The 72,089-nt window shown below is 37.7% G+C and overlaps 1 protein-coding gene and 1 long non-coding RNA gene across 3 annotated transcripts; both read left to right on the top strand.

Moving 5' to 3' along the window:
• Positions 1–51,153: 51,153 nt before the first annotated feature.
• On the top strand, positions 51,154–54,764 carry LOC124165186. The gene is made up of 2 exons (XM_046542476.1): positions 51,154–52,491; positions 52,696–54,764. Exons 1-2 carry the CDS (start codon positions 52,327–52,329, stop codon positions 54,484–54,486), a joined length of 1,956 nt encoding a protein of 651 aa, XP_046398432.1. The 5' UTR covers positions 51,154–52,326; the 3' UTR covers positions 54,487–54,764.
• Positions 54,765–58,897: 4,133 nt separating this feature from the next.
• On the top strand, positions 58,898–71,789 carry LOC124165190. Of its 2 annotated transcripts, XR_006866157.1 has the most exons (7): positions 58,898–59,758; positions 60,839–60,891; positions 66,440–66,521; positions 66,760–66,839; positions 68,635–68,706; positions 70,151–70,230; positions 71,711–71,789. It is a non-coding gene; the product is annotated as an uncharacterized LOC124165190 (long non-coding RNA). The 2 variants fall into 2 exon arrangements; XR_006866158.1 differs by lacking the exon at positions 66,760–66,839.
• The last annotated feature ends 300 nt before the right edge of the window (positions 71,790–72,089 follow it).

The raw sequence follows: 72,089 nt of genomic DNA, 5'->3' as shown, positions 1-72,089 counted from the left end.
CACATATCATAGAAAAAACAGGATTACTAATTCATGACCAAGGGTATGTGAAACTCAAATGTTACGTCACAGTTGCTGCATCTAATAGAAATTTTAAGCGGCTATTGAAATAAGACAATCTTCATAATAATGAATTTACCAAGATAACAAATAGTTTAAAAAGCTGCAACACTTTCAGGAGAAAAAAATCATTCTCTTAGGCCGTAGCAGAACTATTTTTTAATTTTTTAAATCCTAATTTGATGGGGTATATTCGGACTTTTCTTGGTGAAAGGATTCACTTGATATCTCAGAAGTTAATAAAGGCAGGGTCGCTGCTAAGAATTAAGGCTGGGGGGGGTTAGGCACAACTAACACTTAGGGGTGTGGGGGTATTGCATACCCGCCAGGGTAAGCAGGATTTGCCGGGGCCCTCCTCCAGAAACATTATTAGAATTATGGTTCAAAATGGTGAGGTCTACAGTTTTCTGAGGGATGTTTGATTAATCCTAACACTATTCTATAAGTAATCCTAATCTAATTACGTAAAATGGATTTAACTTAAATATATGTCTGAGCTCTAGGGGGGGTTTTATCCCACAAAACCCCCCCTCGCTGCGCCACTGCATAAGGGGGCAGCTTGGACCTTGTTACCCTTCCTCAGCACTGGCTACAACCAATGGTTTCCACTTTCACGGCTGTAACTTTCAAGGAGAGCCTTTGAAACAATCTCCCCACCACGAAATAGATGATTCTATCGTACCCCATTCCAAGACTTACACATGCACTTCTTGAAGCTATTAGTTTTTGCCGGGAAGGGCGGATGAATGGGAGAGGGGATCACAGTCAGCGGCAGATCCAGAGAGGGGACAGGGTGTAGGTAGGATATAGACCCCAACTGTGGTATATCAATTTTACACTAGATAAATTATAATTTTGTTCGGACCCCCCACTACAGCTACAGCTACAGCTACAGGAGGTTATCCTAAGGCCCACTCTTCTATTCCCTCCTTGTAGGGGCGGTCAGGGGTGGTTGGGGGCCCTCGCCAAGGGCTCCCCTTACCGGGTGGACTCGAGCCCTTCCTCCCCCGGAAAAATTTAGGAAAATGCATGCTGGGAAATGGATTTTGTTTCTATTCTGGATCTTAAAAACCAGATAACAGTTAATGAAAATAGCAATTTTGTAAGAAATAAATATGGAAGATGAAATTTTCACTGCTTATAAAATTGAAAAATATATGATGCTCCTATATTATCTATTTAGTGAATTTGTTCCTTGAAACTGCACTGACATCTGAAAACCGCCTAAAGTAACAATTTCGAATAACCCTTCAAAAAAGACATACAGGTTGCTTTTAATCTTCTAACACCTTTGCTTGCCCTGTTGCGAGATGCAGGGGAGCATCCAGGAATTAAGACAGGAGGGGGAGGGTTTAGGTGCAAATAATACTGAGGTGTGTGGGGGTGTTGAATACCCTCCAGGATAAGCGGTAGGTGTGAGATTAGTAATTTGCGGATTTTTAAAATAAATGGTTCAAAATGGTAAGTTTTACGGCATTGTGAGGGGTACTTTATTAATCCCTATGCTATTCTATTGATAATATCAATCCAATTAAGTAAACCGGATTAAACTTAAAAATTTCTCTGAGCTCTGGGGGGGGGGTTATCCCCCAAACCCCCCTCCCTCTCTATGCCACTGGCTTGATCAGCTAGTATTGTATATGTACATTGTAAATATTTTACACATTGTATATAGTGGGTATATATTCTGGTTCATTTATTATCTTGTAACCACATAACACTGTTGTTCCTAATGTTCACATCCGCTTATATTCCTTAAAATTCATCTCCAGGCTTACCAAGTTGAACGTTGGCCATTGAGGGTATCAGCTCAAAATTCTGTTTCTTTAGTTTAAACCTGAAGTTTAATGAAATTAATGACTATGTATTGCAATATAATGCGAGAACACTACCTTAAGGTACAAGGCTAGGTAAGGTAAGGTTACAAGGTTAGGTAAGGCTACAATTGTCTTTTCTTCAATCAAATTAAGAGCTAAAGTCGACATTCTGATAAAAAGAAATTGAAAAGCGAATTAAAGATCCTCTCTATCGAAACATATGCATTATTTACAGTCCTCACATTACCTTAGATTACTCCGCCTGTATTTTTAGTTTACTCTCAAATAGAATAGTAAGCGCTTTCTAAGATTGAATTTAAGTTAATTATCTTAAGTCTGTCAAACGGTGATTTTTAGTTAAATATACCTCAATTAAAAATGCCAATACATGAGCACATAAAAAACTACCGCATAGAATCCTATGCTTATTTTCTTATCTTGAGTCATATATAGATAAACGTAGTCCTATAAGAGTATGTATACCCCACCCAGCATGCATATATATATTTATATAGCAAAAATATAAAGCACTAATAACAAGAGGAATAGTGATGAATTAAAAAAATATATAGCCCCCAAAGCAAAACGTATGGAAATTAAGTGTCTTTATTTCAAAAAGTTTATCACTCTGTAGTTGCACTATTTGATAAATCACATCATCATGAATGTAAAATTCAGTGGATGCTCCTAATTACTCTTTATTTCCCCATCAAACTCGGATGTATATGTCCGTCAGCGACGTGAGTGGCGACTTTAGTAAACCCATTTAAATTCGCGATGGGTGGCAACACAGAGGACAAACAGAAGATCCTCTTTCTAATATTCGAGGCAAAAATTTGTGATTTTTTTACCTTAAATTATGACTTTCAGATATAGGAATATTGATTTAAGGATCAGATCCTTCATTCATCAATTCATTTTATGAAAAATCCCAAATGCCGAATTAGGAGTGAAAGCACTGCAGCGCGTAAGAAAGGTGAAATGTGAAAAAAGGTGAAACCGCTGCATAAAAATCCATACCTGCATATCATATAGTCATTCAATTGTCCTTAGATCACAGTCATTGGAAAATCAGGGATTTTAGGAGGTCAAAGAAAAAGAAGTTTCACTAAAGTTAATCACATACTACTTCATTGACTCATACTTCTAAGACTAGGGTTGACACCTTGCTTGTCCAGATACTTCACCTCATGCGTCAATAACAAATGACCTCCGTATAGCCGTTGGTGGTGAACTGGGTGATCGCAGACCTCGTGAATAACTTTTCCAAGCAAAAAGCCTATGGTAAGTCAGTTCGGCTACCCAGGTAGAGCAAATTAAACATCATAAACATTTGCTGCACGCATGAACTCTGGCGATCACAAGTTGACAATATCGGTATGTTGACTTGAGCACACTTGGAAACTTGGACATCTTAGCAACCATGCTGCTTATGCCATCCCTTTCACATCAGGTGGTGACAACCCCTGAGTCCTCATTAGGGCCACGGTAGTCCTCTTTGATTAAAAAGTAGTGTATTAATTTTCTCAAGACCTTTAACCGCGGTTGTGTCATTTTCACCTAGGTATTCAGAAGTTTTTCAATCTCGAAATTTTTCAGCATGCAAAACCCATGCAAAATTTTACATTTGGACCCACATTATGAGGTCAACAATATTCTAACTTCTACTGTGTAGTGTTAGTGTAACTAAAATGAAAACCAGGAGTAAAAATACAATTATAAATTTTCACCAGTAAATGAGACAAACATAATCTTACAATATTGATACTCTCAGCGGAAGCCGTCAACATGGATGGCAGGTTAGAAACTCTGACTGGGCACATAATAACAGCATCGAAGAAAAGCCTAACAAAAAAGGGATTCAGAAAGAGCAGTACTTCAAATTTTTATTAATTCAAGCTAATTCTACTTATACTTACAAAAAATAATATGCACAAAGGTAATAGAAAAATTATTGCCATATTTTAGCGTGTAGAGACAGTTGAATCATGCATTTAACAAAAGATACCCAATACCAACGAAAAGGAGGAACAAAAACGTATTTTACAAAAAATATGCTTAAATGGGAATACAAGTTAATATTTAATTTTATAGAATATACCATCACACAACACAACATTATCAAGAGCAGTGAAAATGAATGAATACAGAAAATAATTTTTATATTACTTTAATTCCTTAAATGAACACAGTAATACTTATTCACCATATCATAGTAATGAGGTAATATAAAAAAAAGTACCAAAAATTGGTGGATAAAATCAGCTAAAATAATAAAAAAGTGAAAACATTATAAACAGAACGAAGTTACACGAGCCGCAAAATTAGATAACATTCTATCACTTCAAACCTCCTAAATACAAATCACAAATACAGAATTTGAAATTGCACTAGGATACCATACTGCTTTAGCCAGAGGAAAGTCCAATGCTGTAATTCAAGCAGGAGATGACATAAATGATTCATTAAAATACACAATTGATTGGACAATTAGACTTTCCTCTGTTTATCCCCCTCCCCACGTAGAGGGAGCAGTTTGGATTTTGAGGGGGAGGGAGGGTGGGGAGGGATTTTTAGTGAAAGGAAGGGAGAGTTAGTGTCAGTATTGCTACTAACACTACCATTAGTACCACTACTACTACAAGCACACACTCACTCATAAAATCACATTCCATTCACTCATTCATAAAATCACATTCATCCATTCATACAGCCCTGCCTACCTAAATGCTACTTTATACGCCTGAGTTAATTAAACGCCTAAATACGGAATCGTGGCCACGATACACGAAGACCTGCCTAATCTGTGTTATTTCTACTCGACGGTAGGACGCAATATAAAATCCCTACTCTCCTGCCGCAAATCCTAACCATAGCTGGAAAAAATACATGCATTAATAAAAAATGTACAAAGACCCTGTACAATAATTGCAACAAAAAATGCAAAAAAAAACAACTATCTTCAGGCTTGGTGTCTTCTTTCTTCCTATCTTCATTCTTCATTTCTTCACGATAAAATCCTCAATTCCCTAGTTGTCGGCGCAGTAACCTTCAGGTGTCCATTTCATGGACCTGAACAGTTGTCTCCTAAAGCAATCGCTGTCGTTGTCCACAAGCTTGACCTGTGGTAATATAACAAAAAAATCTCATAATCCAACAAAGGAGAGACATAAAAAGTTGACTCTCAGCTCAGAAATATCATGTCGAGGAAGACGTTTAGAAAATATTAACTTTTTGAGCTTGTAGAAATTTTTAAAATTAAAAAAATGCAAAAGTGGGTAATTCCAAATTATTTGACGCTTGTCAAATCGGCAATATTTCAATGTATTTTCATTATTCTTTAAAAATTTAAATACATGATTGGGCGATATTAAAAATTTTCCAGGAAATCATTACTAAGAGTTGAATGTGTTATTAATATAACTTTTTTTACAACTTACTTGTACTTCATAGGTATTACTAAAAATTGATAGCAAAAATTTATGTACTATTTTATGAAATGGAAAACAATAATGAAATTATAAAAATCAACACGATGAAATTATTTAAAAAGACGAAAACAGAAGTTACAAATATGGCATCCATATTGAGGATAAAATGCTATCCAGGAGGATGTATTATAATAATTTCTTGTGGGATGTAATAATTAATATATAAGTCTAATGATACGAAAGAAATAACATAAATTATTTCTCAAGATCATGCAAAGAAGCAGAGGTCTAAGTAATCACATCAGAAACAAAACAGCCGAAAAAAATGAAAAATATATACTCAATTTTCTGACACCATTGACACATTATTGTTGCGACTTTTTTTAAAATATGTCACTTATACTCGGAATATATAATTCACGGAAAAATTCAGATAGGTAGAAAATATGACCGGAATCTCATGTTTCACTCAGGTTGGGTCTCCGAGGAAGTTATTACTTGAGCACGCATGACGGATGCTGAGTTACCAAAAGCAAGGCCAATATGGAAACCTCGACCTCCGCATTACAATGAGGAAATTAAACAGCAAAGTAAATACGTATGCTAGATTCACGACAATTCCCACACCTGTCCTTCATTCGAATTATATAATTTCTCAGAAATGAAGTTTCAAATCGAAATATATGAAAGCAAACGCTATCGTCGTCGCCAACCAATCAATGCCTTGATATTCAGCGCAGGATTTTAGTTTTGTGAATGTTACAAAAAAAGCGCGAAATCTTAATTTTGGATGCGGTTGAATTAAATATTTTCGCGTAGGAAATGTGAAAATATTTTTTTCTCACACAATCATTACTTTTATCATCGAGGTTCCTGAATGTAAAAATCATAGTGTACCTATGTGATCATTAAATATTGGTTCTGAACTGAACTCAAAACTTGGAGGAGGAATGAATGAAATCTTACCGTCTGCTTGCGGCAACGAGCTGTATTCTTTCGATCTCTTTGCACGTGCTTTTATCGAGGCCTCGAGTAGTCAACTCACACAATACGATCCATCGAACTCTGCAATGGAAAAAAACGAACACTCATAAAGAGACAAAGCAATACGCTTGATAATCGGCCTCATGGCTGATTCAATCGATAAATTTTCTTATGGCGCATGGACGTCACAGAGTGAATAGGCTCACCTTTGACTTAGATTTAAAAAACTTGGAGTGTAAAATAACGTTTCCCGTATTGCAGAGGAAATTAAAATAATATTCTATTAATTAATAATACTTATTTTTATAAAATGATTCCAATTCAATGGAACTATATCTCCCTTGAATAGGAAAAATGAAGGACTGATTTTGAAATGGGTAACCTTTCAAAAACACAAAAAGTTAAATAACTCTGATTCAGAGTGAAAAATCATGATGGAAAATATCATTTGTAATGAATAAGCAGATAATTGGAAATATTTTTTCATAACTTTTTAATTCAATTCTAAGTTAGTATAGATCCATAAAATTATAAATCACTTCCAGTTACTAAGTACCAAGTACAATTTTCAAACTGATTAGTCAATAACTAAATTGAGGAGGATATTAAGTTCATTTGTTCATTTTAATGGCATTATGAGCAAATTAGAAGTTCAGTGTAAGCACAATTGAGTTCCGTTAATGAATGTAACATTGAACATTCTCAAACAACTCGTTAATTAAAAAATTTATATGGGAAAAATGAACCAAATTTGAATGAATATTATGAGATCATACCGCTCCTTATCTGCTGCAACTCCTGTAGAGCCGCAAGAATCCGGCTCGGTGAGGTGCACCATCCCATCTTCTTCCAAGTGTCTTCTTTCTCCTTTTCTCAGCATGTCCAGCGATGGCTTGCGGACCTAGGGAGAGAGCGGGTTAGTGCATACACAAATAAATAACCCTTCCGAGGATTTGCACCGCTCCAAAGCATCACACAAGGACGTGACAATGGCATCGATAGGAAATCATAAATTTCCTACCTAGCCACAGTCACATTCCTGCATGACACAATGGAATCCATAATGCAAAACCACGGCACAAAAAACTAAAACTAACGCACGGAAAAAACGCCTAGCCTTACGCAAATTTATGTTCATTGGCCTAAAGGGCCCAAAGCTAATATGTCGCCTTCTTCTGGTTCCGAGATGCCATCCTCTTCTGTCTTCTATTCTTCCGATGAATCTTCATTCTTCTCTTCACATCCAGCGATGGCTTGCGGACCTAGGGAGAGAGCGGGTTAGTGCATACACAAATAAATAACCCTTCCGAGGATTTGCACCACTCCAAAGCATCACACAAGAATGAGACAATGGCATTGATAGGAAATCATAGATTTCCTACCTAGCTACAACCACTTCATGCATGACGCAATGGAATCCGTAATGCAAAACCACGGCACAAATAACTAAAACTAAAGCACGCCTAGCCTTACGCAACTTTATGTTCATTGGCCAGAAGGGCCCAAAACTAAGCCGCAAATATCGCACACGTCTTCTCTTCTTTCTTCTGTGAATAATTACGTCCTCAATTTCCTCTTCTTCGTGCAGTCTTCACTCCTCACTCCTGGATGTCCAGCGATGGCTTGAATCTGTGAAGAGGTAAGATTAGTGCATGCACAAACAAATAAATAAATAACACTAACATGCAAGCCCAAACGCGACGCAACGGAAAAATATTCGCAGCACACGCAAATATAAATAATCACACGCTGAAAAATATCACACGAAATCACACGGTAGATTTAAAAGCACACGCTCTCGGATTCTTGCCGTTCTTCGAGCTCAATTTGATGTCTTCAATCTTCATGGCTGGAAGGGAAGGAGTTACAGACATGTTACAATTAAGTACAAAAAAGTACACCAAGTTCAGGCGAGGGATTATCAATGTCCACTCATTCCCGATACACACACACATTATCTTCCCTCTTCATTCTTCGAGGCCCCTGCGATGTCTTCAATCTTCGGGGCCTCAGCTACGTCTTCTTTCTTCATTCTTCACTCCTGCAATAAATGGTGTTAGTACAAAACCCACCCAAATACCTTAAGCAAACTACACACACAAAAATACCCACGTGGATTTCCTGCCTAAGAATGCATTCTTTGTCTCCTAGGACCGGTCTCATTCGTAGTAAGTAACTTTGAAGTGCACTTTCTGGTACCTTTGTGTCAGCGCTGTTTAAAACCTTTTCAAACTTGCTCCTTCGAGCCGTTACCTTTCGTGTACTGTTGTTACCTAGAGCTCGTGCTTTGATAATCGAGGGTGAATTCACTTTCCACCAGGAGTCTCTCATAACTCCTGTTGTGTGGTTCAGGTCGGGCCTATTTTACCATTTCATGTACAAGATTACCTGATGTAAACCTGATGAAAATATACGGGAATTCACAGCGCCTGAGGAAAACTGCACTCTTACCAGCCTTCAACTCAAGTCGATGAATGGTGTTCTTACTCCTAAATATACATCCTGAAATTGAAAAAGCAAAAATGAGGATTAAAATTCGAGTCAAATCTCTCCGAATAACATAAAAGGAATAAGCATTGGATGTCCCGCGAGGCCATCGTCGTCTTCTCTTCTTCATTCTCCCCCAGGTCCACCTTTCATTCTTCCCCTCACGTCCGGGGATTGGTTGCACCTAGAAGAGAGCAAAAAATTAAATTAAATTCGGGGGTTAGATTATTAAACATGGGGCAATCCACCTTAATTCAACAAGCGTTTGTCCCTAAGAGACTGAGATTTTGATACCTGTATGGCTCTACATCAACCTCAAACTAAATACTCTTGAGATCATATTTTCATATGTGATTTTAATACGTTATCGATTTTTTTTTTTTCAAAAAAATTGCCTTAAATCATATAAATCCAACAATTTAACTATCAAATTATCGTAGAGCCATTATATATTGCTTATTTTACTGCTAAGTCCTTTCGGAAGTCACTTTGAGTAAACTATTGATAAAGTGCACTTATCTATTATTGTTATATCTAAATATTTAAAACATTGTTCAACAAATCAACTTTTTTCAAATAATCCACCTCAGAATTGGCCCAAGCATTTAATCTTTAAAATGCAGGCTCAATCATTGCCTTAGAATTAAAAAAATTAAATTTAAATCAACTTCTGAATGACATTTTTTGGAAATATTTGAACGTTTACTTTTTCTCCCGTGCGGCTTTCCGATTACTTTTAATACCACTCTATGGGCGCGTACTCATAGACTGGTAGTCTATATCATAGTAGTATGACCTACAGCTTCAACTATAAACTATCAACCATGAATTCATTAAAATCTGAGACCCTTCGGGACAAGCTTTTTTGGAATTGGAGTGGAATGACTCAAAATATTATACCCGTTTGTCTTTAAAAATCGTGGAAATGGATGCTAAAACAAAGGCTGTTTATTTTAAAAGGACACCCAAAAAGTTATATATAAATTCACATATTTGTTCAATGACTTTTAAACAACATTCTATTTTTTGGGAGCTTTCTAAAGTGATATTGAATAGGGTAGGTATATTAAAATCTCTCGTAACAGATTAAATCATTGTCCTTTAATGTGGAATTCTTTATATCCACTTGCAGTGAAAGATTTGTATAAATATGTAAACTGACTTAGAAATATATAACTTTAAGTATTATAATAGCAACACTAGAGAATTCGTAGAATAAGCAGTACCAAAGAAATACATAGCAAACAAACATTTTGGGAAATTTTACATCGTATCAACTTTTTTGTTTTATAAAATAGGCAGATAGAAAATTTTAAATATGTAACTAAAAAAATTGATGTTATTGACCACACGATATAGTATATTTTAAGTTGAACATTATTCTATGAATTCCAACTTGTACAAATCCAAAGTTGCTTTGTTCCACCGAGATCACGATTTAACTTTATCTAGTTTATTTTGGATACTTTTATTTTGGATTAATTAATACGGAAGATCATTTTTAATCAAAAATCATAGTCAATACTTAATTACAAATTTCCGTCTCTCTTCACATAATTCGTTGAAATTGATACTGGAAACAAAGGAGGCAGTCAAGCGAACCTTATTTCTATATTTAACGGGCTTCTTTTGTGGTAAAATGAAAAATCAATAACCTAAAACCATGACACATGTCCATGCGTTATTATCGCGACAGAATTGAATGGGTATTTTCAGTGTAAATACCTTAATCTAACCTTCATTCATTTGATTTATTAAAAAGCAATGTTTTATCATTTTTTATGAAAAAATTACGTGATACTTGCAAGGACCGCACGTGAGATTGGGTGAGATTCGACTCGACCCCCTCGCCCCTCCTGAACGCCACATCTAATTAACCCTTTCGCTACTAAAAAAGTAAGTCGTCTGGACGGTTTTTGACACGGAAGACGAAAGCCGCAAATATTCGTCACATATTTTCCAACGGAGGCCAAGGAATGCCGTAAATATCCGTTTCGTTGCCCTTTTATGCCGGTCGAGGCTACGCGAAGTCTTATCTGGACCATCAACATATAAATTGTTGATGCATTAAATCCATTAATTAGGACGGTAGGGCTCCGTTCAAAAGTTGACAATGCACAGAAAGAAACCGAGGAATTGAATTCGAAGACTGCAACATACGGGCAAACAACAATTATCCATGTAGAAAATTCACATAAACTAATCATGAGTTGACCCGGAACCAATTCTGCTACTAGGGCTATCAACCCGGAAAGGAGGAAGACCAACTATACTTTGAGCCCGAGATAATGCGGAAAAGTTGAAAAAGATTGGCGCTGATGGAGTGTGATTATCCGTGAGACCCTTCTTAACCAATGTCCTGCAAAATGGCCCGTACAGAGGGGACAGAAGAGACCCTTGGGGCTCAGTCCAACAGTCATGCTAAGGAAACAACACCACTGTGTCGAAAGGGTTAATGGATACCCCCAAAGATGTAATATTCGTAGGAATTGGCTTGTTCGATACAGAGTAAATATATAGTTGACAGACGAAAGTGGTGTATTTTGCTTGAATGCTGAAAAAAATATGGAAATATAATCCTTTAGGGAAATAAGAAAGTCGGAGTAGTAAACCAACGAAGCATTTTTTACATTAACGTCCCAAAAATATGGCTCTGTTGTGCCTACAAGTCAAGGGAAAGTGAAGGGTCTGTCAATATATAATGAGAGGAACATTGAGAATACTATGATAGTAATATTCGGTTCTCTTATTTTTCACCTGTATAAAGGCTTTATTATCAAGTACGGACACGTAAAAGATAAGCGTGTAAACTGCAATTGCGAAAAAATTATGTAATTGAAAACATGAAACGCTAAAAATTGAATAAATATATTATATTTTTTCAAGCGTTTCAACTTCTGTGGTGAAGTATATGAATAAAAATAATAAAAAGCACGTTATTATCCTGTAACTCATGTCATAAATGATTAGCCTCATTCACTAAATCGAATCACGTATTAGTTTTCTGTACGCAAGAGACTATTTCTAAACTTAATCAGCCTCTTCGCTTATTTATGCTTCATGTGACATTTTCTCTAATGCCCTTTGAAAGTTTAGTTAAATTAGCGCCAACGAGAGTGAGACGTATCCCTATGTCAAATGCTAAATCAGTATAATATCCAGCCAGCATTGTGCGACAAATCCACGGAGAAAAAATCATTCACCAGGATTCGAACCCGGATCCCCCCGAATGATTTTTTTCTCAGAGCGTTTTAGCGCAATAGGGTGGTTTCCTATTATTTTTTTATTGCTTCAATCGAAAGATTATTACTCCTGGAGTACGCATTTCACGCTTTTAGATTTTTAAATGACAGCATCTATTTTTCGCGATTAAATGAAAAGTGAAAATTTTCGCCGACATGAATTTGCTCACATTTAGTTCGAGTCCCCACTCTTGGCTTCTCAAATGAACGTTGTTTAAAATCGATTATAGAATATCATTGCCGTAGTGATCACTAATTTCGCGATAGATGACGGCGTCGTTAGCAAATAAGCGTATTTTACTGCTAATACTAGGGCATAGTTCATTAATGTAAATGCCTTATGAACAAAACGGGGCCCATTAGGCTTCCTTGTGGGGCAACGTATGTCACTTCAACTACATCAGAGCTCATTCCGTATCGAACTACTTGTTACTTACGATGACTCGGTAAGAAGCGTATCCAGTTTACAACTGTTTCATCTAATCCCCATGACTGTAATTAGTATTTGAGTTAATTGTGAGGTACCGTGTCAAATGCTTTCTTAAAATCTAAGAATAAAGTGTACTCATGTCTTTTCGATTCAACAGATTGAAGGACATCGTGAAAAAAGAACGCGAGCTGTGTTTCCGGAAGCCGTGTATTTATAAAACATTTTCTCAGTAATAAGGTAAAAGGATAGATTAAATCGAAATCCCTCCTCCGTTCACGGATTCAGGGCAAATTTTTTGCAGGTGGCTTCTTAAGTTTATTGAAGCCAAATTCTAGTTATGACAATAATAATATTTCACTCAAACATTTTATTTTCGCTTCATATGTTTTCTTATGACGTATACCCCTTCCTTCCCTTCCCGTATTTCATTTATAGTTAAAGGGTTCCTAGACCCCGTCCATATCACGATAGTTTTACTTACATTAAACTAAGTCATGTATTTTGTATGTATAATGTATTCACAACAGCGTATCAGCATTCCACGCCTACTTGAACGCCTTATAAAAACTGTAACAACTGTCATATAAAGCCTAAAAAAGGTTTTAAAAAGGAGTACTGATATCCGTATAAATAATCGGTTATAAACTAGGACTCAACAACAGCTGTCAGCTCCGAGTTCTCAACGCGACCCAAGTTAACAGAAGAATAACCAGACCGAACACCTTTTGCAGTACAAGACTTCGGAGCCTCTGATGAGCTCAGTTATACTCCCAGAACTTTTCTGTAACAACCGCGCACAATATAGACGTAGGGGAGACCGGGGCATGTTTTCGAATGAGGCACGTTTTCGAATTGGCTTCACCTCCTAAACTATCCGCTATAGTGCATCACCAATAATACTCGAATGATGCGCCTATGTATCGACGGCTGTTTTGTGAGTTTCAAGGACAGGGACTCAAGGGTTGTGGAGGAGTGTCACCTTTTGTTGATTTTTGCTCAGGTGTGTAACTTTTTATTCTCTACTTTAAACTAAAAACAAACATATACCGTTTCAGTTGTGCCTTGTTTTAATAATATATTTCGATTGAGCATTAACTGCTGTGTTTAACGATATAGGTAATGGACAAAGAATTATTTATTATCACCATTTAAGGTAGGTTTAAAGTAAAATAATGGCGACGGGGCGGGTTTTCGAATACGATGCGGGGTAAGTTTTCACCATCGAAAACGTGCCCTTTTAATCATTTGGTGTTTACTGACACCGAATTCATGCCAAGTTATTTCACGGATAGGCTTTACCCAACTGGGATCAATGTTGAAAACTGTTCCACTGAATCTAATTTGGATCAGTTAGCTGAAAAAATCCCTAAAACTACTGCAGCTTCTTGTACATCGCCAGAGGATGTCAGGCCGTTCGAAAAAGCTCTACCCAGAAATAAAGCCAGGCAATGGTGGAAAAAAAGAAATTCGGCTATTTAAGAATCAGTTAAAAATGGAACAGGAACAAGCTAAACAGAAAAGGCAAAAGCTATAGCAAGGAAAAAAGAAACAGAAAAAAGTGCACAAATAGACCATGAAGAACGATGGGAAATGGCAAATTCAGTAAACAAATTTCTATTCCACAGCCATTCCAGTGATGAAGATAGGATAGACTGTAGGGGCATTTACTGGTTGGAAAAATTTAGCAATTCCAAACCTATCGTGCAGTGGGTCAAATGCACTCGCTGCAAAAGATGGGCACACGATTCTTGCATCAAAGGGGAATCATTATTTTATGTTTGCCTTAACTGTGACATCGACGATGATTCTGAGTTTTGCTAAACTTTCTTAATGTATTTGTGTTAAATATACAGTTAACTCCTGACATATGTGTTCTTATTTTCCATTTAGTTATATTTTAGTATATGCGAAAAGTTTTTCAGTATAACTTAATGCTTTCGCACGTTTTCGCACGTGACTTACATTTACTTCTTTAAGTATATTTTTACTAACAAGTATTAATATTTCATTTGCTACCATAATTTCTAATTGTGTGATACAATGTTTCTAATTGTGTAATGAATGTTCTTTCTTGTGTTCTACACAACAAATGATTTAAATCTATTTTCATAATTGATTTCTAAGTGAAAGTAAATGAATATCTAGTAGATGAAAAGCAAGAAGAAGTCACCAAAGGCTTATTCATCTCGCAGTTAACATTCATTTATACCATCCGATCTTAGCCGTATGGTATGTTTCAATAAGCCACCTGGGGATTGAAGTCTTCAGTAATAAAATGAGCAATATATTGAATTATTCATAGATTACTTACTATTGTTTTAAATGATACTAGCCATCATCTTCAATTTAAATACATTCGTCATTAGCGTCACTTTGATCTTCAACAGATTCGCATTCATGTATGTGCAAATATGAAATGAGATTCTTTGAAAACTAGATCTGAGATTAAGGCAACGATAGATGAAGCGCTGAAGATGAGCGATAGATGATGATTAACTAGGATACTCTATTTCACATTACATATTTTTTGTGTACAGACATTTTTTTGCTATTTGGATGCAGCAACATGAGTGATCTTTGGGCTCACGGCAAATAATAGGTATACTACATATATTAAATTATATGTATATTATGATCCTATGATATTCTAGGTAGACATGTATTGTATTCCGTTCCTCCAGGTCCGTAAACTCTAGACATACTGCTTGTTCACTTTGTGAGGGGCCCATGACTTCTTCATCTTAATCATTAATTTTCACCTTTAAATAGGCAAAATAGGTTTGCCTGCTCAGTGCATTTCTCAAGCGTCATGCAGTGGAATTATTCCGTATGTTACAAGGGCATTCTAAACAGGAAAGTTTTCAGTTAATATGGATGGAAATAAAAACTAAAAAACTGCCAACATTGTAAAACGAAAAGAAATTGCAATGAACGCCAGAATCTAGAAAAGGAATACCATACTGATCCTACAATTTTTGTTATAGAGACATTTCATAATGACTGTCAAACACCAAATATGAAATTAATCTTTAGCAATATTCGAACGGAATTTATAGGTACTTAATATATAAAAAGGCACTTTAATAAAATGAAGACCAAGATTATTTTTGTTGTTTTTTAATGCATCTAGAGCATGGAATGTGAGACTAAAGATAAAGGTGGGTGGGGAATAACTTGAACAGGTGGAGCAATTCATCTATTTAGGTAGAATATTAGAGGAAAACGGATACAGTAGTGAGGACATCAGGAAGGGAATTGCATTAGCAAAGGAGACGTTCATGAACAGGAGGGAGCTTCTGAGAGGATCGTTATGTAAGAGTTTAAGGAAAAGGTTGCTGAAGAGTCTATTCTGTAGCGTTTTTCTTTACGGTGGGGAAACGAGGACACTTAGGAAGGAGGACGAGAGAAGATCGGAGGCATTCGAGATGTGGGTGTGGCGAAGAATGGATAAGGAGAAGTGTTCGACGCATTCCTACGCTGTTGGAAACGTGAGTTTCAAAGTTGAACGGTCTGTTGGCCAGGCATTAGTCGTCCCCAGTGAACGCACCACCAATGGTAGAGATGCGTGTGGTACCCCAAAACCTTGGTTGAATGATAATTTTTTTTAATAGGGCGCCAGGTGCATACATATGATGCACCACGAAGTAAAAGTACGTCACAGTCTCTTGAGGCAAGATGGATTTGAACAGGCACAAGGTTAATTTCCAAGAAGAATTCTGAGATTAACAAAACTGCTCACTATCCAAACTTTTTCCTTCATTCATGTAGTTATCTCTAGTTTACCACATACATATGGGTCACATTCACCGACAGCACTAACTTACAACACTTTGTGAGATCCCGGGGAGGAGTGGGGGTAAAGGAGGGGTAATGTGAAGGGAAAAGAGTGGAGGGGCGAAGGGAAAGAAGGGGAAGGGCGTTTTGAAAGGAGGGGAATGGGGTGGGGGGCTAGCGGATCCATTGGCAAACCTTTGGGATGAACTACATCGGCGAAACACGCGGATCAGTGAACACGCCAGGATGAACACCAGAGAGCAATTCGACTGGGGTAGTCAACTAAGTCCACGGCAGCCGAACACGCAGGCTGAGCCACGCAGTCGACCTTGAAGGAACAGCAATTGTCGACTATGTGAGAGGCTTATTCGGAGACTCATCAGAAATGCCATTGAAATAAAACAGCAGGCGAAGAAAAATCTTAACAGAGACATCAGCATTAAAATAATTCGTACTTGGCAACCCGCAATTCGGAAAAACACTCAACAACATACTCATCCAATTCCCATCCCCCACCCCCAGAAACGAATACCAGTAGATATATATTAATAAAAATCCTTACTTCATCTGATTCCCTTGAAAAAGCGACCACCATTAGTCGGGATATATTGAAGCCACCCGAAAATTGACGCAGCGGCATAGCCTTAAAAATTTTTTCATTGGCATAGTGATGATCGCTATGTCTTTGTTAGAGGGGCTGTAAAGTATTATAAGGTTGAAATTTGGCACACCCCAACGGAAAAAATGATTTTAACGAAACATTTGAGAGAATTTAAAGTTGCAAAATTTATGAAAAGGTGATTTTAGCACAAAATGCTATCATATGAATATTGTTTCTTTTTGGGTGGAATGTGTGTCCCAGTACTGTATTGATGTGGTTGTGTGTGTTCTCTTATGTGGCCACGTCAGTGAGTTCGTTCCCTGACACACGACAGAGGATTGTATCCATTGAATTTTTACGAGGCTATGAAGGGCTCAAGTACATTGAATGCAGGGTAAATTATTAAAGGCTGTAATACGAACAATGTGAATAATATAAGGCTGATTTCTAAGGCAATCAGTAGCCCTTACTGATGGAGCTATGAAACTTCCTCCCTCAAAGAAAGATATACTCCCCAACCCAATGGATTTGCAATGGCTAAAATCCATTAGGAGAGTTGCTTTCCAATTAGGTGTATCTTTATGTTACCATTATGAAAAATAATGGAATCTGCGCCTGAGGTAAAGGAATACCATTGTCGAACTTCCATATATATATATATAACTTGTAGTTACAGCGATAAAAAATATACACTTCTCTCACTACAGGCGCCGCAATATCAATTAAACTGCAACAATACTGTGACGTAGAAGGCTAGGGTCGACCACTATTGTATGTCATAGCGAAATACAATTGCACGGAGTGGAAGAATTGTGGAGTGTAAGCTACAGACTTATCGTTAAAGATCGCGAAAAGTTAATTGGAAATAGGTAGCGCAATTAAAAACGCAAAAATGTAGTGAGTGCATGAACGTATCACGGAAAAATTCAATCAAGTTAGAGGTGAAGAAAATTGAATTATTCTCTACGAATGTATTGCAATCACTGGCGAATTTCAAGACGGGAGGAAAGCCGAGAAACAGGGATGATGCATCCAAAATGGAAGACTTACAAGGACCACAAGCTAGTGGTTGCCAAAACAAAATTAAAATAATCACAGCCTAAGATGATATACGAGGAAATTGCTAGTATATATGAGAGATTCTAATTTGATTAAATTCTAGAACCTAGTGTGAGGTTGATTCAGGAACTAGAAAATGGACGGCAAAAATTACCCTTGGGATTATATAAACCGAGGCTATATTCCAATATCGATGTAATGTCACCCAAAATGATAGACAAAAATAAAAACAGAAGAAAGCGATGAAAAGTATATGGCAAGCAGAAAATAAATAAAACTCGGTATCAAGTGTAATTTCAGGAGGCAGATTAGAACAAAATAGCATCGGATGTGACCGAGAAATCAGAGGAAGAGAGTCAGAAGAACTTGAGCAGTTGGCTATTGGAAGCAGCTGAAGAAGTTCTTGGGAGAAGGAAAATCATCAGAATGGATTTCAAAAAAAAGTCTTGAACCTCACTGAAGTCACCGCTGAAGTAGAGAAATACTAAAGCTGCTAAATGAGAATACGGAACGATATTTTTCATAAATCCAGGGAGATAAACATCGTGTGCATGGAAAAGTAGAGGCTCGCTTGAGGAACCTCCTCTAATAATGAGCGTAAGATGAATACCGTAAGTGACAAAAACGGAGAACTTGTGACTGATGACGAATAAAAGTGAAGACATGGATTGAATATCTTAATGAGATGTGTATGGGAGGGCAACTAAGTACGATATCAATTTAAATCGATATCGATTATTAAATGTTCGAGTGTAGCAAAAAAATTGCATTTAACTAGGAAAACAAACATTAGAAGAGGTCGACCAGTTTATCACCAAATTACTTTAATCGTGTTCTTCCTTGAATTATTTGACGCAGCAGTATTGTGGATTGGAATTCCATGCTTAGAATTTTGAATGAAGTTAATTAACAATGACATGTGAATGATCCACAATTCGTTTAAAAAGACCAAGTAGGGGTGATACATAATAGGGCCCAGCTATGAAGAATCAAGTATTGGGAACAAAGTCAAGTGATCTGAGGCTGTGTTATTTCTCCCGTAATTTTCATAGTTTACAACTAAAAAGGGACCGATTACATCAAGGAAAAAATTGGGAGTTTACATGCATGAATATCCACGAGGAGAAATTAGCTCACGCTTAAAATATTTACAAAATTGAAAAAGAGTCTAATTAAATAGGGTAGAACAACGATCAATGCCATCTGAAAATCACCATCAATTACTAGAGTGTAGCAAACGACAGAAAGTCAAGAAAAGTATAGAACTAGGGAAACAAACATTGGAAGAGGTCGACCAGTTCAAATATTTCGGAGGGAAATAACCAGGTGTAGAAACAAGAGAGATACAATCAGTAGAACAGCCCAGGCGAAGCGAACTTTTCAGAAAAAATATTGCACCAATTTGCTAAAAGAAGCAGAAAATTTTATTATGAAGTTTGGAAACCTTCTATCTTACAATTCGAGTGTGCTTCTCTGTGGCAATGAATCAATGGCAATGACAGCAGTGGAGAAACTGATGGGTATTCGGCTGTATGAAAATTAATTGGATCGTTCGAGTGAGGACTGCGGGATTCCTCAGAGGAGTGGTAGAGAATAGAAGCCTAGTCAATACTTAGAGTAGAATACACACCATTATCATCGAACATATTTTGAAAAACTGGTCTTGATGGCATGATGAAAGCAATCCTCGACGGGCAAGTGGATGTTAAGAGCGGAAAAGTAAGACCTCCGATTTAATATTTAAAGAACCAGAAAATAAGAAAATGAAAGTGCATTAGAGAGATTCCATCGCCCTCCACGAGACATGAATACAGTATAGTGAACCTCTTAAAATTTACGTGAACTATTAATTTATAACAGCTCTCATTCCTACTAGTTGCCTACATAGTCACGGAGATTGATACCAGTAAACAGCTGAGGATTCGTAGCATAAAATACAACTATAAAAGAGTACATGATGAAATATCGAAATAAAAGTAATCACAGAATAAGGTAATATTTGCGCACCGCACAGGATTTAGTTCTTATTTAGCCACCAATAGATACAAAGAGAAGCAGAAGATCTATGCATATTCAAAGGCCTATCAAAAGAAGTGAATGATATTGACTCACCATATTCCTTTAGCCTTCGTCTTCCTTGAAACCTCATCGGAATGCCCCATTCAACCCCAAATGATTCACGGAAGTGATCCATTACACCAATATTAAACAAGGACCTGAAAAGAAAAATTTTGCATTAAAGGCTGGCAATATTCACGCACACTTTACATGCAGCATAAATTAAAGATTATGTTGATAATAAAGGCTACAACAAATTATCATACTACCGACCACAAAGTTGAAATAAATGGAAAAAAGAAAGTGCCAAGTGGAGTGCTGTAAATCCAATTATTATCCCTAATATTCTATTACTTTTCCTCATTGTATAATTATACGACCAATTCTGGCGGAGCGGCTTTGGAATGGGAGATGCATTTCTTAACGAAATAAGTAGATCGCAATCTCCTAGGCTTAAATATCAAGGACTTTTCCGAATGCCTCGTAGAAACCTATATTACGTGGAATAACTCGCCATTCAGATACCAATTAGAGAATTTTTTTAAAGGGTGAATAAGGGTTCCTGGCTAACAACTTAAGAAATCGCTTCATTTTGAAATCAAGTTCTATCACAATGAAAAACGAAGCACCGTGGCTGGCATGTAATACACTGTTCCACGTCCTCATTTAATACCTTATATTTATTGTCACAGCAATAAAATTCATCGTTTTAACCTGCGTTAAAAAGTAACTAATCTGCTGAAGTACTAGAAGTAAGCTACCGGATTGCCGTAAGGATCATAATTCCTACAATCAATCCGTTATCTTTGATGTCCTAAAAACCACGATAAATGTAAAGATAAAACCACCCACAGGTCCCTTACTCATTTCAAATGTCGACACTTCATGATGGAATGCAATTTTCACAATTTACGCTTAGCACACTCGGAAAAATTATTACGTACTTAGTCAAGGGTCCAACAAGAAGACTGATCGAGTATTTGCTCTGGCAACAAATTAAGTACGAGACATTGTCCATTGCCGATATACTTTTCACAAAATCTCGAAAAAATTTCAATCCTTAGGTCACAAGATAGAGACTAAAATCAGCACGCCAGTAACCGGCGAGGGTATTTCCTTATCACTAGCGTTCTCTAAAAAACCATCCTAACAAATATTGCCACTCAAAATATATGCCACTCTGATCACGATATCTGAATGGAATTAAACAAATTGTATTTGCGAAGTATCCTACACTTCAGAGAATAAATTGAAAGTGCATTGAAAATATTATGAAAATTATTCACCAAAGAAGTAATTATGGTACTCACCTCTTAACCCCAAGAAAGCTTGCCGCGAACTGAAGTCCAGAAACAGGGGGAGGGGATGTTCCGACACTTCGTCAGCCATGTCACGTGTGCCAGTGACGTCACGATAATTTCGAACCGATTTATTCTTTAAGGCAACGAAAACAAGAAAAAACCGCTGAATATCGTAGATGTTAGCTGATTTAAAATTTTATACCATAAAATACTTCAATAAATACGGTTATGTTCTATATTATGATTGAAAAATGTATCGCGCGGAAAATCAATAATACGCTTAACCAATAAGATTCGTTCATTTTTCGTCTTCTGCTGTTATACAAAAATAGCGCTAATTTCTCAAGCGGCTAACGGTCGAAACTCACGTGATCAATGTTCCAGAATTTTCTAGTCATCTGCGAAGGTCATTAGTTACGTTTGCAAAACACGTCATCGCATCACGAAAAACAGTATAACAGGGCATCAACGGTCTTCATTCAACTGTCGTCCGCAAAGCAGCACCTCCCCTCGCCCCTACTTACGAAGAAAGCACACCCCATTCCATCACCAACCTTCATTTCGGTAAAGTCACACTTCTGAATATTTTTAAATTGTTAAATTAATTTCCTGGAAGTTTCATCCGTTCCTTCGTTCGTTGAAGTCACCGTCTCATTATGCGGAAACGAGGATGGAGAGCGATTACTACAAGCTACATATCCTCAGAATTACTGAGAAGAAATGCAGCGGTATTTACGGAGGTAAGTGAGCAAAAGCATTTTTATGAAATAGTGAAAAGAGAAAATAATTTTAATCACGACTATCCTCATGGATAAACATGTCTCAAATATAGCTCATCATGTAAAATGTTAGCAAGAGCCAGTGAATAGCGGACATATGTAGTGAGTTCACAAACAATAAGAGCGTTGATAATCCCATTGTGCGATAAGTACATACGGGATAAGATAATTTGTTTGCTCTTTAGTGCATAAAAACTCTCTACGATTCGCATTTTCATCGATGCAACAAATTTATCGAATATTTAAAAATGAAAACCACACTAAGCATTAGTATCTTCAATTCAGTCAAGGTTGTATGCATTGCGTAGCTGAATACTCCCTCGGATCTACGCATCATTTCGGTGGTAAAGATTCCATGACACAGAAATATTATAATGATGTACGCCAGCTGCAAATGTGTTATTCGATAGTCTCATAATTGCTGCCCTAAGTTTCATCGTAGAAAAACTTTCGAGTGACTCCAAAAAATTATTTTTAATCTTGCTAATTAGTCGAGCGTAAACCATAAGCCTATACAGAGTCAAATAAAAAGATTTCAATTGCTTCGAAGATCTTCAATCTTCGTTATGATCTATGATATTTTATTAAGTCCGCAATGTGACCATCTTCTTTCACTGCACCACAGATATCGATAAAGCAGGCTAACTTGCATGTTCGTTATTACATTTGTTCATTTATAATTGCGTTTGTTAGTAGCTATCACACATTTCTTGGCCTCAAAATAGTGCCTGAATAATCATATGCTAAATGGTTCATTACTAGAAGTTCTGTGTCTAGAGTTTGTTTGTAACGACTCATATTATTTATATTTCATATGCCAAATTTTATTCTTGATCGAAGGTATAAATACTGGCAACTTGAGTAGCTTTAAACATATTTTAAATTGATAAAAGTCTTGGTTTAATTTTCCCATAAATGAAACCATTTTCAGTTAGAATTAATGGTGGATTTTAGGCGCCAATAAGAGTTAGCTTATTAGAGGTTCTGTTTTTAGAGAGGTTAAGTGAAGGTGATTTCGCAACAGATCGTCGAAGCAACAATGATCGACACTAAAATGCTTGCAAATTAAAATAAAAGCTGTACGGAAATAATCAATGAATTTCAGCTTCAGCACAAGCCAAGTTCATTGGCATTTGCTTTTTCACCCTTACTAGAGGGAAATTTCAATTGATAAATTGAAACTAAATGAGTTTATGGATTGTAATCAACACGTTTCTGCATGGGAATATTTCTGAATGTGTAATTCAGACTTTGCCAGCGTGGGCTTATCAGTTATTTAATGTTAATGGTCGTAGTCAACAAAAGCTGAAGAGATAAATATTCGTACGCCTCATAACTTTTAAACATGAGATAAGCCGACTAAGTATTCTGTCAATATATAATAATATTCTTTCGCAACTCACGAGTTATGTCAGTACAAGGGGAAATGCATCGTGGTTTACTTCAGCTTTCAAACTGTTTCGATTTTTCTTTAAAGTACACGACGAAGGAAAAATATGGAGAAGGGTTTATTTTGGATAAAAAAGTGAACGAAGCAAATGTGGCAGAAATATTGAATTAGCACTTATGGCTTGCGTTTTGTCTGAGATTTACACGGTCGGCACGCAAGTGATCAAATCAAGGTATATACAATGAAACACGCAAAAGAATAGGTTTAGATTATAGCGAGTCATACGGTTACTGATCCACGTAGGTTTGCACATTCATGATTTTAAAGCGCAGTGGGAAGTGGAGAAGAAGCTTATCTACTTCTACCAACCAAACACCTTTCTCACTTCAACTCTCTTTTTCAAAGAGGTGATTCAGCTGTACTTTTCTATCTAACCCTGTTATCACTGAACAAAAACCTTTTTGAGAACTTTATTTTCACGACACTGATTGCATTTTCAGACACTTTACAGATTAAAAACTGTTATAAATGGCGGATCAGTATGGGGTGTAAAATCAAAGCATTGGATCATTACGAATCTCTATACGAGCATTAGGAATATTCATCCCAAGGCATCTTAAATCAACATAGTCGAACCTGTAGAAATTGGTGGCCAGATCACGCGATAGCGAAAGAGCAGTACTAGGAAATTTATACCTATTGAACTAATATGAAAATCCTTTTTTATTCACCCCGCCATACTACAAAAACCGATAGCTCCAACATTCTAAAGGCCTGGTTACACGGTGCATTAACCCGTACGGGTTAATGTATGAATGCGTGTCTGTTTGCATGTCTGAATTCATGGACGTTTGCGTGAACGAGGAGCATGAATGAGCGGTTACACGGTACATGCGTTCGCACAAGTTTTCACACATTTTCTCGTAACGCGAGGCGTTTAGTTTTTGTTTATTCCCTTTACAGTGCGCAAAATTTAAATGTGAAAACAGTATCATTAGGTAGGAAGCAGACGATACCTACCAGAAAATAATTCCCTTTTCGTTGTTTCCTGTAGGACCAGGAAATTTCACATACTGGTAATATATTTGCGCTGCCGTGTAAACAGTGGTTTTCATTGTAGTTGCCGAACTTGTTTCATTTCGTGCCAGTAATATTTATTTATATTTAATATTTATCGTTATCGCTCGCCTAATGCTATATCTCAATAGCACTCTATTTATTTCAAACCGTTATCAAAGTTAATACTTAGGCTGAAAATTTGTAGTCGCATCTTGTTTTTAAGCCGTGTTTACTAGACATTTTTCCGTCATCTGTTTCACTGAGTGTAGATGATGTATGAGAGTAGATATTTTTAATACTTTGTTCTACTTTTGTCCGGGACGGTTATAAAGTTAAGAAGATATTTGCTGTTGATGGAAAAGATGTTGGTTTAGAGGTCTTGTCGATTTATGAACTTGCGTAATGTGAGTCGTATTTTTGTGGTGGGCCAGCGCATTCCCACCTCGGACGTATAAAAGGTACAATTGTCGTTAATTCGTATGGTATAAATTATGTTTAAATATGTTCTATAAGTCGTATGATAGCCGTTGTATTTCACAAATGTCGTGTTGAAAACTCTGTGACAACCTCATCGATTGTTTTGTTCCGGCATAATACAACCAATAAGATACCATAGGCATAAAGTTGGTATGTCCGGCATACATACAGGGATAATCTATACGAATATTAGTGTTGATGCAAATGGTGAGTTTGTGGTAGGATTCAAGCACTTACGATACAGTACAAATGAACAAATACGCGTAAAGAGTTACTGAATAGCCAAGACGGCCGTGGAGTAGCCCTGCAGATGACAACTAAATGTGTCGTTTCCCACCAGGTATCTCTGTTATCAACTTGTGCGAATGCATGAACGAAATTAGAACAGGTTCTATTTTCCGTTCACGCGTTCATGCATTTGTACATTTTGGGGTGGTTACACGGTGAATTTTTCCGTTCATTCTCGCGTTCATACATTTAGACATTAACCCGTACGGGTTAATGCACCGTGTAACCAGGCCTTATGACACTCTACGAATATACTTATACTTATACTCCTGAAATATATTTCATTTTCGGGAGACTCCGCGAATTGGGTCAAAGAATTTTCCTTCTCCTCAGAAAAAAATGGAGCTATATCACTTCTGTTTTAAATTATTTTCTGCAAAACCTCCATGTTGAATAAAACTGCAAGAGGAGAAGACTCCCTTTATACCTATTGAACTAATATGAAAATCCTTTTTTATTCACCCCGCCATACTACAAAAACCGATAGCTCCAACATTCTAAGACACTCTACGAATAAACTCCTGAAATATTTTTCATTTTCAGGAGACTCCGCGAATTGGGTCAAAGAATTTTCCTTCTCCTCAGAAAAAAATGGAGCTATATCACTTCTGTTTTAAATTATTTTCTGCAAAAATTGTTTAACCTCCATGTTGAATAAAACTGCAAGAGGAGAAGACTCCCTACCTTCTACTTGCTTCCAGGTCCATCGACGACAGAGCTCAGCTTTAAAACAGCGACACCCCAAAATACTTATATTCACAAGCACTTCACATTGAACACAACACTGACAATGAATTATTTGATGGAAACATGACAATTTCACTTCACTCTTTAGCCGATGAGTAACACATTCTGGTAGCCTCACATAATTCCAAGAGACATGCACACTGCTTTCATCGTGATGAAGAACGATTTATTATTATCCAAACGTTGACGAAAAGGCTTGAAGAGATCGTTGGCAACTTGATTTTAGGATTGCACTGTCAATCACTGAATTAATTGAATTGTTCACTCCACCTTTTGTAAACTGTAAAAAGAACAAGAAGTAGCTTTAAGCTATAGCACTAAAAATTTGGTACTGATGAAAGGAACAGTTCTTAATCATTATACTCGGAAGTAACATGAAGTCAAAACCAAGGGTGTGGGTACAAAAACTCCAATAATTGTGTCCAAATAATTTTCCAAAGAATGTTTCCTACTTGATCAAATATAATGAACAATTATGATTAAATTTGTAGGTTATCATGGATTAATAGGTTATTTACGAGACTTACCCGTACCCTTCTGCGAGGGAGGACACACCTCCTTACCCTATCCGAACTGCTGTGAGACTCAAACTTAACTAGGTATGATGGAATGAGGAATTAGGGGAAAACCTAAAGTGACGCACTGCTTCTAACATACAGTCCTGAGAGGTAAAGAGGGCGGGGAATCACTTAGGATATCAGGGGAGGTTGCCGTGAACAAATAGCTCAAGTCAGAGTCAAAATTGTCGGCCTGATTTCGAGTCCAAGTGCATCGCGAAGGCGCTCGGTTGGCGCGTCGTAGGGTGGAGAGCTGGTTGTTAAGGGGAGGTATTGAAGGAGAAGGAGAGGGGATGGGGGAAAGGGAATGAGGGCGCCACAAAAGAGACCCTCAACATTCCTCTCCTGACGTCACGTACTTAGGTCACGAGGTACGCTTTACTGCGTATAGTCGCAGAGTGAGCTCTTATGTTAACTTAACTGTGTTATAGCAAATGAAATTACAAGTACGAGTGAACACGTGAATCAATGAACCAAATCCCCTGATATGGACGTATATTATGCCATTATGGGTAATATTACAATGACCGTGCGGTTTGGGAGCGGTGGTCTTCTTGCATGCTGGAAGTTCGTGATTAGTCACCCCCTGCCAAACATCCGAAAAGTGGCACGCAGAGAATTATGTTGAATTAGAAGATTTAGAACATGCAGTAATTTCTGTTCAATCGCCTGCTTAATTGGTTTGATTACACGGTGAATTCTTGAGTTAAAATATTTAAGTTTACACATTTCCTTTCACGTTTTTATGTATCCTATTACCAAACATGAACACCAAGGAGAACTCCTTAATCATTATACACGCAAGAAATATGTGATAAATGTTTTTCATGATAAGTTCTAACTCGATTATTATAGTGAGCTTTAAAGGCTCAACTCAAGTATAAAGTACCACGGGATTAACTTCCATCCGAATGTGTCTTCCTTTTTATAGGATGAACTGTGCTATACAGAACTGCAATACATTACTTATCTTATGCCATCACCGCTTTTATTTATTGCATAATTTTATGCCTAGGTGGAGGTTGGTGCGATGGCGGTAGGTGACGAGGATTTTAGTTTTCTGATCCCCCGACCAACCAACCACCTCAAGTATAGATAGTTTAGATGTCATGGCCAATGTTCTATACCTGATTATTTTCATTCGTGTGACATTATTTTCTGTCATCTTTTTGATCTTCTTGATTTAATATTCTGTACCTGAGTATTGATTATTTTTTAATTATTCTTTGTATGTTCTTTCTCATTACCGAGGGCTGTTTTTTTCTATCTCCAATGGGTCATGACTAAAAGAAAAAGTGATCGAACAAAAATCATTTCATTGCTAAACAATAAGTACACATTTGCTTCATTTTCGATGCAATGGCCTCGGCGAAGGTTGTTCTCCATAGGACGTTGCTGCGAATGCCTTTCAATGATTTTACCGCTTTCCTAAATCTAATCGTCCGCTTTTAAACGCTTTTTCCTAGCCAAATTGTCACTCCGCGAAATATGCAAGTCAAAAATCGCAAGTTCATTATTGGAAAGGAGGGTTATCGTAAACGTCCCATTGAAATTGCTCAAAGAACAGTTGGGTAGCACAAGCGCTTAGGAGACGGGTGGTGTCATGCATCAGAACACTTACGGAATTCAGCACGCCTCTTATTTTATTTTGAATGGCTCCGCGCAATCGACCAAGTATTTGCATTTATCGTTAAACCCGGCAGAATGAAATCAAAAAGTAACACGCCTCATTTGTCCCAAAACAAAGAAGCATAATAATTCGATTGTTTGAAGATCGCCTGAATTTCATTTGTTTGCTTGGTGATTTTAAATGCCTCCATTGCTTATGCTGTATCTTTCTTTCAGGTGTCATATGTCGTAAGTATGTTATACGTCTAAACCTTGGCCACAGTTGATTTTTTTATATATCTCTTTTAAAAGCGTGAAGGACAAGAAATTTCAATTCCCATTCATCAAATTTCGTTCTTGTTGCTCCATGGTTCTCACAATGCGAGAGAATCAATGGCTGTTATATTGTTAATGAGGCTTGCTACTAGCCTTAAACGGACAACTTATGTTCTCAGATGACTGAGCTTGTGGTAAGGAGGGTGTGGAGTTGCCCGCTGCCTGCAGTACCCTTCCTCGATCCATGCAATAGATTGAAATTGCACTCAGCGTCCAAAAGAACGGAAGGGCTGGCGGGCGCAGAGTCACCGATCGCTTTCTACCTTCTCCCTTCCTCAGATCCTGCATGCGAGCCAGTGGTCGCCAAAGTGGACCTGCTATCTCCCATGTCCAACTGAGAGAACATCTGTGGCCCAAGTCCAGGACAGCGCGGCTTGCGATGGTGTTGGGGAACAGATGGTGTTTCTGGAATGAGCGGGTGATGGCCATTGGGAAGGTGGACGGATGAGGGAAAAATAGTTCCTTTCATCAAATTCTAATCTCAGGTAGTCTACCATGATACTCATACTATCTGAGCGCTACTTAATCTTAAAATTTAGAGTAACTTCTTTTCACACGATTGAATATATTTTTCATTGGTCATCATGTGATTCTAATATGACTTGATGTCCATTGGTCTTCTTCTTTATAAAGTTATTTTAGAGTCACATGTGAGGTAGTTGCTCGAGACAAAATTAATCCAAAATTCACAATATCGTCGAAGTTAATATCTGCCACATGTTTCTGAAAGAAAATTTCTACGCGACCTAGCCAATATAAGATAACATGAAATACTTAAAATTCCAATTTGATATAGCATAAATCCTACTTTATTAAATCATTCTAAATTTCATCTTACGCCCATTAAGTACCATGTATTTCTCTCCTATCTACCTTCCTTCAGCGGCATCTTGTCTCTCTTTTATTCTCTAATTACTAAGTCTATTAGTTGAGAACATATATGATTCAATCAATAGTATAAATAATAAATGTTCAATTACCTCCTGAAAAATGCGCATGTGGCCATAAAACAATTGGTGTGGCAATGGGAACTTATGGGAACTGTTCTCCACGATTGAATTTAAACATATATTGTAAATTATCTCAATGACCTGAGCCTTATTGTCTAGGCTATAACAAAAAGGACGAGTTTTTTCAATCATAAAAGATTGTTATAATGTAGTGGACTAATTCCGATTTATTTAAAACACAGCACCTCACAAATAGCATCACCATGAAATCCGCTGTACGAATAATGCAAAGGACAACGAGAGCGCGACGCAAGACAACACAGCGGACACTCTACGCCATCTATTCACCAGCCCTGATGAGGACACGGTGGTCTATTTGGGGGTTTTATCGGCTTCCCTTAAGTTTCGGACGAATACCATATCACAAGGCATCACGGAAGAAGAGAGTTCCATATGATTTTGACTTAACCATGTTTGCCACATTGTCACTAATAAATGTATTAAATAATAATAACTTATTGACTAGGCTTGACGACGAATAGATACTGTAGCGAGATATTTATTTATTTATCTATTGTAGCTTAATTAATGAGGTTCATGGATCAATTTTTTGGCAATGCCCAAGTTTGCTGTAAAATATTCTAACGATAATTTTTGTCGATGCCATAATTTGAGCCATTAGCATTTGTAACAACCCATCAGAATCACTTACTTGATTTTAGAAAATTAAATGTATAACAATATTTTAATAATAAATAAAGTGAAAACATCAGCCACTATGGAGGAGCAGCAGAAAGAGTGAAGAGGTAAAGAAAAAGCAGTTCCATGGTAGTTCTATCAAGTCAGTATTTGTGGTTAGTATTCATTGTTATGGCGGCTTGTCATACCCTCCGAAGAACAGAGGGATGTGTTCCAAACGCCGTCCTCAAAGTGCTACGGCAAGCAAGGTGCAATATTTGAAAAATCTCCGCCTCCACTAGCATTTGTACCCGGTTACACAGGGAGCAATTAGTTATGACTGATATAAATTCATAACTCTAGTTATCACAGCAACTAGACCCCAGAGTGTTACCTTAAGAAACAATTACATACATTCTCTTTTTCCTATTTTAAAATTCGTTAAATGAATGCATGTCAAATAGCTCTTAAAGAAATTCGCCGTTAGTGCAGGTTTCTACTTTCGAAATTTGTTTAAACACGTAGCTCACGAAAAGAAGGGTTCGTGTCTAATTATAGATTTTATATCAATCGCCTGGTTTAAAAGATTCACTTTCCAACATCCGTTGAGTACGGTGATCCCCGCAGCCAGCAGCCGTCTCCGGACTGCTGGACTGGCGGATGCAATTTTATCTCCCTTTTTATTTTATCATAGGCGGTCGCTATTTATCTCTAAGCATCACGCCCGACAGAATTCCATATATATCTGGGTAAATATTTCGGGGTAAGTCGATGATCATTTTGTCTAATTGGGAAGTTTCCTTCATCAAAGGAAACGAAAGGCGTCGATTGCGATGCCTTACCCACCATTACTGTATTCATAATATACAAATTATTTGGTTTTAGAAATACCGGTTTAGACGAATGGCAAGGGTCAATTTTATCCTCATTTGAAAGAGGCCAGATTGGTGCCCATACGATGCCACTCCACGTAACGTCACAGTTTCTATACGAGTAAATAGGAGTTTTACAGCGTCTGAGGTTACAAATGCATGCATGAGGCACAGAGATCAGGGAAACATGTCTTAATAACCACCTTTTAAAACTGGCTAAGGTAGGACTGTTTTCCCCGTTTGATTAAGTATTGATAATCCTTATTTAAGCCAAGCGCCATCAGCTAGCATGGTACTCTGCTACATGCTACCATCCTGCGTCGTATCAGCGCTCAGAGCCTCGCCCCAAGGTCACCTCACTTGCGGCAGCGGGAACAAGAACGACGTCACACGGGAGTTTTCCCGGCATTCATGCTTACACGTCGCGTTTTCGCGCGCTTGAAATTTTTCAATTTTCATTTAATCGTGAAAAATAGGTATCGTAATTTAAAAATCTAAAAGCGTGAAATACGTACTCCAGGAGTAATAATCTGAATAAAAAAACAATAGCAAACCACCCTATTTCTCATGGGAAGGACGTCGAAATTTTTGGAGTATATATGACAAGATTGTGTGAGGGTGCTTCCGTATAGTTGTTACCGTGGCTGTTCCCGTTATGCTTGAACTAACATCTCATATTAAAACGAATATTTAGGATGTGCTCTATAGAATCAACTGTATTACGCACGTTACCACGCCTAATTCCGATGTAACTGCGATGCCAATGGCCATGCACACAATCATATCAAACTAGACGAATTGTTATACTTTCAAACCCACGGACACATTTTCCAATGCATAATGCTACCTACATATTTGTAAGTCATTACGGCATGCATTCCAACTTGTTTAACGTTCTTTTTGCCAAATTACTCGTCCAAATAACAACGCAAATGTACTTGCACCGACAGTGATACAGTCTGCGCATTTATTGTCTAATTTACACGAGAATTAAAGTCACTTACACCAATATTACTCTATCAGAATATCCACATGCATCAGCACTCATGAAATAAAGTGGTATTATTTTATTAGAACCAAATACTTAATAAAAACCAACAGTATAACATATCACCATTCCCAACCGGAATGAGCTTCCTTCACCTATAGCCCACTCGACTTCTATCCTATCGGAAAGCCGTCCTTTAGTCGATAGGAAGCCAGTCTGAAACGCACGGATTGCCTGGCCGATAGCAAGTGACGTAGAATCCGCGTCAGGTCTCCCGATTCGCTCGGAAGGGGAGACTCTGAAACACCCCCCAGCAGTTTTTTTCTATCATCCGAAGCCCAGTGTTGAGTTGCGAGGGTGTGCTAGGAACGGGGCGAGCGCGAGTTTTCTGTTCTTCTGCATGGAAAGTGAAAGGAAATCAAAGAGGAAAAAGAGTATGAAGAGCAATTTCTGAGAAAAGAGGAAGCATATCTTTTGAGGGATGGTGGAAATGAAGTACTAGGAATAATGGTGAGTATATAAATCCGTTTTAAATGTGCTACATTATTAACAGTTTAAATATCTTTCGACACGTATTTTCATCCATGTAAAATCTTTAAAAATGTAATGAAGCTAATAAATAGACTATCAAATTATTTTAACCATTTTGGTCATTCCAAACCTGCTACAAAAGATGTAATTTACACGGTAGAAGGAGAAATTGCTTTAAAGTAAGTACCTCTCGATAATGTATCGGCTATGACTATAATATATTAATTTTTTGGAACCAAGCATTGAAAATAAGATGAATATAGAGAATATACTGCACATTATCAGTTGGGTTCTAGGTTACACCATTTCCTTTTAAATTCTTGCTGACGCTAACCAAGAATAAATATTTCACCGAGTAGGTAATATAACGTGCATATCTTCATTTCGTGTCTAAATATTTTCAAAAGTAACCGCTGTGTCATCAAAACACGATACGAAAAGTATCACGTTGGTTAATTTTTCACGCATTTCCGGAAAATGTGTTTCTCGATAAATTACAACCGAGGGAAAAAACTACGGGAAGTTATATTCTTATAAAAGATATTCTAACTATTGAAATTACTATTACTAATTATTGCGTGAGTCACCGAAAATAAAGAATTTTAACTTGAAATTATATCACTGCAATATCAAGATTTTTGGTCGCTGTAATACAGCTATGACGTCTAGATTACCAAATTTAATCGTTACATATCTCCTATTTGCGTAAATATGCTTGTTGTGTGCAAAAAATATGTACATGAAATACATTAAACCTGCGAATCATTTTTACAAGTATAAGACAAGAAGACTTTAAGAAGTATAAGACAATTTCATTTACATTTAATCTGGTATACTCCTCCACAGATGTCTTTAGGGTGTGTTCTTTCATTTTGACGAGGATATTCGAATCTGGTCATGATGCTGTGTTTTTGGAGGGCTGCCACTCCTCCACAATGCAGCGGCGGTGATTCCTACATCGACCAAACATCACGAGCACTGAAATGCCGAGTCCAACCCTGTACAAAATAAACTCCTCCATTGTGGGGAGGTCTACCCTCCAATGAGGGTAAGGGAAGGATAGGTGTACCCTTCCTATTCCCTTCAGCAACGGTGCACGAAGGGTATTTTAGAACATTGGTGGGTAGGCCCTCTCCTTCCTGGAGTGTAAGGGAAGGGTTCTGCCAGCCTCAACGAAGGGTACAGGAAGGGTAGGACTAATATAAAAACTAAAAATCCATAAATTAACATGAAAATTTAAAAAAAATCGCTAAGCAACTAAATTAAACTAATGGGGATGAATTATAACAGTGATTTCTAAAATTATAAGACAGAAAAAAATTGACCGAACATGGTCTTGAACCCAGAACCTACATGTAGGAGGATGAAAAACTAGTACCTTAACAACCTTGGCTATCGGAGTAGTACTTGGGAAAGGCTTCTCAACGGATCATATACTACAAAATCTTAAGATGAGATTCGCACCTGAGTCTATGTGGAAGAAAGCTGTGACATTTATCAACCACACTCATTTCGTTTCAGAAAATAAGATCGGCATACAAATACCGAACATCACTCCCCCCATGTCCCATTGTCAGCCACACAAATAGGTTACATCCTAAAAATGTGAATGAAAGAACTTCTAACTGAGCTTTTTTCACACAATTATATAATCTATTGTGTACAGTGGCGTAACCAGGAATTTCGTTCCGGGGGGGGGGGGGGGGGGGGGGAGGTGTCCAAAATCGGGTGGGGAAATTTTTGAAAAACAGGATACTAAGTATTGGGTTTTCAACTAATTCCAACACTTTTCATGATCGAAAAAACTTCAATAGTTAAAGAAATATTTTTAAATTCATTATTTTTCAATATTTTGTTTTCTTTTACGAAGGAAAATGATTGTGTTTTTATATTTCGGGGGGCGGAGGGTACGATTCAAAGACTGCTTACGTTCTTGTACAGAACTCAATGCTCTTTAGCAGGTGAAAGTAGCTGAGGAGGCAATGTCGATATGTTTTCCTCAGTTATAAATGCTAAGTCCCAAGGAAGGGTAGACGAAGGATTTTTCTATCTTTCCCTTCCCCTTAATAGTGGGTAGGGCGTGGGTTGTGCAAGGGTAATTACCCACCATGAAGGCTACTACCCTTCTTTTACCCTTCCTTAACCCACCATGGTGGAGTTTATTTTTATCAGGGAAGAGCACAGAAGGCACGTAAAAAATAGACATTTCACCCAGTCAGCGGCGGCGGAACACCAATGGAGTGGACCGACGCACAATATTGGCTTTGACGACGCCTCTCTTTTGTACAAAGAAGGCCGCTACTACCCGAGAATAATCAGGGAGGCAATTGAGATCGCCAAAACAACGAAGAACTTCAACCGTGAAGACGGCTACAATCTCGCCAGCGCGTGGAAAAGGGTCTTCAAAGATCCTGACCAATCAGGGCACACCTCCACAAAAAAGGCGGCAAACGAGGTGTTTATAAGATGAACAACTTTCTGCATCGACAGTTCAGTGGACCTGAGGAAGCCAACTGGAACGTTGACGAAATATTGTTCTACAAAATGGATAAACGCGGAAGAATACCCGAAAAAATCACTAAATATCATCACAATCTCCACGGAAGCCTACTTGAAAACATCAGGTAGACTCATTAAGTGTAACTGTAGAAAGTTTTCTGCATAATGATGCTTCTAGAAGTTTATGACAACAAAATGTAATTTCATTAAAAATTCTTCAATACTAACATCTCCGCCTTGGGAAGAAGTTAAAATTTCTGAGGAGCATTACAAGATCAATTTTTCTCTACCCCTCAGGCCACCGTATGACCCTTCCGGGGATGTACCCTGCACTGAAGTCAGGTCTCGTACTTGACATGTTACCCATTTCTTTTTAATTTCGAAGGGAATTTTAGTTCTTATACACCACTATTATTTCACATGAATGAGGACACATATATACCAAGACTGTTAATTGCCACGAAAAAAACATTTCGCTTAACCGGGATTCGAACCCAGATCCTCCCGATTGCCGGTCAGTAATGTTACACAAGTTACATTACCAAGTAATTTTTTTTCTAGGCGAATCTTAGTCACAAGGAAAAAGAGATTCTCATATTCAAGTAAAAAGGTGGCTTTGTGGTATAATTAGTAGCATATTTGACCGGTCATCGGGGATATCCGGGTTCGAATCCCAGGTTAACCAAATGATTTTTTCATGCCGAATATCATACTTGGTGTATTTAACTATGCACTCGCGCGCGTGACTGCATACAAAGTTACTTGTTTGATGCAGTACTTTGTATGAGTAAGAGCACTGTTATGTTGGCAGCCTGCGCGCTGTGAGTAGTGTTATGTTGGCAGCCTGCGCGCTGTGAGTCATGTGGGCAGCCTGCGCGCTGCCGAGTGTTACGTCCGGGCGGAGTGCTGTTCGGGCGGTTGACGAGTTGAGAGAGGTCGCAGTCTTTCGTTACTCATGTCTGTGAGACCCAAAGTGAAATAAAGTCTAAAAGCCAAAGTGTAAGATTGTTCTTCTTGTAGACAGCTTCCTTCGACATAATATCTGGCGACGAGGAAAACTGGCAAACGTGTGCTATCTTTCAACAGTAATATCCATGTTAAGAGAGCGTGATTGTAATTGAGGTTTTTTTAGTCATGTCGAAACCTCCTATATTTGAACCCGGAATCGAGGACTTTGATTCCTTCGTGGAAAGACTTGAGTTATTCTTTCTCATAAATGGCACCGAAGACAGACTCAAGAAAGGTCATTTCTGTGTGAATCTGAATCCGGGCGTTTATGCAGAGTTAAAAATTTTATTAGCTCCAGTAGATTTCGCTAAGGCTACATATGATCAGTGTGTGCAGGCTTTGAGTACTAGGTATAAAAAGATAAGTAAGGTTATACCTGAGCGTTACAAGTTCAATTCTCGTAAGCAACAATCAGGGGAATCCTTACAAGACTATGTTTCTGAGATCAAGCGTTTATCAACGAAGTGCAACTATGGCTCGTTTCTGGATCAAGCATTGCGTGACAGGCTGGTGTCGGGTCTACGGAACACGTCTATGGTGAGTCGTCTATTATCAGAGAAGGACACAATGTCATTCGACGAGGCTTGCAGTATTATTTTCGAGATGGAAGCGGTAGAGCAGTCAACATTGGTGATGGCCGGTTCGAGTTCTGACTCTTTTATGGTTTCCTCCAAGTCTGAGGGTTCGCCTTCATTTGAACGTGTTGCCGCGAGGAAGAGTTTTCGTTCTCCCGTGAGGTCGACGTCATACCAGTCGAGGAGGGGGTCATCGCCGAGGCGAGGGTCTCCATTCCGGGGGCGTTCGCCATCACCTAGTCAACGCTCGGAAGGAGGTCAGAAGAAGAGGTGCCGGTATTGCTATTCCAGACATACTCCAGATAAGTGTCCAGCTAATAAGTGGTTGTGTTACAATTGTGAATGTCAAGGTCATACAGCTGAATTCTGTGGCAAGCAACAAGTGAATTTTGTTGTTACTGGAGTCAATGTATCTGTGAATGTGTTAAAGTCTCAGTCTGATTCATTATTTGTGAATATTGTTATTAACGGTAAATCTGTGCGGTTCCTTGTTGATACTGGGAGCTCTATTTCGATTTTGAGTTATGATGTTGCAAAGGAATTGCAGTTATTGTCGAAAATTTTGCCCTACTATGGTACTATAAAAGGTGTTGGGAATCACTTATTAGATGTAATTGGAAAGTGTGAGGTTAGTATTTGTTACGGCAAGTTGAGTACAATATTTTCCGCTGTAATTATAAGAAATGTATCATGCCCTGCTATACTGGGTCGCGATTGGCTGTCAGTATTAGCACCAAATTGGGGTATTACGTTATTACCTCATTTGTATAATGAGGGTGAGGTTGGTCTAATAAGTAGACAGGAAACTTGTATGTCCGTTCGGTCTAGCATAGAAGAGTACGTTCAGTCCTTGTCAGTGAAATTTCCTAAAGTATTTTCTAAACAGAGTAATGATAAACCAATTGAATATATTAAGGTTAATCTAAATTTGAAAGAAAATGTTCCTCCTGTTTTTCATAAAGCATATACGGTTCCTTATGCATTGAGAAATGAAGTAGGCCTTGAGTTAGATAGATTAGAGTCTAAAGGCATAATTACTAAGGTGAAAACGTCTGATTGGGCAAGCCCTTTGGTTCTTGTTCCTAAAGGTAATGGAAAGATAAGATTGTGTGCCGATTTCAAGGCAACTTTGAATAAGTTTTTGAAGGTGGATCAACACCCTATGCCTATACCTGAGGATATTTTTAATCAGTTTACTGGCTGTACGGTGTTTTGTAGGCTAGACTTAACTGAGGCTTACTTGCAATTAGAAGTGCATGAAGCTAGTAAGGATTTTCTAGTTGTTAACACAATACGAGGTTTGTACAGATTTAATCGTTTGTGTTTTGGACTGTCTCCTGCATGTGCAATTTTTCAGTCTGTTATTGACTCCATTTTAGTAGGAATTGATCATGTGGCACCATACTTAGATGATATTTTAATTGGTGGTAAAGATCTGGCTACTTGTAAGGAAGTTTTGAATAAGGTCATGATAAGATTAGAGGAATATAATGTCAAACTGAACGTACAGAAATCTGAATTTTTTGTCAACTCTCTATTGTTTTTGGGTTTTGAGCTGTCAGGTAAGGGTAAAGTTCCTTCTGCCACCAAGATTGAGAAAATTTTGTCAATGCCACCACCTGAGAATTTGACACAGTTAAAAGCCTTTGTTTCTATGTTCAATTACTACAGAAATTTTGTTCACATGTGTCCTGACATTTTGGAACCATTCCATAAACTTATGAGGAAAGATGAACCATGGGTATGGTCTTCGGAGTGTATGATTGCCTTTTCCAAATGTAAAACAGTTTTATCTGAAGCTTCTATGCTTGTTCTGTATGATCCAAGCAAAGAGTTAATTTTGTCGGTGGATTCCAGCTCCTTTGGGGTTGGTGCCATCCTAAGTCAAATTGAAAATGGTGAGGAGCGGCCTATTGCTTTTGAATCAGCTACCTTAAATCAGTCCCTAAGAAACTATTCTCAGTTAGATAAGGAAGCATTGGCGATAATTTTTGGTGTAAAAAAATTTCATAAGTATTTGTGGGGGAGGAAATTTACAATTTTCAGTGATCACTTGCCACTGAAAACAATTTTTGGGGAACAAAAAAAAATTCCAGTTATGGCTTCTTCTCGATTAATAAGATGGGCTACCACTTTATCGGCTTATAACTACTCTATGGAACATAAAAAAGGAACTTTGATTCCTCATGCAGATGTATTGTCGCGTTTACCATCTTCAGATAGCATAAATGATAAGGAAGTGTTGTTTACATACTTGTCCACTCCCATGTTAGATTTGGATGAAGTGAGTGAGCACACTCGCAATGATAAGTTGATGAGCAGAGTCTTGGAGTATGTTTTAAAAGGTTTTCCAAATTCTTGTGCAGATGAATTGAAGGTTTATGAACGAAATAAGTGCGCCTTATCTGTAAGTAACAATTGTTTATTTTTTGGTGACCGAATTATTGTGCCTAAGAGTTTAAGACAGAAAGTATTAGAGATAATGCATTTTAATCATGCGGGTGTTGTACGATCCAAATTATTGGCACGTTCATATGTGTGGTGGCCTGGATTAGATAATGATATTTATAATAAAATAGCAACCTGTGACATTTGTCAGTCAACAAGGAATAGAACAAATAACAAGTACCGTCAATCGTGGCCATTGGCTCATTTTCCTTGGGAAAGGGTTCATTTGGATCTATTTGATTTTTGTGGAAATAAATATTTGATAGTGTGTGATGCATATTCGAAATGGATCGAATGCTTTATTTTGAGGTATAGGTGTGATTTCAATGCGGTATTGTCCAAGTTGGCTGAAGTTTTTTCAAGATTTTCCTTTCCAAAGACAATCTTTCCAAGATTGTATGTGATAATGGACCGCCATTCAGTTCTCATTACATGAAGAATTTTTGCTACAATAAGGGGATTAAACTGATTTTCACTCCTCCATATTCTCCTCAATCAAATGGGCTGGCTGAGCGTAGTGTCCAGACCTTCAAAAATTTGTTATCAAAATTTCATTTACAAAAGAGACACAGAAACGAAAATGTTATCACTGAAGAACTGTTACTTGACTGTCTATTTGCTTATAGGTCTACACCGTCCTCGGTGACGGGAAAATCATCGATGTCGATGTTGTTAACATATGAGCCAAATGTTCCTTTGTCGGGTCTCAAAAAAAAAGTTACATTTAAGAGTGGTTTAATTGATGAAAAGGTCACAGAACACAGGAAATCATTCAAAATATTTGAGGTAGGCCAAGTAGTATGGGTTAACCCTAATAAAAAGCAAGAATTTGGTGTCAAATTCGAATTGGGAAAGGTTATAGAGAAGGTAAGCAATTTTGTTTATATAGTAAAATTGTCCAATGATGTTGTGGTTAAAGTACATGTAAATCAGCTCAGAGAATTTTATGATAATGCCCAGCTACGCAATTCTCTGGCGGCTAAAGTTCGCAATTTGCAAACTAGTAGTGGTGAGAGTGAGCAATGTGAGGTGAATGATTATAAGGAGACACAAAACGAATTGCGGAGGTCTGGACGAGTCATAAGGAAACCGAATAGGTATTCCGACTCGAACTTTGCTTAAATTTGTATTAGCTTGAATCTGGGATATGCCCATTATTATTGTAGTAATGTCTTTTGTTAAGTATTCGGTGTTAAGTCATTTCTTATCTAGTCAGTCTGTTAAAATATAAACCAATCTTGTCATTTGTTTTATTGTATCTTTTGTCAGGTTGACAGTTATCATGTCGATTGTCATTTTGCTATTGTTTTATTATTTGTCAACTAAGAGGGGAGAGTAGTGTTATGTTGGCAGCCTGCGCGCTGTGAGTAGTGTTATGTTGGCAGCCTGCGCGCTGTGAGTCATGTGGGCAGCCTGCGCGCTGCCGAGTGTTACGTCCGGGCGGAGTGCTGTTCGGGCGGTTGACGAGTTGAGAGAGGTCGCAGTCTTTCGTTACTCATGTCTGTGAGACCCAAAGTGAAATAAAGTCTAAAAGCCAAAGTGTAAGATTGTTCTTCTTGTAGACAGCTTCCTTCGACATAATAAGCACAAAACCTTTTGAATGTGACGCTGGAATATACTCTTTCACAAATTACTCTAACCACTGTACGGTAGATGATAATATTTAGTTTCCGTTCCATGCTTAACAACTTAATTTGATAGAATGATTAATGATTTTCAAACGCTCTACATAAAAGCATATGCTTAATTCAACTTACAAATAAAATCCGAAGATTCAAACGCGATTGAGCGGAATTTTTCCATATTGAATGAAACACTTGCAATACGATTATAAGAAAAGTTATTGTGACCTAGATTTCAATGTTATAACAACATCTTCAACGTACAAATGGTGTGTGATTCATTCAATGTATCTTCTTGGGACTAAGCTATGTCTGATTACGAACTAATGAATTCGACTTTGCCAACATTTGGCCCGCTTTAATTTCGTAGGGGATAATTTATTTATAAGGCCTTTACTAATTTCTTTGAAAAACTACGAGAAATATTCCTCCTTCCATTAATTATGTAAGAGATAAGGGGCATACGATCGAAATTTAGGGAAAAAGGTCCCGTCCTAAATAAAAGGAAAATTATGGTAAAGCTAGAGACTAAGCCGGTAGATTCCGTAGTGGTACACGTTAACGCATACCTACGACGGACTACTATAGGATGAAGAAGTTTAAGGCGTCTATGAAGATAGCAGTAATCAAACAGGTAAGGGGTGAAGAAAACCTTATAATTTTAGGTGATTAGAAGGAGAAGGCTTTGAGTGTCAATATTAACGGAGAAAAAAACTATGCTATGATTCGCTGACGGCATAGCAGTCATAGCCGAGACAGAGAAGAATATTAGTATGCAGAAAAAGAGAGGAGGCTAGGACAAACATTAAGCTAAGAAATAAAAAACTATGAGATGTGAAAGCGTATTCTTACCTGGGAAGCCGAACTACGAACGATGGACGAAGCAAGACAGAAATGGTCAGTAGATTAACGCTGCCGAAGATGGCTTACTACAAAAAGGTGGATCTTCTTACATCTGATAATGCAGGCATAGATGTAAGGAAACAATACATCATATGCTACACAGGGAGTATGATTCTCTAAGGAAGTGAGGCTTGGACGTTGATAGCAGCAGAGAAGCCCAGTAAACACGTATGACTCATGCATGAGGTCATAAACAAGTCTGACGAATTTGTAGGACTCCTACAAAAGAGTCCCAAATGGCCTCATAATGATGTCTCCGTGAGGTCATATGTACTCGTATAGGAATTCTTTTCGCGGTCTCACACGACTCGAAGGAGCTCATACAAGAGGTCTTATAGGACTCCTGTAACAGCTCCAATATGATATAGGCGTAAATGTGGTGCCTCCACGTGTGTGATAACGGAACTATAAAAATTACCCACTTCGTAATAATTCCGATAGATGGCTTTAAAATAGCCTACAAAAACGCCGGGGCCCCTACCAGCCCATTAATTAAGATTTCAAAATACTTTACGCACCTTTATTTAGGAAAACTCTCCGATGACATAAGTACCCGACGTATCCAATTAAAATAAAGCAAAATAATACATTTAATGAGAACCATAGGTGGAAATAAGGCAGAAAAACAAAATGGAATAGACAACTTCATGATATTTATAAATTTATTCTTCATAATATTAAGTCAATAAACAAACATCACGAGTTTTTTAATTCTTCCTCTCTGCATACTTTACGCGGTCTCCGCTTGATACAACCACTGCCTCTCCACTCTCTCCAAGGCGACACTACTTGCTGATGTCGGGTTCCATTTCATAACAGAGGCTGAAAAAAGACATTGAACTTAAGTTTGTTGAGAGTTATAATTGATAACATGATAACATCAAATAAACCATAGATAATGACTATGTATCTCATTAGCAGTCCCTAAATACTCCCAGGGCCGGTTTTAGCACCGAAGATGACCGTTTTAACTTGGTTAATTTTAGGAGTAACCGAATTAGTGAACTACTTTTGATTAACTCTTACACTTAATTAATTACATTCCTATTGCATTAGAATGCACTTAGAAGTTAACTTAAATACATGGTGAACGTTATTTCCATGCTTTATCGTTCCATAAGTTACATTACGAAGTGAAATCAAGCAAATTATAAATCGGTTAGCACTTTTGTTTGTTTACGTCATGATTTTGAGAACTGACCCTGTTAAAAATTCCCCATTGAAAATACCCATTAAAATTTCTTATAAGGAATTGGCAATGGGGACTACCATTCCCTATAGGGACACCCATTCCCTATAGGGACAGTTATTCCCTATAGGGACTGTAATTCCCCATTGAAAATACCCATTAAAATTCCTTATAGGGAATTGGCAATGGGGACTACCATTCCCTATAGGGACACCCATTCCCTATAGGGACACCCATTCCCTATAGGGACAGTTATTCCCTATAGGGACTGTAATTCCCCATTGAAAATACCCATTAAAATTCCTTATAGGGAATTGGCAATGGGGACAGCCATTCCCTATAGGGACTGTAATTCCCTATAGGGACTGTAATTCCCTATAGGGACTGTAATTCCCTATAGGGACTGTAAGTCCCTATAGGGACTGTAATTCCCTATAAGGACTGTAATTCCCTAATAAAACAGAATGAATAAAAACAATTATTCTATTGATATGATTTAATACTAAATTAAAATTTTTACATTACATAATATAAATTTGTTGACAGGCTTGCTATATTTGCTACCAGGATTCGCACTCTACCTAAATATTGAAATTCACGGTTTTTTCCATGTTTTCATGTTTTTTTTCAAGTTTTCACGGCTTTTTTCAGGTTTTCACGGTCTCATTTTTGTCAAATTTACGCACCAGTTCACGTTAATAAGCCAACAATAAAACGATCACCGGCCCTATTTTAACTAAAAATTAACGTACGCGACAGACAGCGTGAATGTAAACGCAGCAATGAAAAGTGGCATCTTTTGTGACGTCACCTATCGTTTACAAAGTTCAAAGCCGACCAAAGGCCCAACCCAACTAGTCGGCGCTCTTTCCCCGATGCCGAATATCATGGCCTCCTTTAATATGCGAATGCCCTTATGACCTTCTTCCGTCTGAACACCGGAGGTCCTTTTTTAATTCCTCGCAGAGAGAATGTTTATTGCACACGTTGTTATTACCGCACAGTAACCAAATTTCACTTACCGAATCTTCCTGAGATCGCGGAAAATATTAAAATTGTTAATATAAAGTAATAAATCAAAAAATCAATTTTATATAATCATAATGCACTTGGATTGAAATATCTAAAGACAAAAGGAATACCTGCTGAAACATGTTATTTTCACTTTCACGTTATTATTCACAAACTCAAATGAGGTAAGCGCAGTCTATTAAGAGCTATGGCCAGTAATTGGAATATGGCATTTGCCCTCATTTTGTGTGGGAACCGAACTTTGAGTTACAAATCGGATATTTTTCAAAAATGGTTCATTATGGGTCAATTAGAAATGCAAGTTATTTCATTTGTCCTTTTTCGAATATAAGTCCATCTCAAGCTATCATTGACATTGAAACCTCAGACAAAATAACAAACTTCGCCATTAAAATGGAAAATAGCAGTCAATGTGCCATATAGTACAGACCGTGGTATGGACCAATTACTTCACTAAATATTCGTGGGCTAATTTAATCGGTAATAATTTAATCCGTCGACTGTGGTTCTACAATCAAGATTGAGATATTTTTAAGGTTTTATGATGAAATTCACGGCTATTTCCAGGTTTTCACACGGTGGACGAAATTCACGGTTTTAAGGTTTTCATGGTTGAGTGGGAACCCTGGCTACGCTTTACATTATACGTTACTTTTCAGTTGCTTCTTCCTTCGGTATTTCGCCATGTCGCAACTCTTGGTGGCAAATGCCTTAGTGATAACATGCTTAAGTCTTGCAGATATCTCCTTTTTCAGGATGTCATCCTGACTCCAAGCTCTCTCCCCCACACAGCACATCTTTGCCAGAGGACGTCCGCTGCGCGTCCGTCGCGTCCTCTCAGTGTCCGCGGATTTTCAGGACAGCCAGAGGACATCCGCCGGCTGTCCTGGCCATCCGTCCGCACACTGTCCTATCTCGGATGTCCAGCGGACGTCCAGCTAGTGTCCCATTATGCAGGGTTTGGGAGTTTTGGTTTCCTCTTAAAACACTCACCTCCTCAAGGAGGAACTCCGAGAGAAAGTCTCGAGATCCTCCTCCGAGTAGGGAGTATAGGAGAAGGGAGAAAGAAAAAAAACTCTCTCTCGTTTCTGAAGCCAGAATACTTCCTCCCGATCGAGGAAGAGGAAATTTTTCGTGGAGGAAGAGATATTTTGAGGATTATTTTAGGTAACCAAATGTAATCCTCTTGTTGGAGTGTTGACTCTGGGAGGAAATTATAAACTATTTAACGAAAAAAAAAATTTGACATTTTTACCGCTTCTATAGTTTAAGAACTACAAATGTACGCTATTTTTAAGTTTTATATTGTTTATAACAATTAATTAAGTTTAAACAAAGTTAGCAACAATTTAAGTAACATTTACGAGCGTTAAAAATTTCTACATGCCTTACGGGTTAAACAACAATAATTGAACGAACTTATGACTCTCTACATTATTTATAACAATTTTTAAAGTTTAAACAAATTTAGCAACAATTTTAGCAACTTTCAAAAAATTAAAAATTTCCGCATGTTGTACGATTGAGAAGCGTTGGATGAACAATAAACCCGTACTCTTTCATGATTATAAAAATTACTTAAATTTAAACAAATTTAGCAACTTTTACAAAAATTAACAACAGGAATAATGGAATTTATCGATTTTTACTGAAATTTTATATTATGTACCAATGTCCTGCGAACGTCGCGTAGCCGTCTCGGGGACATTCCATTCATACAGGTTAAATGAACTCTTTCAACTTATTGATTAATTAATATTTACTCTCTAGGGATTAAAAAATCTCAGAGGCGATTGATTGGAAAGTATTTTAATGAAACATATAACGCTTTAAATTTATTTTAATTTTTAATGGTAAGAATTCTCCTAAAATTATCACGGCATCGATGGCCTTATTCCCAGATTAGACATTGTAATTGTCCAATTTAAGGATAGGCAATAGAAGGTAAGTACTGCCGTACCTTTACTTTATATTGAAATTCTAGTTTTTTTGGTGGCGAACGAATTTTGAATCTACCGCTACTCCGCGATACAGGAAGGTGTTTTCCCATGGTTCTCCACATTCCTCCGTTCCTCCTTTCCAACAGAGGAACCGGAACGGAATACTGGAGACAGCATGGTGGTTTGGCGGTTACAAAGACGCAGCCGAATTCCAAGTAAGTTTGATGTGACATCTAAATAATTTTTCTTGGCGTTCACTGGCGGCAGTATAGTGTTTCCGCATGCTCCTTATATTTCTTATAACTCAGCCTGTAACATCTCGAGGAAAAATATGGCTCTGCTTGGAACAACATGACCGTCTGGGTATAACCGTTACTTGGCAACGAAAGGTAGCGTCTTTTTCCGTTGTTCATGGTGAAATTTTCGCTTTTGTTCCTTGTTTACATGATATAATGTAAAGTGGAAGTTCTTGTACTATAGTCTCTGTACGCGAGAACGTATAGGAAATAATGTAAGTGCTAGCGTATAAAATAGAACCTGTTGTTTTGATAACGTAGGCTACGGCTGAATTTGTTTTGAAGTCCAAACGGTCCGTTTGGTTCCGTTCCTAAATCAAATCAAGTAGGGTTCTTGGCAATAAATATAACTAGGAATTGTATTTACGTGTAACGGGGGATTTTGCAACACGCATGTATGATTAATAGGTTTCACGTAAATTATTAATTCTTTGAAATCGGACTACACCGTGTGATTTCTTTCGATATGTATATTCACGCACGCATCGAAAAAGAACATTAATGTTATGATAGGATAACCACCAATGTTTAGCCTTTTTACAAAAAGTTGTAATACTCTTTATCTGTTTGATGGAACTAGGTTAATAATTAAAAATTTTAGGTCCTAAATAAATAAATGATCTATTATGTCAGTAAAGATAAGGCTTAGGGATTAAAAAATTACAATGCCGACGTAACTTTATTGCGTTTAATATATTTTTTCTGCCAAACTTTGCTAACCTACTAAACTATAAACTAATTTAACTACAAACTAAGTAACTGTGCTATTAGTCATCCATGCATTTAATTTAGTGGAAACTATAGGACGACTGTAAGAAACTCGGGATGAATCTAAACAAGGTCTAATTGTAAGTGATATATTATGTAAACAAACCTTACGGCTATGTTTCATGGTTCATTTATTTGCTCAAACTGCTGCATGAAATCTTATACCCAGAAAATAGAACTTGTGCATCTTTTCGTACAGCCATCGGTACACATTTTGGTGTAGAGTATCGTGAACCTGATATATTTACCTGGAGGCATTTACTGACTATAGCTTTCATGTAGTGGAGTTGAATAAAAATAGCTTATCTGTATTTTTATTTAGTTCCTATCTCTATTTATAAGTTTGTATGTCTCTCTTCTTATAATTGTCTGTATACTTATTTGTCTTCATTCTTTACAGATGTTGCACTGAACCAGGACGATACAGCCACCAATTATAGTGTGGAAGTTACAGTGAAGAGCTGGCTGGAACATGCTAAAGCAAGGCATGAGAGAGAGAGGTGTAAGTATTCGTTTGATTATTATATAGGTTTGGGCAAGGAGGAATAATTTTGGTCTGGATACTTTTTTGGCAAGTTGCTCCTGTTAAGGGAGCTCATATAAAGTAAATTTAAATAATTATTAAACATCTTGTAATACAAGGTTCACCCTTCCATGCTAAAGGTAGAGAAAATAGTATTGTTATGTATTATTTTCAGATGCAGATTCCACTACCAAGTAATTAAAACATTTGAAAAAAATTTGTGTTCTGCATATGGGAGGTATAATTACCAAAAACATGGTTGAAAAGGATCTCATGCTCTATAAAAGTTCGATGTATAACACCTGTAGAACTTAAGAATGGGATAACTTATTCAACAGGGATGGTAGTTGCACAGTACTACAGAAGCTACTATTTTCTAGTAGCTCTAGCTAACTAAGATGTTTTGAAGTAGGTGTTATTGTAGGAGCTATAGAAATTTCAGTAGCTCACAGCAGGCCTTAGCTGCTATTCCCCTGTTATGTCTCTGTCGAAATGTGAATATTGCCAGTGAGCTAGGTTGTCACTTTTGCCTCGATACCAGACTACATTAGAAGATCTATTTTAATTATTAAGATTGGAAGAATTCGGAGATCTAAATCATGGAATGGCCTTTAACTACAGCAAGTTTTTCAAAGTTTCTAATTTTTTAAGTTGCATCTCGGCCAATGCAGCTAAGTGGTTTGTGTGCCAAATCAGTGTGGCTGTTTTCACACTAATCCCAAGAGATCTAGTCCACTTAAACTTCCTCCTTTAAATTTTCTAGTTTCCTTTACTCCTATATCATATTCAGCTCTTCTGCATTAGTCTTCCTTAGCTCCAGCTTTTGTAACACTTTTCTTTACCTCCACAATTCACTCTAGTGTAGTCATAATCTTCAAGCAGAGACCTATAGTTCAGAAATATTATCCTCCATTTGAATGCTTTTTCCAATATCTTTTTCGAGACCTCTACTTAGCTGTCTGGCAAGGATGGATCAAAGAATTTTTTGCTAGATGGTGCACCAGGGTCTAACAGGCAAACAGTCTTCTCATATTTGGGATTAAAATCTAGTGCAACAATTGTTCTATGAAAAATGTTCTTAATCATAATATATACATTACTAACATAATAATATTTTTACTCAAAATCTTTTCTTATTTAAGAACAAGAAAAAGTCAAAGAAAAGTTTGTAAAATGTATTCAGCCTGTAATGGACAGGTTTCCTAATTTTGAAACCTTAAGAATGTTAAACACGTGACTAATAAGACTGTAGCGTCCTGTCTTATGTAATCTGCTTGTTACGTACAAGATACAATTTCTTGCTACAATGAAATGTTTATATACTTCATTATTACAGGAGCAGTGCAGGAGAGCATGACCGCTGAAAAAGATGTGGAGATTGCCATCCAAAACTGGCTAAGGCACGCCAAGGAGCGGTTGCAGGGGAAGAAGAAAATTTAATAATATGTATGTAGTTTCTTGCATTGTATTATTTTAAGAAGCCAAATAAATATTGTGCATGGAATTGATGCCTTATTTATTTAAATTCTTGTCTGGACCTATTATTTATTTGTATCGAACAAAATGCAATCCTAACCTAAACGTGTCCTGAAGGTGTCCGGAGCGGACACTTTCAGGACGTCCGTAGGCCATCTTTTTTACTGACATGCGGACTTGCAGCGGACATACTTTGGCATGAATTCGCACGTCCGTAGGACGTCCATAGGCCACTTGGCGGACAATCACCGGATGTCCGAAAGGTGTCCGTGTGCTGTGTGGGCCATTATCCCTGCAAATAAACATGGAATATTAGTAATGAAGACAATTTTATACCATTTGCTATGCACCTATCATGCAGGAAATCCACCTATTTATTACATTTATACATGGCATCATGCATGCATAGTTATGCACTCCCACCCTAACACATTCATATTTATGTGCATGCGTCAACGTGGCAAACAAAATGCTAGGCTCAACTTCCTAACATTTAGAATCTATGCTGTGCTCAGCAAACAGGTTATTTTTTTATAAATATTTACATTTGCCCATTAACTGCGTAAGGAATATGGGGGTAAGTGGAACCCCTAACATAAATAGTTGACATTTCAATAGCATTGAATTGACATCAATTTTAGTAACATTCTATATTCTGGTTACGAAATACATGGTCTATCAAGTGACTATTTTGCACGCAATGGTATCCTCAATTCAATGGTATCCTCTCTGGAACAAATAACATGAATCTTTGCCAGCATTTACACTTGCCCTAAAAATTGGGGGCAAGTGCAAACCATGCCTCTACCAAGAGTAATGCCCCCCTTCCTCCCCTGTCTCCTCAATTCTATGAAAGAAGTCATTAGGAAATAAGTACTACCACAAAAGAATAACACTATGGTCAAATTAAAAAACATCTACAGTGATATGTCCAGCGGGTAAAAATTTGACATTTTTACAGTAAGAGAAGACCAATTTGTTTGAAGTTTAAAAATTTTTAAATCATGACTTACCATATATAGCCTTGTATTTTTCAGGAGTCAACTGCTGCTTCGGCTCATTGATGCCCTTGAATTTTGGAGCTGTGTTGCCAGTTATGCTCCTTTCCATTATCTTGTCACCGACGACAGCATAGCACACGTTCTTACAGTATTTTATCTCTGGATCTTCACCTTTCTTGCTAAGCACCGGTCTAGCCTTGCAAACTCCCCAGGCCTTACATGTGATCCATACACCATAACCAACATGGATCTAAATAAAATTGCAACACCATCAGTATGTTAATTGCCAGTCAGCGTAAAGTTTAAAAGTGATGGTACATGGAGTCAATTTTAGGAATAGACTTAAATATTCAAATCTACAGAGTGCAACTTTTCCTTGAATAATTTGAAGTTTCATTGTTAGATGGCGATAGCTTTTAACTAAAGAAAATAATTTTTTTGAATACCAGCATCTCCATAATACAGTCCACCTCCCATTCAAATTCCATAATCATGCATATATTATTCAAATTATGCACTATTCCTTATTACAAAATAATCAAAACTTTATCAAGGTTTTCATTGCAATTGCACAAAGCACACACCTGTAACTGACTAAGAAAACTTGAAGTGGAAAAGTAAGGGTTAAATATTCCATATCATTGTTTGCGCTGAGTGAATGCATGTCAAGCACTTGCTCTGAAGTCACCTCTCCAATGCTAACTTTAGTAAACACACAACTTCAGAGGCGAGTAAAGATAACTGGCAAAATCTTGTATCCAGGCTCCCCTCGAGGGATAAGAACACTCCATGGTATTTAAACGATGCAAAAAAGAAAATAGCTGCCACTTATTTCACCAATAAAAGAGCACTGAATTTTACTTACCATGCCATCATTTTCCTGCAGGAATGGAGGCCACTGTTGCACATCATTAGTGCCTGGAAAATGAATTAACATTACCGTACTGCATACTAACATAGGTATTATATGATATCATTACGCATATTCATTGCACATACTAACATACCATGTGGCTCAGCAGCAACCGCTGCTACTTTCTCCGGGGGTTCTGCAGAAGCACTTGAAGCCAGCAGTGGCTCCCCTTGTGATCGAGTAGGAGAGTCCACAATGCCAGCAGCTGCTGTCTCTCCTGGTTCCTTTCCTTTACTAGGGTTGCAGTTCAAATCTGGCGGAATGGTGTGAACAACAATTGAAAAACCCATCAAGGCCTCATATAAGTAATTCCAAGCAAAAAGATCATACATACCACCTTCTCCCCAGACCTTGCTCAGGTCTTTTCTTGCATTCCTTTGGGGATTTTGCTCATCACTTTCTCCAGGGGGAAACAAAATTTTTATGAGCTCCACATAACTAACAAATAAATATAATTCAATATCATGAGTAGTAGCAAATAAATTTAATACCTACCTAAATATCTAACATTTCTCAACTCCAAGTTTTCCCTGGTTAGAGCCTTGATCAGCATCAAGGACTCTAGATTCTTCTGCTTCAGTTGCTCAATTTCCGCATTCTTCTTGAGCAAATCTACTTTCGCAGAACTCAATTTTTTTCGTAACCTACCAATGGTCTCGGCAGAATCATCTTTATAACTCTCGACCGCAATGGATTGTTGGCCCTTTTCTTTCTCGTCCATTGCTTTCAGCCAATTCCTCTTTCTGCTCTCCTGTGAAGCAGCCTTTTTCGCCTATTAAAGTCACAGATAATCATGTCAAAAGACTGAAGTTACCTTAATTTTAAAATTAACAAATATAAACATACTTTTATTTTCCAGGGAAACAATTGCTAGAAACAAATGGTCAGAAATAGTTATGAATGATAATAAAATGTTTGGAATTATTAAGAAAGTGATCAGACTTCCACTTTCCAACATAACAGAAGTTCATGTGTGTAATTTGTACTTACATTTGTACACTCCTTGCTCTTTGCTTTCCCAGACACATCACTTTTAGCGGGACGAGAAATGTCCTCCAACGTAGTTTTTACCGGGTGTACTAGCATCCTCTTTCCTCGGTTTTGACTCAGCCATTCCAATAGCTGATTCCTACTGCAGCTAAGGTGCAGGATTTGCCCTCTCCAGTAATCCTCATCGTCAGTATCGGAGGCATCACTAGGCTTCCCGTCACATTGGTCGTACTCTCGCCACCTAATCTCATATTCCCTCGCCTTATCGAAATCACTTTCCGTTTTCGGAAAAAAATTTTTAATGTGCGTGTGAGGCACCACTTTGTACTTTTTGTCTAGTTTAAAAAAGACATAAGCCCAAAATTCTTTACTGTTTTCCATCTCGTAAAAATTATAATCTGCGCCTTAACTACAACCAACAAGCTCAAACGATGTACCGTTACAGTTGATTACCTACAGTTATACCACGCCACCACGCTTCCACCATGCGCGCACAAGGGGTCGTCATATTCGTGCGCGCGCACCCTAGAAAACAACGTCCAAGGGTCCAAGCGAAACCAAATGACGCGAAGCCAAATCGCCAAATTGTGCTTGTGGATTGCGTAACGTGTGAAATCTGGGTTATTAAGCTACCTTGCCATGTCTAGACAACCTTATAAGAGGTACCTTGACCCTAATTCAAATGTAGGAAGGCAGCTTAATCTGAAAATTAGGCGAAGTTCCGTGAAAACGGAAACGAGAGAGGAATGGTGTGCATCAAATCAGGTGTGGCTGAATTACGACCCTCAGCGAGATGATGAACAGGTACAAATCCTTTCTCCCTATTATGTGCGTTCACTTCAGTTAATTGAATATAATTGTATAGTTGAGTATAGTACTGTAGTTGAATTTAGAGGGAAATATGTTTTATGGGTGCCTGCTACCAATTTTTTTCGTTATCTTTATAATCAATTGTTACCAACTCAAGTACTATTAGCATTAAAGTGAGTACGTTATATATTCTTTCAGCCATACAGTCCAGCGAATTTGAACTATAGTTCTGGAGGAGAGCTTGCTGACGATGATGTTGCATGTGAACAGGAGAAGGCTGACGGCGATTTTAATGAAAGTGATTTCTGTGATAGCAGCTCTCTCAATGATTCAGGCAATTTCTATGAGATGAACCCTGTGGATTTTTCTGACAATGTGAGTGCACCTGGTGACGAATTTCCTGGTGAACATTTAGAAAATTCCTCTGAGGCAAGTTCTCTGAATTTTTCTGATAGTGTACGTGCATTCGATGATGAGTTACTCAGTGAAAATTCAAGCAGTTCTTGTGACAGTGAGGTAATATCACCATTTTCCAGGCTTAAAAATTTCTTACACTCAACTTCTTCTATTCAGTTAAATGTAGCCGTCTCAGTTTCTGAAATTATCCTTTTGGTTTTATCTCTTGTAAATAAGCATTGTTTATCACTGACGGCCTCTTGTGATTTAATGAAAATGCTGAATGTGATCATGGGCACTAGTGTTTTTCCTGCTACTGAGTACATGTTCAAAAGCCTTTTCAATTCCAATTTTTCAATGACCATGCATTTCACTTGTGAATTTTGTGGTCATTATTTGGGTAAAAGTGGTGATGAAAATTTGGAAACTTGTATAAATTGTGAATTTTTTAACTCCACTAAAGGGTACAGGTATGATCACACATTTATCACATTGGATGTCAGAACCCAATTGCAGGAAATTGTGGTAAGTTGCAAGGATGATTTTATGTTTTTAACTAGTGCTGCACCAAGTGACATTTTGGTTGATATACAAAGTGGTTCATTGTATGGAAAGAAAATTCGAAGGGAAGATGAACAGTTTCCCAGTTGGATGTCATTGACATTCAATGCTGATGGTGCTCAAGTTTTTAAGGATAGAACAACAGTCACACCCATTTATCTCATGATAAATGAACTGAAATGTAAGCAGCGTCGGAAAAATATGGTTCTGGCAGGTTTATGGTATGGGAAGGAAAAACCTCGTTTTGATGTCTTCATGGACTCTTTTGTTAATGAAATGAATAAGTTATATAGGGATGGAATTGACGTTCCATGTGATGGGGTGATGAAAACTGTGAGGTTTGTCACATTGTGTTGTTGTGTGGACACAGTTGCACGTGCTCCACTGCAGGGTATTACTGGAGTAAATGGGTATTACTGTTGTAGTTGGTGCACACTAAAAGGTGAATATGTTAACGGAACGGTTAAGTACACTCATTGCGATGCCAACCCTGAGCCCCGAACTGAGGAAGGATTAAGCCTTTGCTATGACCAAGTTATTCATTCTGGAGAAAAAGTTATGGGTATTCAGGCGATCTCTCCACTTTTAAATTTATCTTCATTTGATATGGTGTGGGGTTTTGTTCCTGACTATATGCATCAGATTTTGCTTGGTGTTGTGAAGAGATGCACTGAGAATTTCTTGACCCACACTGAAAGGGAATATTATGTTGGCTCAACCAGTAGCTTGAATACAATCGACAGTCGCATTACCTCAATGCATGTACCTCATTTTTTGAAACGCCAGCCAAAGTGCTTGAGTAACAGAAAGCACATGAAAGCGAAGGACTTTGAGATTTGGTTTCTATTCCTCAGTGTGCCAATTCTAAATGGAATTTTATTGAAAAAGTACTTGTCACATTGGAAGCTCCTTGTGCGTGCTATCAGCATTCTACTTCGAGATGAGCTTCACACAGATGATGTAGATTCTGCGGAGTTAATGCTAACTGAATATGTTGCAAAGCATGAAGAGTATTATGGAAATTTGAGATGACGTACAATGTACATCAGCTTACTCACTTAGCTGATAGTGTACGAAAGTGGGGGCCCTTATGGTCCCACACTGCTTTTCCTTTCGAGTCTGAGATAGGAAATTTGAAAAGGATATTGAAGGCTACGAAAGGAATCCCTCACCAGGTTGTTACAAGTATATACATTAATAGAGCCTGTTATATCATTACTGAGAATGCTGAAGGAATCTCAAATGAAGTGGCTGCCTTTTGCAACTTGAGTGACAAAATGGTATGTGTCAGTGGGAGAAGGTGCCGTGGAGGTGAAGTTGTCTTTGGCCCTAGCACCGATTATGTCGGATTTAGTGAAGGCCTTCCAGAAATGGTACAATATAGGGAGTACAAGGGGGTTATTCGTGATGGGGTTCGTTATACAAGCAAAGGGCATGGAGACTTGGGCCAGAAGGATGACTCCTATGTTGAGCTGGTCAAGGGTTCATTTGCCAAAATTGTCAACATAGTGGCTGTGGGGGATGAACAAATGGACCTTTATGTTGTTCTCAAGCCTCTTCGAACAGTAAATATATGTGGCCTGGATAATCTGAAAATTATAGTTGGTAGAGGAGGGAAGTATTGCGCTCAATTTTCCTCTGTTAAATGTGTTGCAGTTCATATTGAGGTGGATGAATCGGAGTATGTAAGCTCTGTTCCGTTTAAACACTTTTTTTTAAATATGTAAAATTGTTTTTGTATTCTTGTATAAATGTATTTTTGATTTTATAATCATCCATAACTGTTATAATGTTTATGCACCAAAATACAATGCTCTTCTTTGGATAAATTCTGTAGCACCATTTCTTAACTACCTATTTATGATGGATAATTGGTTGCAATGTGGCAACCTCATTACGAAGAACATTGAAGCTGCATAATGCTATTGTTTGTTATGAACTTAATACATTAATATGAAACTTGGGGGAGAATAGCATAATAGGAAACATTCTCTTCTTTACAGTAAATCTCTTTTTTCCATCATGGACCTATGATAACTCTAATCTTATAACCTCATCTTCTCCTACATTAACACCTATAGGGACTTGGCATTCCCCATTGAAAACCCATAAGAGATATTCATTCCCCATTGAGAACCCATAAGAGATATTCATTCCCCATTGAGAACCCATAAGAGATATTCATTCCCCATTGAGAACCCATAAGAGGTATTCATTCCCCATTGAGAACCCATAAGAGATATTCATTCCCCATTGAGAACCCATAAGAGGTATTCATTCCCCATTGAGAACCCATAAGAGATATTCATTCCCCATTGAGAACCCATAAGAGGTATTCATTCCCCATTGAGAACCCATAGGGACATTATATTCCCCATTGAAATTTAATGGGGAACATCATTCCCTATAGGTTTTTTCAATGGGGACTAATGGGTAATTTTTAACAGGGGAGAAGTTCATAAACTTCAATAATCTTAGGGAAAACTGTTTTGTGAACCCGAGATAATAAAAAGACTGCTTGAAAACGTACCAGATATGATCGAGATAGTGTGTATATTAGCGGAGATAATTTAAAATGCGATAACAGCAAATTTATAAGGATACGATGAATGAATGAAATGAAACATGAACAACAACAAAGGCACGTTACAAAACGTGCTCCACCTAAATATTTTACACGAATATTTACCGATACTCAATGATAAGCATGAACTTAACCAGCTTGGAAAATAGTATAATTAATGGATTTTCTCATCAACAAGTGGATAAAGAATCGTACACATAACATCATTGAAACTTACCTTCCAAGTCAGTCTCCGTGCACGTAACACATCATGATGTCCACAAGGTTCGTGCCGATCTCAGATCCGATGGAATCCTGATTCACGTTCGTAGACACAAGGAAAAACACGAGCAAGAACTAGGCCATGGAGTACACACGATATTAATCATAAACTAGACGTCTGAGCTCAAGGCAGTAGAATAACACGACAACACAATGGCGGACCTAGCGGAAAGTGGAAGTGTCAGCTTATTTAATAGAATCGGAGGGAGAAGTTTACGAACCCATCTCTTAATATAAAGAGTTAACTGAAGGAAGAAAAAATATTATACACGCAGAAATATATAATTACGATTGAAATTATAATTCATTAACATATACATGACTTGATTTTTCAGGCCTCATGTGTGTGAGATCTTGAAGACCCCTTGAAGTGTGAGGTCTTCAAGACTTCATGAAGTATGCGGTCTTTAAGACATCATTCATGTGACCTCATGAAGTGTGAGGTCTTAAAGGCCCTTTCATGTCTCTTAATGTGGAATCTTAAAGGAGTCCAACGTATGAGTTCATATAAGACCTCATTACGAATACTGTGTTGACTGGGAGTCAAAGAGTGGAAGCATTCGAAATGTGTTGCTACCGAAGAATGATGAAAATAAAATTGATCGAACGTGTAAGTAATGAAGGAGTGCTAAGAAAGTGGGAATAAAAATAAGTCTTCAAAAGCTTTAAGCAGAAGACGGGAATAGTTACTTGTCCACATTATGAGACATGATGGCCTGATTAAACGATCATAGAAGGACAGGTGGGAGGGAAGAATGGCAAGGGACGGTCCCGAATGAGTTACATGGACAGGTTATGAAGGATGCAAAAGGGTAGAAATATGTATGGCGCTATGAAGAGGCTAGCGGATAGGAGAGAGGAATTGAGAGCTGCGTCAAATCAATCTTAGGATTGTTGACTAATAGTTATGATTTCATACCTATAATCCCTTGGTACCTAGAAGAGCAGAAATATTCAGAAGCTCCAACAACGTTAACTATTGCCCAAACGTAGCAGGATGGATTTTGTCAACACATTGGCATTAATATCTTAAATTGGAATAAGAGAGAGATTCTTCTGTGGGACAATATTGGATGTAATTTTTTATTCAACGTCCAAGAGACAGCGGAAGAAATTTATTCGAAGGTCACAATTGCTCATATCAATGACGAAACGGCGACACTGATTGAAAGATTGAACACTAATCCGACGTAAATATATCCGTGTGAAAAGGATAGATATTATTGGACACTTAAATACGCCGATATAATCTGCAATTAAGATTTTATTCGGTTATAAACAGTTTGATATTTAATCAGAATAAATAGCTTATATTCATATTTATCTAGAGGAATTTACATGATTTCTATGCTCAGATTTAATTTTTTAAATAACACGCGTAAATTTTCCAAGTTTTTTTATTTCTGCCGCGTAAAATATCCTCCTTGAACTATAGAAGGGGTGAAGTAAATAGAGGGCGTGAACAAACAAATTGGAAATCCGAAAATTATTACAGCCAAAACTGGCAGCGCACTAATATTTAGACGACGGATATTTATATGTGTATAAATTAACCCCGCTAAATCAACAAGGATCGAAACAATCAATTCTAATCCGTGGCAATAAAAATTCACGCAGAAAAAAAAATACCCGCATGAAAATTACCGGCCACCGCGACTCCATGTAGATAATTTCAGCGAAAATACTTTTACTAATTTGAAAATACGGCACTTTATTGTTTCTTAGAACAGTATACATATTTGCAATGAAATGAATTCTAATATATATATGCACAGCCGCATGCTTTTCCTCACAACAATGCCCTCAGAAGACGATAGCCTCACGTTGCTAGGAGTGCGTTAATATGCCTGTAATCCTTGTAAAAGGTACTCGTAGCAACAGTGCATACGCATAAAAACGCCAGTTTTTTGAGGAAACAGTTTTCAATATGGGTAATACCATACGTAAGTAACAAAACAACTTCTAAACTTTATTATATCGTGTAATACGCCCTTAAGAATATATATTTTTCCCATTTTTTGTTCAAATACATCCCACAGAGATAGCTGCTTAGCAACCAGGATCTGGTTCTCTCAAAAATAATTTTATGTCCAGTAAACTCGCATTTTCCTTGGTTTTCGGGTAAATTTACTCAAGGAAGAGATTGCTAGAGCCCCGTATGAAGGTGTTATTTCCCAGCCTCAATTTTCCTGGCGGAAATTTATCGTAGTCATGAATTATTTAATCGATTTCCTTTCCGGTAAGTCTCCAGCAATTCCGTTGCATTGTATTACTCCTTCAAAGTCAAAAACGGGACATGAAGATCATATTTATCATGAATCGAACATGTAATCGATGCATATAATGATTTTTTGTGGCGTTTGCTGGGAATTTTTTCTCCGGTCGATGAGATATCTAGATAAACACATTCCTTTGCAAACATCTTCCCAATAATTTCTATGTGAAGGCATATTAATGAACGACTTGCTAGAGTAACGGATACAAATAGTTTTTTAAACTCACACTGACAATAAGCCATATTAGCCCCTCTTTAGGAAAACACTGAAGTAGTACTCTAGTAGTAGTATTTTAGAGCTATGGAATTTTTGTAAGTTAGTACGGAGTCGTAACTGGATTGATTCCCAAGTGAAGTAGATGGGTCCTTGGCATTGCAAGGGTGCAATAGAGCCTTGATAACCTCACTAGGTGTTACACATATAAGACACTTAGGGTCCCTAATGCCCAACTGTTCACTTAGATTCCCCATGAGGAACCCAGGTGAATGCTTCTTCTCCAATTCTTCTAATTATACAATCAAATTAAACGATCTTTCTCTATCCTGCATAGTCTACAAGTGTCATTAACTAATCCATTTTGATAGCAAAATCTATGGGGTGGGAATGAAATGGGCCCAAATTTATTTGTGATCAAGAAGGATTCCTCTCTATAATAGGCAGATGCCTAGGACGCAAAGAGGTGGAGGAATTGGCTGCCGAGGGCCCTATCCCGGAGGAGTTGGAGACTTCAGGGGCTGACGTGGCATTGCTGCAAACAGCGACGTCAGATGAAACTGCAGAGATGCCGATAGCCACGTCCCCATTGCCCCCGGAGGAGGGCCGCCCTTCACCAACCGCCTCTCCTCCTCCGGGAGAAGAAGGCCTAGTAGAAGACCCATGGGAAGACCTCAATGTTGAACAACAGGGCCCTGCCAGGGGGGTGGAAGACTTTCCAGGGCCCCACCTCCACCGTCCCTCAGTTGAAGAATTCATGCAACAGTATAACAACATAATTCTGGATATAGCGTCTATTACAAATGAAATTGACTGGATGGTGGGGGTTATAGAGAGACGGATTGAAGATCTTGTCCGCCAGGCCCTGGGACAGAGAGCGTCGCGGAACCATCCCGATGGGGACGGGAGGTTTTACCGCCATCAAGACCACCTGTGACCCGCGGCGAGGCCCAAAGTCCCACCTCAAGAGGTAAGTGAATGTATCGTATGTTTGTGTGCCTAGAAGTATTGGTGTGGACGTAAGCTAGAGAGATTTCCACCTCATGCAAATGCCAACAGGATTGAAATGGTAGACTCCCAGATGTTTGGATTCCTCTCAATGTAAAGGAGTGCCTCCCCCTGCAATCTGGATCCATTCCTGCCACCATTCAAACATGAGTGATATTCTGCCTCTTAACTTGCCTAATAGGATAGGAGAATCACGGATCATTGGACTGCTTTCCTTTTTCTATAGCTGGGAAGATTGCTCATTAACTGATTCTGGAAGTAACATTCATTTGGATGTACTTTATTTCCATTGAACATTCAATTTCCATGGCACTTATCACTTTTAAACAAGGAGAAGTAACAGGATTTTAATCAAATTAATTCATAATTAATTAAATTACATTTCTATTGCCACACTGATATTGAAGCTGAGGTTAACGACACTGTACATAGTTTCACGCTGCTGCAAAGCTCCTTCAAGCACTCAGAGTAGTCTGTGCAAACTCACATTTGAATATAATTAGTTATGAATCAATGATGATAGCAATAGTATCAGCTACGAGACTACGTGCTCGTTTCCAGACTTTGCTCACATCGCATATACTTTGACTCCAATTTTGCTAGTTCCGTCACATCCTTGACCTTGGGTGCAATTAGCCTTGTATGCCAGCTATCCAAGTTTTACTGGTCTGGCCCTGATAGGAAAATTGGATGTGTGGTTTTCAACAAATTATTGAAAACAATAGTACCTTGCTGTGGGATAATCTATTCCCATGGTGGTATTGATATTGGCAAACACTGACCCCTATGTAATTATCACTTATGTCTCCCATAGTACATTTCTGAATACAAGAATTCTCCCCTATGAACACCCTTATTCTAAAAAATGTAAAGTTCTCTTGGAAAAACTTGTAATAATCTTGGATAATAGTGGTTATTACATTAAAAACACACAACGTTAGGTCTAGAATAACATTTTTTCTGTTATCTTAAGATGTCACACAGTTCTAATTTTCATCAATAAATGAGGTTTATCTACAATTATATGCCTTCACTATTTCAGGGCCATAACATCAAGGACAACTCCCTGGCATGTCGGCGGCCAACCACCCAGAGGTATATGACATTTTCAAGGTTTTCCATTGGAATTGCTGTACCTTAATTCCTAGAATAAGTATCGATCCCTCACTCTTAGATTGTAACAAGATTGAAATACTTTCCACCATTCTAATCATTCCACCGCAATTCAATTGAGAATTAAACTCAATACTCAATTGAGCATCCCCTATTCCAGTGGCGCAGCGTGGGGGATAAAACCCCTCCAGAGCTCAGAGAAATTTTTAAGTTTAATCCATTTTACTTAATGGATTTGTATTACTTATAGAATAGTATTAGGATTAATCACATATCGCTCAGGAAACCGTAATGGTTGCCATTTTACACCATTAATCTTAAGGCGGTTATGCAATACCCCCACACCCCAAAGTATTATAGCTGCGCCTAAACCCACCCCCCAGCCTTTGTCCTTAGCTGCGCCCCTGCCCTATTCCTCCTATAAAAGGTAAGAAGGGATTTTATAAATCTAGCTAACCATCTTCTACATATATTTAGAAGTGGATGTCTATTTGTCTGTCTGCTATGCGCATTACCATGGCTGCACAGATTGCTACCCAAGTTAGTACACAAGTACTTCTCATCCTACCAAAACGCCTTAGTTCCTCTTCTTGTTGTATCCCACCTGTCCTTTTTCTTGTTGTTTTTGCATTAGCTTGTTTTATGTCACATGTACGACATCATGCAATTTCTGTGGCTGGTCATCCCGCCGCGTAGGCACACCTCTTGACACGCCCTAAGTGAAAACATAACACAAAGGATACTATAATAAACCCATTTAAATGCACTCGGCGCAAACCTTTTAGCTGAGTTATGCGTTCACAAGACATTTTTTGCCTACTCATGTACGTAAATGCATTACAATCAACATTGTGGAGTGGGATAAAAGCAGATCCCATAAGGGGAGGGTCGGGCTTAATTACGGTGCAGTGGCCCTAAGGTCTCCCTAAGTTGGGTCTCTGGCAGGGCCAGAATGCATACGACCACAGCTATCTCACCAGTCACCTTCCTTCCCCCATGTCAGCTATAGCCGGCATCAGGTCGTTTGCGTATGAAAATGCTCGTCGATTCAACCCGACGTTTGGCATCAAAGGAAATAGGGATGGGTGAACACAAGGAAACTAGCGAACACAACTATAAAGCCTGTAGATCCAGACTTTGAGACTTTGAGGCTTGTATGCTTTATAATCTGCAAACACCCTAAAATCCATCAAATCCCCAAAATTGGAGCACTCAAATATTGTAATGCGGAATTGATTGGATTCGGAAAAGAACAAGAATGCTTGTGGATAGCACTCTTATCTTTGTTACGGTCAAAATATAAATGACTTGTACATCAATACCAGGGCCCGCACAAGGGAAAACGCAGAGCAAACTGATGTTGTGTTGCCCTACTAAGGGGGGTTTGGTATGGAATACCCCTCAATTACATATACCAATTAAGTGGTCCGGGGAAAGGGGTACAGCTAGGAATTAAGGACAGGGGAATTTTAGAGGGGACAATCAATGCTGTGGGATCTGGATGGTATGGAATGCCTTCCATTGTAAGCCGGTGGTGCTGGGACCTCCCCCAGAAAATTTTAAGATATGTAAATGGTTCAAAATGGTGAGGTTTACAGCTTTCTCAGGGATATTCTATCGATCCTTACACTTTTCCATACTTAATATCAATGCAATTAAGTAAGTAAAATGAAATTAATTAAAAATTTTCTCTGAATTCGGGGCGGAAGGGGTCTATCCTCCAAAGCCTGACCCCTCCCTGAGCCATTGTGTAGCATCACCTCTTTTGTGTATAATGCAGTGTACATTTTTTGTTAAAAAGAAATACCAGAGAGCATTTTCGGAGGTAATAAGAACATTTTAATCCAAATAGTTTAATAGACTTATATTTTTCAAGAACCAACATAATATGAGTGGCAGTGATATATTTTTATTATATACATGGATAATAGCCATGAAACTTTATGAGTTTTTTTTCACAAAGTCTACCTTTTCTTCCGCAAAAATAAAAATAAATTTACACCATGAGATAGAATAAAAAATAAAAAATTTTAAAATTGGAAAACAATTTAATTTTGCTGTTTGGGCGTTTGGTTGCCCCCTAGCTATACGCCACCCTGGGTAGTTGCCTGGGAAGCCCAGGGTGACGTGGGTCCTGGTAAATGCCACTGTTTAATCTTGTCACTAAAATCTAGGAGAGCAAGTTACATGCAACCATTCCCTGTGAGCGTTATAAAACATACTAGTATATTAGCATATTAGTGCATTGAAGATTTTGAAGTGAACTTTATTTAAATATTTCCCTGAGATTTTAATACCTCATCTTTAGATACATATATTTGTAAAACCCGTAATGTGACATTCAAAAAGACATTCCAGCCCTCATACTAAGACATAGTTTAGGGATAAGAAATGAATAGTTTGAAGTTCAAGATGATTGTGAATTCTGAAATCTGACCCAAATAAGGTGCTCATAATAAAAAATATCTGCATAGAGTTCCCATCAAGAGTAATTGTGAATGGTCTAGTTGGATAATACATGAGGGGAGCCAAAAATAACGGGAATTGCGCAGTAACTTTTTCATTAATCAATATTTTCTCTATAAATTGTCATCACCTTCCAAGTAATCCTCATTGACTGCAACACATTCATTCATCTAATCGTTACTTCGACACTTCAAAACAATTTTTTAATTCACTAAAATCAATGTTCTTTCGGCCTTTCACCGATTTTTGTTTTACTTCACCTACCGTCCCAAAACCTTTTCCGTTAATATCCCTTTTCAGTCTAGGAAGTAGAGAGAGTAACAGGTGGCAATATCTGGTGAAAAGTGGGGGTGAACGATTGGCGTGATGCCTTTTTTTGTCAAAAACCACTTCATGGACATTGCGGTGTGGGCGGGTACATTGTCATGGTGGAAGAACCAATCACCTGTGTGCCAAAGATCAGCCCTTTTTTTCCGGATAGTTTCCCTTAACCTCTGCAAAATACCTATAAAGTTCTTCTATGGTTCGGCAACGATCTTCATGAATGAGGGAGTGGATTTTTGCAACATTGCCGTCCGTTCTTGATGTTGACGGATGCCCTTAATGAGGATGGTCATCAATCGACATCTGTCCATTGTTGAGATGCGAAAACCAGTCGTAGACACGTGCTTTACTTAGATTAGTATTCCCAATAGCAGTTTTAAGCATCACTAGAGTTTCTGCGGGAGTTTTCCCCTACAAAAAAAAATAAATAAAATAAACTTCACTGCCGCATGTCCACCCCGCCAGTCAGCCATCACACCTTTTCGCTAAATCAGAAAAAGTTGATTAACCAAAAAAATCCCAAAGGCAAACAGATGCACTCAGAGGCGACCAGGATTCTCACACTGACTCAGAAAATATCACTGCTTGGAACCCTTTATGGGGAAAACAGATCCCTCTCTGAACCGTTAGGTCCCCTCTCGTAATGTAAACATGTACTAATATGAGAAACACTAACAGGGAAATTCATGCTGTTTTGTTTAACTTGATTTGAATGCAGAAAAAATAACTCCAAATATTGGTATTAACATAGTATAGTTTTTATGTGCTTTAAATAACACTGATAATATCTGCAGGGAAATTATTGATTGCAAAGAGTCATTTCTTCAGAAAGCGGCCTCTCTGTAGCACTGCCTGTATTTCACGCCGTGAACGGCGCACTGCTGGGCCACATTGAAATGGGTGTCGTGGTGACCAAGGCGACCGTTAACGGTGCCATCCCGTCAACTGAGCGATTCGATTCATTAAAAGACATCCATACACACGGATAGTTATTTGAAGGCACATAGTGCTAGCATTTGGGGAAGGGAAGGTAGGAACAGAAAGGACAGGAGGAGAGGGGTTCTCCTTATAAGCGGTCGGATATTCGGATCTCCACTGAGCTTCAATGCAAAAAGAAAGCATTTTGACTTTGGCCAAATCTAACATCTATTTCTTCGGGTGAGAAAGCCTCATTCTACATGTTTTAGGATTGATAAATGGGAAATAATTTTTCCCGTTTCTATGAATCCAATTATTTTGAGTTACATGTACTTATTTCACTGCCTTTCCTGGCCGACTGGCAACAGCTGTAATCTAAACTAAGCGATTTTGTTGTATCTAGCTGCATGTCCTACCTTCCCTCAACACCTGGGTGAGGGGTATCGAAAGGGAACCCACGACATGAAATATTTTGGCCAATTTGTAAGTTATACAGTACTACGGTAATACCGTAATTACCCAGCACTCAGTTTGAAAACACCATTATGAGAGGTTGTGTTTTGCGGTTGGACTGTTATTTATCGTGGTTCCAGCTTTAAATATCGAACGATGGAAACGAATTTTAAAATTCCAAAAGCTAGTGCTACTGCTCATACCAGGGTAAGTGAATTCAACTCAGAAGGATTTTTTGTGAAAGACAGAGCACATTTTACTGTGCTGAGTTTGCAATTAAAGAATTTGAACACACAGTCACTCAGTCAAAGAAAGCGAAGGAGGAACTTGTTGTCGCTACTGCTGAAGCATTTTTAAAGACTTTATTTAGTGTGGAGAAACTTGACAATCCAAACATTCTGGAATGGCTCTCCAAGTGTAGACATATATTAGGGAGTGGGGATTTGCCATTAGCTGATCGTATATATGTCAATACTACATACTTGACCATTTCCTTCATTTAGTTTTATCAGAAATTTTGTACAATCGAAATTGTGTTAAATGTTATGTAAAATGCTTAATAAAAGTATTAGTATTCATGAAACGTGTTCCATAAAATAAATGGCTATAAATGTGGAAAAATTGTAGCATTATAAAACACTGCCAAGATTTTCTATAACACAAAAATCACATGGTTTAAAAATGAATTTTAGCAAAAAATAAAATGTCTTCCACGGACCTTTATTTATAGGCCATTTGGCATAGGCAATTTTTCATACTATTTATAAAAAATTCCAGGAGCAATAATATAAGTTATAATGAGGGCCCAGTGAGAAATGGGTGGTGGAATCCACGTGGAACCCACGTGGAATCCACGTTGACTCGTGGATATATGGTGGTGGTGGATATTGAGTGGTTGGACCCACGTGGAATCCACGTTGATTTCAAGTGGATTTGTGGTGATTAGCATAAAATGTTAAACAGAATTTCTAATTTGTGGAACTTAACTCTCTGGTGACATTGCGTCATTTATCATCCTGAAACCACGCTAGTTATGTGAAAATGTATCGCACATTCTATTTTTATATAATTCGTGGAAAGGCAACCAGGAGAGCACATGAAAAACCATAGACACATATATAGAAGGTTTAGATATAGAGTGGTTGAGGTTTTAATGGTTTTAGGACAGCACCTACTGCTGTTTTAATTTTTCCACCAAATTTCCACGTGGGTTCCACGTTGATTCCACGACCAAAAACACGTGGTATCCACGTTACATCTCCACGTGGGTTCCACGTGGATTCCACCACCCATTTCTCACTGGGGGTAGATCATCCATAGTTCAATTTAAGCTGATTTCTAAATAATATCATGTAAATTGATTTTCCAGCCATAACACGTGACTGGAACGAGTCCACTGCATAATTTGGGGAATGACCCCTGCCCCCAGCCTCTGGCAGATCGTCAAAATGGTATGAGATCTGTTTTTGTTATCATTTTTCTAGGTACACATTTTTTGTAAATCGGTCTCATTTCATGAAAAAAACAAATACATACACTTTCAAAATCATACACCTTTATGGTACACAAATTCCTCCAGAAACTGATTTATATGCTATGATAGCTTTTATTTTACTAGAAAGAGTTTCTCGAAAGAGGTTTTTGTAACTTCCTATCATCATCATTAATATCATTTAAATTGTTTTTCAGCCATAACAGCTGACTATGCGTGTAACCGCAAAATTTGGGGAAAAACACCGGCCCTTGGCCTCCAGCAGATCATCAAAATGGTATGGGATCTCTTTTTGTTATCATTTTTCTAGATATATATTTTTTATATATTAGCCTCACTAACAACCATACACAAATACTATATAAAAATTCACAATCATACACTTCTGTGGCAGACAAATTCCTCCAGAAACTTATTTATGCTATGATAGCTTTTGTTTACGAGAAAGAGTTTCTAGTTAGAGGTTTTGTAACTCTGAATAACTTAATGACCACCATGCCCCCCTTCTTAGCTTACCCGCCGTGGCCAGCTTTCTTCCTCTATTAACTCATTGTATATATAAGGCCATGCTCTTCCTGTATCCTTTATTAATAACTTTTGCATTTTAAATATTTTTAAATATAGATTTTGTGAATATGGATCCAAGATTTTTATTCAAATTGGTGAAAGATTCTTTTTGTATTTGAATTTCTTAAAATTGTGGATTTGACCAATCACCCATTTTTACCTTTTTTGAGATGATAGCAGATGTCGTATCACAACAATGTCATAGATTGCAGGGCAGATTGTTAATGATTTTTTTTTATTTACTGCAACAAATTACTTGCAACCATGCCCTGTGAGCATTAGAAAATATATGTATTAGTGCACTCAAATTTTTAATGAGAACATAATTTAAACAACAGCCAAGACATTTCAATGTTTCATCTTTAAATATATGTATGTTTGTCAAACCTGTGATTTAACATTAAAAAGACATTTCAGCCAAGGTATGTACTAAGAAACTTTTGGGACAAGTAATGAATGATTTTGAATTTCGAGATGATAATGAATTTTGAAATCTGAACAAAAAAAAAGATACTCGTATAAAAATATTTCTGCATACCTTGAGAACCTATCAAAAGTAATTGTACATGGTCTAATTGGATAATAGTGTAAATATGTACTAAATATGCAGGGGCAGATCCAGGATTTCTCTCTGGGGGGCACGAGAAAAGGATTTTGATCTGGGGGGGGCATTAGGCTACATCGTAATACAAAATGAATGCAATGATAATGGGACATTATTAAAAATCTTGTATATTTTTTAAGGGTCTAAGGGTGCACATGCCCCTGTGCTCCCCCCCCCCCCCCTCCTAAATCCGCCAATGCTAATATGAGAAACACTAACAGGGAAATACATACATGCTGTTTTGCTTGGAGTAACATTTTATTTCAATGCAGTAAAAAAACCCAGATATTGTTTTTTATAAAGTACATATATTTTTTATGTGCTTTAAAATAACACTGACAATATCTGCAAGGAAATTCTTGATTGCATCACTGTTGATTTTAATTTATATAAATTTGAAATAAAAAATGATGCAATTAATGGAATTGAATCGAAAAACAAAGACACAAATGCTTTCATGAAAAAATGTTTCCTCAAGGTACTAATAAATTTCCAAGAGTAGGTACCTATTGTCTTTATTTAAGGGTCATTGGTGTTGTATTTTTAGCCCAGGAGGGTGATAGAGATTAAATGAGCAAGCTGGCACTGGATGGCTATGTATTTATTTGATAGTTCCTACCATACGAGGCATTAATTTGACATTACATATCACTTTCCCGTAATGGGGAATACCGGAAGTAACCACCAGTACCAACCTTGGGTCTTTCAACATTTCCCATCGACGGAAAGTCCTTAGATACCAACCCAAGGTTAGGTACTTTCTGCTACAATTGGCACTTGCAATTTATCATGCTTATTATAACAAATTCCAGGAGCAACAACATACATAATGATACGGGTGGATCATTCAAATAACATTTTAAGATGGTTCCTAATGAATATCATGTAAATTGATTTTCAGCCATAACACCTGACTATGTGTGAATTTTGGGCAACGACAGCTGCCCCTAGCCTCCAGATGATCATCAAAATGGTATGAGATCTATTTTTGTTTTGATTTTTCTGAATATAAATTTTTTATGTATTAGTGTCATTTCATTCAAAAAAGATTTCCTCAATGCACATGTTAATTTCCAAGAATACCTATTATCTTCATTTAACCCTTTCGCACTGGCAGCTAGAATAGGAAAACGTTTTCGTGCTACAAGTAGCATTAGAATATTTCAAACCTCTCTGTATTGAGCTCTGTTTAGGGGGTGAGTTGCCTGGGTATTTTTCTCCCTCTGTTTTGGCACCCAGCTCAACACCCAGCGATTAGCGTCCGTCCCTTACCCCACCCACTGGACGACACCCTCTATCCCTATCATAGCACGAATCCATGGTCAACTTACTGCGTTACCAGTGTTTTTTAAACCAAACACTGTACATATTTGATTTTCAATAATTTACTCTTATAAAAGAATAACTAGTATTTTTTAAGCATTGTGGAATTTTAAACGGGTTTCTTGTGCTAATAACAACAGTGTTTGTAAATATGTATAAGCTCGGCATAAGGTAATAAGGCTATAAGTCCTTAAGTCTGTTATTTTTTAACGCTAAAATTTCCTTTACAAATTACTTAACCTCGGATCAAAACAAAGGATTCATTTCAAAGTAATAAAAAAATTGTAGTATGCACAAAATATGTCATTGGAAAAACTATTGACAACATAATCACCTCGCAACGGATTCCTACAGAGAGGATGATCATAAATGAGTTGAAGGGTCCGGCTTATAATTGCTAAGGAGTGGCCCTAAGGACTCGCTAAGCTGGGTCTCAGGCCGGGCCTGAATGCATCCAACAATTGCTACCTCAGTGGTCACTTCCCTTCCCTCGCATCGGCCAGAGCCAATATATACGGTCGTCTGCATTGAAAAATCTGTGATAGCTATACCTGACGTCAGGTCTTCTGCGTATGAAAATGCCCGTCGGCCACACACGATGTCTGGTGTGAAAGGGTTAAAGGCAGGCCTGTGCTGGGCGCCATCTTACGACAGTGGATGGCCATGGCCAGAGGGTGCCAGGAGTATTCAGGGGGAGGACTGCAGGGGAGTCTTGGGGTGTGGAATACAATAATTGATTTTGAAATTTATATCCTCACCCTCTTGAGATTGAATTGAATCTTACGAGATTGAATCATATTAAATTAAATTATTATTTTTTTTACCCAAGACGATGTTAATTATGCTGTTGAATGGGACATGATTCACATCAAGGAACTGGGTAATATTGGTATTCTGACAGTAGAATTCGTCAATTTCGGTATAGGAGGGTGTCTTGGCGGCCCAACACAGGCCAGGTTAAGGGCCAATGGCATATACAATTTATCATACTATTATACATGATAGAAGCATTAACATACATGATAATAAGGGTAGATCATCCATAGTTCAATGTAAGCTGGCTCCTAATGAATATCATTTAAATTGTTTTTCAGCCATAACTGCTGACTATGCGTCTAAACGCGACATTCGGGGAATGACACCTGCCCCTGGCCTTCAACAGATCATCAAAATGGTATGGGATCTGTTTTTATAATTATTTTTTCTAGATATACATTTTTTATATATTAGCCTCACTACCAACCATCAACAAACACGTACACATTCAAAATCATACACTCCTGTGGTAGACAAATATTCCTCCAGAAACTGATTTGTGCTATGATGGCTCAAATAATAGAATGTGTAATAATTGAGCAATAGGTAATATACGTAATAATAAGGTAGAAAATCCAAAGTGCAATTCAAGATGGATTCTAAATAATATCATTTAAATTGATTTCACAGCCATAACACCTGACTATGTGTGAAATTTGGGGAACTTTTGGGACAAGGAATGAATGATTTTCAATTTTGAGATGAAAATTAACTTTGAAATCTGAACAAAAAAATGATACTTGTAATAAAAATTTCTACATACTTTGAATGCATACCAATAATTATTGTGCATGGTATAGCTGGATAATAGTATTAATCAGTGACGTTACTAAGAATATGCTTTGGGGGTGCGGGGGGAATGGGTGAGATGGCGTGGGGTGGCAACCCCCCTCCCTGGCAACTGGGAAAATTTTAAAAATCGTACATGCCTAGGAATACATTTAACATCATTTAGGCACTAAAGATTTAACTTTAAGTAGTTGCAGTTATTCCATGTCAATGCTGGGTAATAGTTTTAAATATTTTCTTTTTAATTGCTCTGAGTCTTAGTGGTTTGAGTATGGGGAGGGGGATGAGGGGATGTATTCGTCCCAAAGCACCAGAGAAATAAAAGTATTATTTAAAACCATTGTCTAGTTTGGACACATAACAAATGCATCCGCACAAAGTTAAATTTAAATTGCCAAAATGACGTAAAATGCATTTTCAGGCATTTTATTTTATTTTTTAATTTTCCTTAACTTCCCATTTTCTGGGGGATAGCCCCCACTACCCAACCTAATCCCCCCTCTCTAAGGCCCCCAATTCCCCTAAAAGCATATTCCTAGTTATTCCACTTCTGAGTCTTATTAGGGTATCTATTCCCTCATAGTTGCACCACTGGTGTAAATACTAATATGAGAAATACTAACAGGGAAATTAATGCTGTTTTGTTTGGAGTAACATCTAAATTGAACACAGTAAAAATAACCCAAAATTAGTTGATAACAAAGTATAGGTTTTTTGGCTTACCTTATTATCATACTGATAGTTTTGGCTGGGAATTTCATGATTATATTTACGTTATTTTCATTTTTGCGCAAAGTTGAAATAAAAAACGATGAGTTGAAAACAACTACTGACATGATTTCATGCACAAAGGATTCCCTCAAGGCATGCGTTAATTGCCAAGAGTACGTATTAATTTCAGTTAAGGTCAATTGTGCATGAAATTTATCGCACTAATAATAAATAATATAAAGACAATAACATACATATTGAAAAGGATACAACATCCAAAATATATTTCAAGGTGGTTTCTAATGAATAGCATTTAAATTGTTTTTCACCCATAACAGCTGACAACGTGTCCCACCGCAACATTTGGGGAATGACACCTGCCCCAGGCCTCTAGCAGATCATCAAAATGGTATGAGATCCGTTTTTGCTATCATATTTCTACATATACGTATGTACATAAAATTCTAGATATAGAGAAGAAACCACTGCTACTAAGCCTGTTTTGTCAATTAATACAGATAAATAGAGCATTCAAGGTTATATTGACCAAGTTTAAAGTTTATCTAAAGAATTTTATGATTTCATGATGAGTGGGAATGAACAACAAATGTAGAGAGTATGCAACCCGCGTGCCACCCAAATTGTCTGGCTGGGGTGCCTGGCGCTCACTCTCAGTGCGATATCTCGGAATCCTAAGGGCAGAAATGAAAGAAATTT

The sequence above is a fragment of the Ischnura elegans genome, chromosome 9 (genome assembly GCF_921293095.1).
Source record: "Ischnura elegans chromosome 9, ioIscEleg1.1, whole genome shotgun sequence".
In the NCBI taxonomy this organism is placed as follows: Eukaryota; Metazoa; Arthropoda; class Insecta; order Odonata; family Coenagrionidae; genus Ischnura; species Ischnura elegans.
Note: the sequence above shows the minus strand (reverse complement) of the source record. Positions and strands in the feature narration are given on the sequence as shown.

Excerpts from the sequence above, each read along its gene's own strand:
- LOC124165186 (XM_046542476.1), top strand. The coding sequence starts at position 52,327 with ATGTCTAGACAACCTTATAAGAGGTACCTTGACCCTAATTCAAATGTA. Across the intron at positions 52,492-52,695 it reads CTCAGCGAGATGATGAACAG|CCATACAGTCCAGCGAATTT; the intron begins GTACAAATCCTT and ends ATATTCTTTCAG.